The sequence below is a fragment of the Anguilla rostrata genome, chromosome 11, assembly GCF_018555375.3.
Source record: "Anguilla rostrata isolate EN2019 chromosome 11, ASM1855537v3, whole genome shotgun sequence".
Lineage (NCBI taxonomy): Eukaryota > Metazoa > Chordata > Actinopteri > Anguilliformes > Anguillidae > Anguilla > Anguilla rostrata.
This window is the reverse complement of record NC_057943.1, coordinates 13,857,606-13,929,694: the sequence shown is the minus strand read 5'-3', so window position 1 is coordinate 13,929,694 and position 72,089 is coordinate 13,857,606. Positions and strand designations below refer to the sequence as shown.

The window sequence follows — 72,089 nt, the reverse complement described above, 5'->3', positions numbered from 1 at the left end:
ATTTGTCATACTCCAAACAATGGCATCTGAACTCCAGGATTCCAGGAGAATTTCTGTGAATTGTCATCCGCTGGCATATTCAACGTTGCTGTCTTTTCCAGAGCTGTATGAGTGGATTTCATCATTAAGCAATGAGATTTTTGTTTGTTCTAGAGTAGAATCCCATTTGGAGTGAGTATTTTGTTGTGATTGTTGTAGACGGTGGTGACCTGGGGGACATATTGGTTGGTTTCCTGGATGGACCTCTCAGAGAACTAGGATGAAATGGAATCATGGCCTCCCTGAGCATCATGTAGCAGCCCCTCTTCTTGGCCTGCTTCTCAGAGCTTCTGTCATGGCAGGCGTGGCTGGAGCCTGAATACCCTGCTGTCCTTCATGCTATCATTTTTCAACCCGATCCTTATGAATGGAAAATAAAGACATTGCAGCGTCCTCGGAGACTGCTGAAAGCAGCGAGGAAAACAGGAAAATACGCAGAATGTGATGTTGACGGAGTCACTGAGAAGAGCTCTGCTTTCAGGAGGGCTGTGCGGGGGTGCACAAGGATGCCGACAGGATATTCTGAAACCAGGCAACTTGAGAACATGTGTGAGTAAAACTTAGGACACCCGTGTGTGTGTGTGTGTGTGCATGAACAAGAATATTCATATTTGAGACAGGATCTACATCTCTGTAGGATGTGGTTTTGTCTGCTTGACCACTAAGACAGGTTCACAGGACCACAAGACAATATCAAGACAAACGTGAAGCATAATGACAAGATAAGAATACATCTCCAGATTTTCTGTGAATGAATAAAAGCTGCATGAGTGCATTGGTGCTTTATCAGGTCACAAGCAGATTTTGTTTCTCATCTCTGGCCAGCACCCGGTTCCTGAACTTTCTGCGATTTCATGTAGTTCATGTCAGGAGAAATATAAATACAGGAGGCAGTCAGACTGAGGCTTTCCACTTGGAGCAGAGTCCTGCAGCCGAATGACAGTCTGGCTCCTCTCGAGATGGACACTGACCAAAAGGGAAACGAAAACAAGAGCAGCACAAGTTCAGTGTTTGAATCAAAATTCTGCACTACACCTTTTACATTCCCCCATTCAACACTAGAAAAGAAGGGGCAGTGGGCTCCTCCGCTTCTGCCAGTCCCCCCCCCCGACCCCCACTTCAGAATTCCCCTGTGTACGCTATGTACAGTATGCACCCATGCATATGTGTATCTGTTTACACAATGAAATAACCACTATGAAGAATATACAGTGAAAAGAAGAGTGGGACAAGGTAAGAGGTGGAAGTAGGGGTGGCGTGGGGTGGGGTGGGGGAGGGGCCTGGTGGTGGAACACACAAGGCCACTGACAGGATATACGGAAATCTGGCTGCTTGAGAAACTGCACGGATCTCATAACTTTAGTCTGTGAGTAGAACTTCAAAGGCATGCTTGTACGTGTGTGTGCGTGTGTGTGTGTGTACGTGCACGTGTCTGTGCGTATACTCAATACAAACAGCAATGCTCATTACACATACAAGCACGTGCATGCACGCATGTGTGTGTGCTCTGCACACGTGTGTGTGTACATGTACTCAATACAGACAGCAATATTGACTGATGCAGAAGGAGATGACTGTGGCAGGCAGCAGTGGAGCCGTCCAGGATGCAGCCTTCTCCTTAGCAGCAGCTGGCTGCAGCAGCAGAGAACCTGTCAATTACAGGGGCAGGAATGCCATAACCACCAAATGCAACCAAGACCTAATCCAACATCAGCCACCTAAACCAAGCGGCCTGTGGCCCACTTACCCAGTGTCTTTGTGTGTATGTGTGTGTGTGTGTGTGTGTGTATGTGAGTGTCAGTGTGACTATACTAAATTCCTGAGTGTAAATAAAAGACACCAGTGTGAAACTATAGTGTACTTCCTGGTTGAGACACTGCTGATTTTCTTTGTGTACTTTTACTTAGATGCGTTAATGAATAGCAAGCTGTGTAAATGGATACTGTAAATCTATGTTGGGCATCCAATCAGTAAATACATTAAATATACAGCGCCTTTAGAATGTTTTCATGCCCTGTTGATAATTTCTGGCATTGCTGAATTAAAAAAGTTTAAAGTAAAATATATTTGATGGGATTTTTTGTACTCCTCTTTAAGCAGCTCTTTATAATGTCCAAATGAAATAAAGTTTTTTCGATTTTCTTTTACTAAAAATGACATAATTAGGGTGCTCACCTGTAATTAATCGAATGTATATGGTCTTCAGGGGGGTGAATGCTTCCTGAAGACTATACATGGCGATGCAGATGGTGCTTGGTGAAACAATGCCACATTCCTTCATTTCCACTATTTTCTTGCATTCATGGAACGAATGGATTGATACGGGTTATTTACATAGCATGGCATGCCGCGACCTCTGAACCTTTGAGATACTCGGTATATGTGACCACACCTTCTCCCCTGGCTTCATTTCAGAAGGCAGTCGCGGGTGGCCTTGAAGAAATGAAAATAACAATGACAGCATGGCTCAGGGACGGACAGATACTGCACCACCAACCCTGAGAGCAGTCCTTGAGTGCTTCACCAGACAGTGTAGTGGACTGGTGCCTGCACATCTGCCCCTCACTGTGCCATAGCAATGCAGGTCAGAGGTCAGCACACGGGCGTCTGAGATGCAAAGGGCCGGTCTGGCGTCACACATAATTGAGGCGGCAGATGGAACCAGGGTTCGACACTGGTGGAGTCGAGCGGCAGAGGGGCAGTGAGAGAATTGGTGCTGACGTCATGTTTTCGTTCATGTCATGTTGTTTCCTACAGAAGGGGGAAATATCGTCCTCCGCCAGGTGTTCGAATCCCTCCATCTCAGACCCCCCCTCCCCCCCAAACAGGTTTTTCCTGAATCCTCATTCATGTGGGAGGGGGGCATTTTTGACAGGATGCACTCCCAGAAACCCAGCCTGAGAACCAAAACTATGGAAAAACATGTTGAGTTGTAAACAATGTCCACTGAGACCCCCCATCTTTTTAAACGGATTCTTTATTCCCTATTTCATTTACTCCCTAATTTCTCTTGTACATTGTTCACACGATACATAATGCACTGCAGAGCAACACCTGGTAAAAGCATTCTGTTTATTTCACAATGGCTTTTCTTTTCATTTCCACAATGCCAGTTATCTACATTTCACATGTCTAGACAGTCTTATCTGAATGGACTATAAACTGAGAAGAAAGCATACCTATAGAAATTGTCTGTGGGTAATGATACCTCATTCTCTCAGAAACGATATTCATGGGGTGGGGGCTTGTTGCTGTGTGTGTCCATACACTAAGTGTTTCTTCATACTGTCCTGTATTACTGAAATATTACATTCTGAAATGTTATGGTAAAAATGAGGTTGATGTTTACTCACTGAACATATGTTACTTTTATGTTATTACGCCATGTTTGTTGTTTGTTGTTTGTTACATACTGCACCGCAATCTGACGATCCCTCTGAATTCTGACAAATTGCCTCAGGTCTTATTATCTGTTTGGCTCTTTGCTTTTACAAACAGTAAGAGGCATCAATGAGCAGTGAAGGGGACTGATCCAGTCGAGCCACTAGACTGGATTTATAAGTCTGCCCGCGGGGAGCTGTGACTGTTCACTCTGGTTCCTTCGAAGGTCCTTTTGTTGTGGCTTATCGGCTGAGACAGAAGCGGTGGGCCAAACCTCCGTCTGTTTACACGAGGCAGCGAGCCCGGACAGCTGCTGCGGAGCTGATAAGAGCAATCGTCTGGGGCTGACCTTGGCAGATGGACACGTTCCTGTCGGGAGCTAATCATAGAACTTCCTTCTTCCACCATTACACAAGGAGTGAGAGAGAGAGCGAGAGAGAGAGAGAGAGAGAGAGAGACAGGGTTAGGTCAGCATAGGGAGGACACAGAGAGAGTATAGACTATAAAGAGTGAGAGAAAGAGAGGGGAGAGATATATGGTGAGAAGGGAGCATTGGGGCTATTCACTCATATGTTTTCCTCGTAATGAGCTCAACAGTAAAACTTGTGAATCAAAATGTCATCTGCTGTTTGTTTTTGTTTGAATGCTTTGGAATAGATTTCAGTGCTATCAAACGTGGTGATTTATTTTACGGCCACATTTTACAATTTGTGATTTGTTCGTCATGTCTGGTAATGTCAGCAAATCTGAAAGTGTACAGGATTCTGTTGTCAGACAGACATACAATAGGATGGAGAACAAATGAGTACTGCAGCTAATTAGCCAGCTTGATAGTAAATTTGTTACTGCACCATAATGTAATCCATGATACTAAAAATGACTATGAGCTGTTACTTATATTTAACTTGCTACATATATTTGCCTATATGTGATATATTGAAATTGTATCATTATTGGTATATGGCTGTTTCACAGTTTACTGTTCACATTTGCTTTTATAACAAATGCTTAGCAGGCAAATTATATGATTAAAACTACATTAAGCTGCATAAATCATGCAGAAGTAAGATGACAAAATTTTAACCAGGTATTTGATTTATTTAACTAAATAGATCCTGTAATTAAAGTAACATAAATTTTATAACATGTGGCGCATGCTCCCAGAGACATTGTGTACAGTGCTAGTGAAAAGCACGAGGATGCTGACATCACACTTTCCTATATCCTACCACAGTACATTTCCCATCCTCTATCACCCTTGATCTTTGGCAGCTATTGAAATTAAAACTGTCCATGTGCAAATTGCATTTCATTTGGTAGACAGAATAAGGAAACTCTGCGTTGTACCTTTGCATCAGAAAAGTCAACTGAAAAACTGTTATGCTGTAGCCATCCAGCATTGACTTCCTTGCTACATCTAAACCTACAGATGGTATAGTACAGCTGAAAGTGGGGCAGAATACCATTTGACGTAGAGAGTTAGAGTGAAGTGTACTGTGCGTCCTGTGAGTTCGAATAAACACCAGTAGGTGGCAGCAGTGCAGCACCCCGATGGCAGTAGCAAGGTTGAGAGCTGAAGGATTGGGAATGTAGCCGCGGTCATATTCTGAGCGCCTGTGTTACCGAGCCTTTGAGCTTAATGAGGCAGCCCTAAGGAAGCATCCAGCAAGGCCTCTGCACTGGCTCTGCTGATGGCTCAGTGCTACACACACAGCGAGCAAAGGAGCCCCTGCCTCTGTGGGCTTTTTAAAAAGGGCACTAGGAGCATGAGTACAGCTCCCTGTTTGACACACACAGATCGGCGCTCTTCCCCATCCAACGGTGTGATTAGACGGCGAGCCTGATTTCAGCAGATGATGCTGTGCTCCCACTCAAACTCCTTATGTTGCGTCTGATGTTTTATTGCTGGGAGAAAACTCATTCACAGTGCAGGAACATACACATCTCACAGATACATACAGCTGGGTTGTTGAACTTTCAAGCTCCTATCTGCAATAGTGTAGTAATGACTGGAGTCAAATTAAAATGAAATGCTCTCAGGACCCAATTTCCTGACTTAAGCAGTTTTTTTCCCTGCATCTAATGCTGTCCTAAAAGAATATGAGGAGGATAATGATTATATGGTCAACATTCAATAATCACAGGAGATAGTGATCTGTGCACTGGACAACATTCTGTTTCAGATGAAGTTTGTTAACTACATGTGTGTTAAAAATTATAAACTTAAAACAATCATGTTTTTCACTAAATAATTTATATACATGCAATAAAATACCGATTTTTATAAATAATTTAAATGATCAGCATCACCTATCATTGTTTATTACACCACAAAGTTCTGCACTGTAGATATTCACACCTGTTTACATGTAAATAATACTGTTGCTTCAGTGTGTTCCCCTAAGAGACTTGGTCTCTCTCTTTCCGTAATGAACAATATGATCTGACTAACATAAGCCCTGTGGAGAGCAACCATTTTAAAAAAGGTATTTAAATTGAATTGTTGTTAAAGGCCCACGATTTTATCTGTGACTGGGAGGGAGAAAAGCCTTTGTCATACCCCGCCTGATATATACATATGTGCATGGCTAGACATTACCTCAGGTGTTCCCACGGTGACGTAATCTGACTCCATTCCACAATTCTCACTAGTCGCACGTTGCCGCGGCATCAGCCAGTTCCTGCCCCAGACGCCATTAAAATCAGATCGAGAGGCCACCAGCGAACCCGGAGCCAGACGAGAGATGATGAGGGTCAGGAGCCGGCCTCGCTCTCTCTCTCCACTGATTCACAGCAGAGCACTTTGCTAAGCGCAGCGAGACTCGAACCCTCCCCCACCCCCCACCACCCCCCCACCCCACCCCCGCCCTGTGAGCCCCTCAGAAATTACACATTTGGATCTAGAAAAAAGCCCTTAATGGGCATTACTTCATAAACTGTCTTGCAATTAATAGAGACAGAAAAGTGGTCATTATAGCGCAATCATAACAAAAAATCATTGGTTAAAATAATTCTGAATAGATTGCTTTTTAGCAATTCTGGAAGTGCAATGAATTTGGTGTTGAGGAAAAGATGTGTCTTTCCTATCCCACGGGAGGAGTTCACATTTCCCGCATTTCATTTGTTCTTCTGTTGATAGATTTCTGCGTATAATACAATCATTTCTGGGTTGGTACAATAAGTGCAGTATTCTCCTGCAAGGAATCTTTCTGGTATTATACAATCTCAGTCTCCCAGCCATCTTAAACATCTGTCTCCCCTACGGTGAAGCCCCTACATGCTCACCAGAGAACTGCTGCTGGTGAACTCCTAATCTGGGTCAAAGACAAATTCATGTGCAGCACTTTGGTCAAAAAAATGTATCTCTACCAATCTCCACAATCCTCTCTCAGTCCACTCCACCTGTCCCACTAATAATCATTCTCTCTCCCATTGTCTTCTACCCTATTCCTCTCCTCTATTTTTCTCACTCTCTATAGTCCATTCTCTGTGTCCCTCTCTCCTTATGCTGATTTAAACCTCAAACTGCATCTCTCTCTCTCTCTTTCTCTCTCTCCTTTTTTTCTCCATCTTCCTCGCTGTCTTTCTGTCTCTTATTTCTGTAATCCGTGTTCTCTCTTCTCCCGTTGCCCTCTTTGTTGCTGTTCTGTAACTTTCTCTTCCCGTTCCCCTTCTCTCTCTCCCCAGGGCCATGTTTAAATGACAATTGTCTTCCACTCCAGTGCACTGATGAGATTTTGTGTGGATGGCGATGCAGCAGACGCCGCTGTGGTTAGGGAAAAGAGTGGAGAATTATTTTATTTTATTTTTTTAATATACTTTCCCTGTGAGCAAAGATGGGAGATGTAGACCATTGGCTGATTGTTTCCTTTCATTGTTCATATTCCTTCTATTAAATTTCATTTTATTGCTGAATACCAAACAGCTATGAAAAACAAATTACATGAAGGGGTAAGGTCAATTGAAAATAAGGAATGTTTAATATACCGGCTGAGCAGTGCCGTTCATCTGTTACTACCCTGAGTTTGATGGGTCAGTTAAATATCCTTGGGTTTTCCATTGTGAATAGAAAATGGAGTGAAAATGCCAATTTTCAGAAGCTTGTACTGGGTTCATGCATATGCATCTTATTGCACTTGGTTTTTTAAATATAAATACCATGTACATGCATTATTACATTTTTCTGGAACAGAGACATGCGAAAAACATTATGAACAAGAAACTGCATTTGCTTTATCCTGAACTACAACTAAAATAAATTAATGAATGAATTATTGCAATATTTTTGAATCACCTAAGCAGAATTAGCAGTGCGCTGTACGATTTTCTCATTCTACAGCAAATTCTTTAAAATTTACCTCTTTCCCCCTTTTTTGTCGTTGAAAAGCATTTTTGTCAGACTTCACACGATCTTCTTAAAATGGAGTCTGTTTTCGCCAAGCTGAATTCTATATCTCCAAAAATGTCAGTTTAGTTGATTTGCGTGGGGCTCGCCTGCCATTACAGCACCATCTCCACCTGGGCTGCCCAGGGACTGTCAAGCTGGGACGCATGAGTAATTACCATCAATCCTTTCATTTCGGACCTCAGTGCCCCAGCAATCTCCACCTGTCAAATCTGTTTTACTCACCCGGCTCCCCACCTTCAGCCCAAACAGAGGGGACTGAGCCCGCGTGTGTCTGAGAGGTTATTAATAAAACATACCGACGGGCTCCCCGCATCAATAATGCATGGTTTAGGGTTACAGTGCATGTCCCTGTGTCTTAGTCGCAGATTGACAGCACACTTCTTCACGCTTGCTACCCTCAATGCCCACCCCCCAACCTCCCAGCCCAAAGAGGGAAACTGTATGATTCATCCTGGGGCGAGGGTCCCACTATCTGACCTGCTCACTGATCTCTTATTCTTACCTTTGGTAGTTGCACATGGAACTTCACACACATTTAAAGGTATGTCTTAAAAACCCTCGCAGTAGAAACAGTTCTGACCCTTGTAATAACCTCCTGAGCCACAACCAGCTTTCCATACGCCCAACACCCTCCTGGTGCACGTGGGCCTGTTGCTTCATTTCCTGTGAACAACTTTTGCTTCTGGCTCCTGAGTTTGAGATGTGACACAGATGTGTAGGTGTTCGGAGCTGAGACTTGACTGGAGCCCCACCGCTTGTATTGTCACCTGTAATCCCCTTGGTTCTGACAGTCACACACATGCCTATTCAGAGCAGAAAAGAACCAGAGATTCACTGAACCCGTTATTGCCCCAGGTGAGTGAATGGGAGAAGTTGGGTGCCACAGCGGTCTAATCCATAGCGCTGTTTTGTATGGTGTGACTCCTTCAACACACCTTATGATTCCTCCATGAATCCCTTGTTTTTCCATTCAGTTTCACCCAACTATTTTGGTGAATGCCATTGACCGGCACATTATGAGAAGTCCATTGCAAAGTGCTCTGTAAAGAAGTAGATACAATTGATCCTTACAGATCTTGGGCAGGTCCTACTCCTCTGAAATCTTTGCAAGATTGTACTTAATTAAGGTAAGAAGCCAATAAATTTAGCAAAGGAAGTGATTTACTCTCTTACACACATAAGGGTTTCCTTAAAGTGTTGTGATTACACAGCGGTACAGATGACACTTTTGATGAAGCAGCACAGAACCTTATCCCCACTGTGTGCATTAAGTAATTAAACTATAGAATAAAAAAACTTCAATAAATTAATGGAGCCAAATCAGTTCAATGAAATGTATGGTCAGATCCTATAACTACTGTTTGGCAGATGAAGCCTGGAGACAATTTTCATTAAGATCTCTCTTAAACGCATTCAAAGTGCTGACTGGGACTCCACGGATTTCCTGGAATTAATCTTCGTCTCCTGATAAAGAGTTCTCCCCCTACTTAATTCATTTCTCAGCACACTGCATTACATACACTCTTTCTTACTCTCCCCAATTCCGTGTTTTATCTCCCCCCTCTCCCCCCCCCCCCCCCCCCTGTATTTCACTCTGCTGCCCACATTCCAAAGGAACATAATAACATGATGAGTGGTGCATCACCATTTTAATAAAGAGAAATTGAAATACAATGAGTGCCTTATTTTGAATTATTTACCTGCTTGCAACATGCAAAGAGAACATACACAGGCTTGTGTACTCTGAGGACCCACAGACATGGGTTTCTTTTATTTTCTGGGTTATATATGAAGTTTTAATACAAGAGGAATTTTATTATACAGTACTGCAATTATATTGTATTTAATTTCATCCTGTGTGATAAATGTATTACCTTATGACAACCCAATTTTTGCAGTTGGTAGGCCAAACAGAAGTGTTTTTTCCCCCTGAAGACATGTGGTTCTTCAAAGCAGCTGTACATCCTAAAGATCCAGTCCTAAATCAGCTTACTGGACTATAATATTCATCTCAGCTATGTTGGCCAGATGTTACAGGTGCCTCTATTATCAATACTAAGAGAATTTAACCTTGGGACAAGAGAGTTTTAAGTTACATATACATATTTATTGGTAGCAAACAGTACAGATAAGAGAGTCCCTCCAACCCCCCGCCCCCCCCATCCCCCCCACCCCCCCAAAAAAAACCCTTATCATTCACACATTATTACACAATTCTAGCTGTGATAAACAAGATGCTCAAGATTACAATTACAAAAATTGCTTTTGTGCCATCTAGAATCTTTTGTCATTCTATTCATGGTGAGTCATAAATCACTGGTTGAAGTGAACTTGATAAAGTGCAGCTTAAATTCTGCTTGAGTAACAATCAATCTTGACATGTCAGACAGCCCTCCATTATCACCAAAGTGGAGATGACAGCCCTCTAGTGATGTACTTTTAAACCAAAGAATTGTACTGTATGGAAGAAAAGATAATCCAACAGTCTATTGCACTGAATGGCATTCAATATGACCAGCTACCCTTATCTTGGAAGCAACGGGTTAGGCCTGCTCTGACCCAGAAAAAACAGTAAATTCAGTTTGAGAATATGTTAGAACTATAACTGTGTGTACACTGACATCTTGCACAGTCTTACATTGTTTTATTATTTATTTCCTATACAGACATGGCAGCGATATAGTGTAATGGTTACGGAACTGGGCTTGTAACCAAAAGGTTGTTAGGATATGGCTGTTATACCCTTGAGCAAGGTACTTAATCTGAATTGCTTCAGTATATATCCAGCTGTATAAATGGATACTATATAAAAATGCAAAAGTTGCGTAAGTCGCTCTGGATCTACTAAATGCCAGTAATGTAATCAGGAGTGATTATTCAAGGGTATTGAGATCCAAAAACCCAGTTCCATACTCTACACATCTGACTCACTGAATGTAATTAAAAATGTTAAAGTTTTCCAGTTAAAATGGAAGAGTGATGAGTCTGTGTTCCTGACTCATGAAATCAGGAAACTGCATTGTCAGAGCAGGGCTCAATTTAGTCATTGCAGCCAAGAACCTTATGCTCCAGAGCATCTGAAAAGAGGTACGCTAAGCTGAATTGGGATGAACCCATGGCTGTGCGGTCGAGCTGATGGGGCAAGGGGTCAGAGCTGAACAACGACAAGCTGAACCAGCAACACCACGGAGACACATAAGCAAACCCACAGAGAAGTCTCCTCCACGTGACACGCCACTCCTTCAGAAGAGCCGCTCCAAAAGCTCTGGACCAAACTGATCCAGCCGTGCAACCAGCAGGTAGACAAGCCAACTTGCTATTTACAAGAGAGTTAGTAGCAGAGTAAATGATTGCTCATCTGGTCCTCTCTCACTGATCTTGCTTTACTCCATCACCAATTAAAAATGCCTGTCCTGGCAACCACACACCAATCTTCTGGCTATGCTGGGCCGTATGTGTTGCAGGGTCTAGAGCGCCGGACTCCAGACCTGAGGCTTGTGGGTTTGAGTAGGTCTACTTACTGCCACATTCTTAAGAGAGGTAATTCACCTCAGTTGCACCAGTAAAGCTCGGAGGCTGCTTGAGAAGGGGATGTGAAGACCTGTCATTATACTGTAAGTCTGCTGAACAGGAAGAAAGTGATGTAATCCCATAGCTCATTTGCACCCACTCCGTTTGGTCTACCTATGCCAGCCAAAGCCTCACTTTCCTTTTTTTAGTGCTCAAGACTTAAAACACACCAGTTTCTCAGCTGTGGCTCCCGTTCCATCCCCATGAGTTTCAGTTCCCCTGCCTTGAGAAGACTGGCTCCACATCCCTGGCCCATCTCATCCCTCACCCCAGGGGGCCACATCAAAGCTGCTTCATTACATACACGTTTGATTTTAATTTCACTAAGATCAAATATATGAAAATGAAAGAGGGTCCAGGATCAGACTTAGGGTAATTTATTTTTATTTTCCATTTACATTGGTTATGGAGCATTAGGTAAGGTTCTCTTACAATAGTGCTTCAACGGGCATCTGTACAGCCTCAAGCCAGCTCAGCTCATTTACAGCACAGAATAAATGATTGATCAGCAAAATCAGTCCTTCAAGAAGTTGGGGAGCTTCTAAAATATGTGCCAGCTGGGTATTTTCTTCCAGTGTAAGTGGATCTAAACTGCGTTTTAATTCTAGCACAATTCTAATCTCATACTAAATAATATTAAATGTTATCGCAGCCAGAAACTGCAGACAGGAAGTGAAGGCCAGGGGTGCCCCCTTTTACAATATCAGGGGGAAATCGTCAGCTGAAAAGTGGCACTTTCCAGGTTTTACTATGAATACAGTCTAAGCAGCTTTAAGATGCATTGTGCTACAGTAGTTAAAGAGCTTAAGCATTAAGTTGCTGTTTAACAAATCATTAAATTGACTTTAGGCAATTGAAGGCGATTGTTTGGGTCTTTATTTAATTGAATTTATTATCTTTTGTTGAAACTGCAGATCCAGTAAACATTACTGCTTTTAAGCATATGCATGTCTGGTACAATCGAGAGGGTCAAGCAAATGATTTCTTTTGAATAAAATATATGCTTCACTGAAAAATGCTTTGTATTTGTAAGCACGTGCTGCAAACTCTTCTTTAATTGATACACTACTGTTCCTTTTTATCACATTTAGCTGACATATATAGGCCTAACTACAGGAAACTTAAACGCACAGCAAACAATCGGATAACATGACAATGAAGCATTTGAACAGAATCTTCGCGTAGAGATTATAAAGGACATTATGGTCGAAATGAGTCGCATCTGTCTTTAATCAACACCCTAGAACTGTAAATATACGGTATATTATGAAATCATGATTTTTACCATTAACCACGGGATACTGTTTCTCCTCGCCTACAAAAGGAGGAGCCTAACTGCACAGATGGCGCATACAAATGGAACATTTCGTTACATTTGTACGGAGCAGAATCAACAGTCTTCAATGCCGTATTTAATGCAGTGTACCGTATGTTAATCTGTATGGTCCACAGAAGAATGGAAATAAGAAGATACTGTTCACTTATCAAAAATGCATTTATCATATGAGATTTGTTTGCATTCCGTATTGTCTGCACGCTACAATCGTAGTTTAAAAAAAGAACTTCGGCAGATAGAATAAGTCAATCATTATAAGTGTCAGAATAAGGGGTTGATTTAAGAACAGACATAAAAGTCTCCCTCAATAACATGAGAATAATTAGAGCTCACTGTACATCTTAAAATTGACTTAACTTGTTTCTAATAAATTTTCTTCCCTCGTTGTATTCCTGTGGACCTCCGCCCCTCTCCATGAGAACCAGGCCAGAACAGCGAGTCAGCAAAGATTCAAAGCTCCACCAACATGCAATGGAAGGAATGGAACTCTTTCCACAGCCGCGAGTTATTTTACCAAACGTGAATATTTTCTCAAAAGAATATTGTATATAAATAAAAAAGCAACACGGTTGGCTAATTATTTTGTAAATGCAACCGAAAAATCGAACCATCTAAATATTAACCCTATTTTGCCCCGAAGACCTGGCCTCGTACTCGCTTCGTCTCTCTCTCTCTCTCTCTCTCTCTCTCTCTCCGTCTCGCGCGCGCGCACACCACCCCCTCCCCCTACACTCCCTCGCTTTCCCTTTCCTACTCTCTTTTCTACAACAAACATGGCCGCTAAATCGGATGGAGCAGCCGTGTCTGAGCAGGATGAAAACCCACCTCGTAGTCTGGCGAACCTCGAACAGCGCCCACTTCAAAATCGCCATGCCGGAAAGCGCTATTCTCTCCTGGACTGCTGCTGGGTGCTCTGCGCCCTCTTGGTCTTCTTCTCAGACGGGGCCACCGACCTGTGGCTGGCCGCGGACTACTACCTGAGGCAGGACTACTGGTTTTTCGGGCTGACGCTGGTCTTCGTAGTGGTTCCCTCTGTTGTGGTTCAGGTGTTGAGTTTCAGGTGGTTTGTCTACGATTACTCGGATATGAACGGCAGCAGTAGCGGAGCTGCCGCCGTCAGCGCGGCTGCGGCGGCTGCAGCGGCGTCGGGGGGAGATTGCAATTTCAGCACCAAGGGCAGCGAACAGCGGGGCGCTGGCAGCACTGCTGGGGCCAGAATGGTGCCTGCGACGGGCACTAGGAGCGGTACCCGGAGGTGCTGCAGAATCTGCATGTGGCTTTTCCAGTCCGTCATTCACATACTGCAGCTTGGACAGGTCTGGCGGTAAGATATCTACTATAGTTTGTGCTACATATGCTACACATAAATAAAACACGTGCAAGCAGCGAGATAGATGAGACAATACGAAGACATAGTGCTATAAAACCTATATTTTTAAAGTCAAGTCATGTCAGCATAGCCAAACTTATGTGGTACTTGTATTTTATTAAGAGGGTGAAAAATGTCAGTGGTGGCTCTGCTTTACTTCTTAAGATGCTACAAGAGGTTTATTTTCAAACTATACAATTTTTATGCAAAATGTTTTATGATGACGGTGACAGAAATATGCAAGAAAGGCCACAGCACGTAGCCAGATTAATGAATAAATGTGTGTGATCATTTACAGATACTGTACTCGAAACTGTTCCGAAAAAGTCGTCATTGCATTGGTTTTGTCCCCATAGCCTAACAAATGGCTGCATATTGTATGGTGATATTATGGATGAACACATGCTCTGTGGTGCTATGTGCTATGTGCATTCTATAGCACATTCATTTCATTTAGTTTATCTTCTACTGTTGAGAAAATGAGAACTGGGTCTTCATTAACATGCCTGGTTAAAGTCAAAATGGCAAATGGGGACTGTGACAAAACCTGTAAGTGTATAATTGAGGATCTTTCCCTTACCCCATTGTATATCATATGTTGTGATATAAAACTGACAAAAATTCTAAAGTGGAACTAGATCAACTGGAAGGATCAAGTTCAGCTTATGGGGTGTTCAGCAGTCTAGTGGAATACAAATTCCTGTTTGACCCAGTCAAGCAAATAACCAGGTTTGTGCTATACAGGGAATGGGAAGAGCTGAGGAAGAGTGTGTTACAAGCTAGAACAGGTCTGAAGGTGGACACTCTTAACCTGAAATGTTTCTATTCTGGGGTTTACATTGTTCACACTGTGTTTCTGGTTTAAGGAAACATACATTTGGAAATTTCAGACTTTGAAAGGCATCTTTTTTGGCATATTAGTATCACATCATCTGTCTCTGCTTTGGTATGACCATCGGTTCTCTGACATATCGAACAAATGTGGGGTTTTTATGTATTTATGTGTTTTAGTCCTTGTTGCCTTTTCAATTATTTACAGTGAGGCCTTGCGAGAATCTGCCTCTCAGCGTTTATGTGAGAGGGGATAAGGTGTTTCCTGCCAACATGTCATTTAATGCGTCTCAGTCGCTCATCTCCTCAGTGTATGCAGAAATTCTCAGGAGAATCAGCAGTGACGGCGTCCCCCTTTCCTTTTTTATAGTTGGGTGGTATTTAAAATGATCAAACCTGTGGCGTGAGTGTGTGTGTGTGTGTGTGTGTGAATGTGCATGTATATTTTTGTGTGATAGTTGTGATATTTTGTTTAATATAATATTCCAAGAAAACCCGATCAGGTGTATTTTAACAGTGATGAGATGCAGGACAAAGTTAGGTTGGGTTTGGGAATATTTGCAATTCTAATCAAAACAATGGAGAGCATGATTCTACTGAAGTATTCCCAGTTTCATTTGGTTAAACAGCCCCACTCTCCATTCCCAGTGCTTAAGTAGGCTAAAAATCCACATTTGGAATTTAAGACACCAGACAGATTACAGTCACAGCAGGATATGTGCATTCACAATGAGCAGAACAGCCTGCCAGGTCCCATTATGAGTATCAGGATTTTGCCCAGAAAAGCAAATAGGGGAGTGACTTTATAAGCTTAGTGAGCATGCTCTCTCTCTCTCTCTCTCTCTCTCTCACACACACACACACATGCACACACACGTGCACACACACACACGCGTGCACACACACACGCTCACACACACACACACACACACAAATAACAGATACAAATACACAGGTTTTATCTCTGCGAAAATACTGTGGATGCTAATTATTTTTCTCCACTAAGAACTTTGTCTGTTATATTCTGCAAACAGAAAAATAAATCAAAAAATGAATACTGAATGGGACCAGTATGAAGAATGATGTGCTTTCAAGCCCTGTTGCTTAACTCGAAAGCACACAGGACAGCAGACCTTCAAACAAACAGCCTGCACCACTTTCCATAGATTTTTATGATCCATCTTTCCTTTTGATCTCACATCTTGGATTTATGTTAATACTTAATCCCCCAGGGGGATGTGGAGGCATGCCACAACACTTGGTAAAACGCAGACAGATGAGTGATTTCTGAAGGCTCAGCAACTTCTGAGCCTCTGTCAGGAGGCACACAGATGACAGAGTAGCGGACCAAGTCACTCTCCCACAGCGAAAAACCTGAAATATATTATTTTACTCTACTTCTGCCGTACTGGAACTATTTCTACATGTCTGGCAGCGTGTCTTTGTAGCTGGTGCAACACAGTTAGTGTCACTGGGGCCAAGCAAAGGAGGCGGCAGGTGCATTTCTGCTCCGTGCCCGTGAGCTAATGCTGTGAGCGTGGCCAGTTCCATTTGCAGCCTTGGAGAGTTAGCACAGCAGTAAGTAAATTACTTTGACAGCATTTTTCAGTTTTGTCAATGTGGATCGCTAATATATATATAAAGCGATATTCTCAGGAGTGGTTTTTCACACTCCATAGGATGTGCTATTGAAGTTAGAGCGACCGCCTGAGCTTTTCTGCAGGATCAGTGCTGAGACTAGCCTAGCGCCGTCTGTGCAAGACCAAGCCCTTCTGTTGTCCAGCAGGCAACTAAGCTTCACGACACAGGCTACATTCACAACACAGAACTGCCACTTACGGTGTGACAGGCACACACTTGACTCCAAGAAATCCAGCTTTTGCACTGTAATCAAAATGATCAAAGCTCACAGTGGCCTCTGATCAGGACAGCCTGTGAGATGTGAAAACCTTATCAAGCTTGTTCGTGCAACACATCGTCGATATGGCATCATTGTGGTTACCCCTGTGCTGTCTAGGGCAGTCATGGACACCATTAATGCAGCTTTAAAAAGCAGTCTTCTTTATTTTTCTGATTCCCCACCTCTGACCCAGTTTCCCTTTTCCATTTTTTTACTATCCAAAATGAACCCTGCGCTACCGTTTTCACCTGGCAGTAGAATGTTAGCCTTGCGAGTCTCTCTTGAGGGCTGTGGCACAGTGGTGAAACGGTGTAAATACAGTGATTCAGTAGGGCTTCTCTGGGCGTGACGGAGACTAGGAATTATAATCTGGAGCGTCATGTGAAATTCTAGAGATTCTGGCGTAGGTAACTGCGCAATGCCTCCTAACCCTGTTTTTAATTTTTCCTGTCATTTAAAAAACAGCTGTTCCTCTCAAACACCTCTCAAATCACCTCTCAAATCAAATTCACTTCCATAATACTTTATTGGAATGACATATTTTAAAATACATATTACCTAGGTGTTGATAACAATAACAATAATAGTCATTATAATAAAAGCTCGCTCTCTGTCCCTCTGTCTTTTTCTCTCTCTCGCTCTCTCTCGCTCTCTCTCTCTCTCTGGAAGTGGCTCATGGAACTGCCTAAGGTTTTCATTTCTTTCACGCAAGGGTCCAAATCATTAATATGCCTATTTATTGGTTGATAGATCCCACAGTCTCAATGCCTGCCAGTTGACAAATCAGAGTTTCAGGAATTGTTAATGGGTGGACAGTTGGTAAGGGGATTTTGTAAAGCATATTTGCATTCCAATTCTCTTGTTGTGAAGCTTTCTTTCGAAAGAGATTTTGTAGAATTAAACTATGGAGGTACAGCTGTGTAGCGGTTCCCGTGGACCTCTGCTTAACTCAAACATACGCAGATAAAGGCAGCAGTGGGGAAAGCGCTGAACCCTGAATGTGACGGTTTGATTTGACATTTTTAACATTTAGAAAAAGTGCTTCGTCACGTTTAGGAAAGGTGTTTCATCGCTCATCCCATTCTTCTGTGACTCAGCTGTGTTAATGTGGAATAGATTCATTGCAGATTTGTGATTACTGTGATGCGAAATTGCGCATGGGGTTTCACTATCAGACACCGGGCGAATGATGTGCTTTTTATGTGCTCTTCTGATGCTACTGAACCATAGCATGAATTACGCTGAATTCCTCCCTCAATGCTGTCTCCCTACCTGTAGCTGAGGGTAAAGTCTTTTTAATTCCAGTAGGAGGCATGCAAATGTTCTGCTGCTGTGGTGGGACAGCCTGGGGAAAACCTATATGACAACAGAAGAGGAAAAAGAGAGAGAGACTGTGTGTATATGTGTGTGTGTGTGTGTGTAATGCAAGCAATTAGTTAACAGGCCACAAACATTGTTATTTGTATCATTTTATTTATTTATTTATTTATTTTCTTTTTGGCTTGGCCTAGCTGTAAAAAACTGAGATAGAGGATGATTATGTTTTCTGCCTGTGTTACGGCAGACCTGAAAAGTATTTCTATTCTTATTTTACTCCCTTTTTTCTTTTTGATAAGTAGGGCAACTCTTTCTTTTGATGGTACATGGCAGTTGTCATCTTTGTTGTGAAGACAATGGGAATAAACACCGTGCCTTCAGCTCAAGACGGCAGTTCAGTATTGAAAGTAGGAGGATGTGTCAGAAAGTATTATCAAAGAATATGTTTACTGTGAATAAGTGATTCCCCGCGTGGAGGATGCGTTTTCTTTTTCCTAACAGGATACCAAAAAAAGTCATCTGATCTCACGTGCAACCTAGTTCCATTAACCTTCAAATTTAATTCAGTTTCTTTTAATCCCACATGTATTTATTTATTTATTAGCAATGCATTCCGTTGGAGTACCGCAATGTTTTCTTTTTTTTAAAGTTAAACTTTTGCTGTGATATACTTAATAACATGTTAACCCTTTTAAAATACACACTCAGTAGATCCATCTTTTAAGATGAGATGTTTATTACATATACTGTGTACTGACAGAGGTGGGAAACAGATTCATGCGAGATTGGGATACCCTTCCAGTTTGCTATGTTTGACACGTGTCAACAGAGGGATTGTGTTTCCACCATCAACATTCATATAAAAGCCTTCATAGTGGAATAAGAAACAGAAACTCCCGCCCTGCTAAAAGAAAGGTTCCATCATGCCCAGCTAATGGCTTGGTTGAAGTATTGCAGAGTTGCTGTGACTCCACCGTGTGGAGTATCCCTGCTGCCCTGACGGCTGCCCGCTCTCAGGCTATCATGCTGAAATCCATCCACTCCCCATGTTATCCACACACAGGACAGTGAGCCGGTCCCATCTGGTGCTGGCAGTGGAAGCCCAGCTCCTGCAGGCCCTGGAGCGGGGCGGCGCTGTCACAAACGCTCACGCGCTCCGTCAGCGCGGACGGCCTTCCGTCTCCATCCCCGCATCGCTCTGACAGCGGCCCTCGCCGGCCACTCGCAGCCAAGATAGAGACCCCCCCACCCAAACCCCCCCCCCCACCACCACCACCTTTTCACTCCTCTTTTACTCACATATCTGCTTCTCCCTCCTCTCTCTCCATCTCTACTCCTCTTACCTCTTATCTCCTTTCCTTTATTATTTCCGTCTGCTCCACCCCTCTCCTGTTTTGTGTGTCTGCCTCTCCTTTAGTGCTCTTCACAGGAGATGCAAAGGGCATTTTGGGATGGAGCTTTTAGTATGATCTTGGACTAAATTCCATCCCCAGTGAACACGTTCACTGTCATTTTGCCATCTTATTTATAAAACACATTTCTAAAGGCTTGTCAAGTATTGGGCCATTCTATTGCACAGCATCAATACAATACTGTGTAACACACATGTATACACACACACACAATTCAGCCAGCAGGACACTGTGAATCCAAAGTACCATAAGCACATGAACCAGTGCATAATCTCTTTCTCTGCTCTTCTGCCATCCATCCCTCTCTTCCCCTTCTCCTAAACACAGGGAAATGGGAGAGCCGCTTTCAGTCTGAAACAAAAGGCAGATTATCCATCCAAAGTCATTTGATTTAGTGGAGTGGCTGTCGAAGCAGGAATCCCAGGCAGCATATTACATACTTTCAGATTCGTCCACAAACCAACCTGGCTCCCAACTGACATATTTGCCTGTACAGAAAGAGGTACTGGCTATGGTCCCTGTCCTCAACTCTCTGTGGGGCAATTTTTCAGTGTTGCTGTATTTCTACACAGATAAGAGGGTGGGGCTAACATCCTGATGCATTATACCCTAAAGGATTTTGGCTACCCATTGAATAAAGGAGCTTCCCTTACTAAACTGCATGATGCTGATTAGATAGATTTAATTGAAAATGCACTGCTGATATGCTGAAGCTGCCTCTTTTTGCTCTTCTTTTCCCTATCAAGCATACAGTAAGGGAAAACAAACAACGAAAAACCATTCTATTTATTTGTGAACACTGCCACTGAGGCTTAATTAGCTGGAAACAGATAATTTACAGGGGTGCAACAGTGAAGCCCCGAAATGCTTCAGTGTTAAAGACAGCCTATTATTACCTCCACTGGAACTGAGTGTTGCCCGGCAGTTTTCTTATTATTGTAATTTATTATAATGGCCCATTCTCTTTTTGCTCTGCTGAATATGATTTTTTTTAAAGCTGAGGGCAGAAACCCGAAAGCGCTTTTTCAGGGAGGGGGTCTGATCGCGGGAAATGGCGAACGCGTAAGTTAAAGCCTGGCTGAGGCGCACTGACAGCCAGACCGTGGGATCATAGCGAGACTCGGGCCTGAAAAAAACGACTTCCTCAATGGAGTATTGATTCAGATATTCCATTCTGCAGGGGCTGTGAAAGGACCCCAGAAGGCGTATGGTTACGGAGTCACTCGGTCTCATGTTACAGTTACTGGCGTGTCGGCTCTCTCGGTGTGTCTTATGTGTCCCTGGATAAAGAGAAGAAGCCATGATGTGGAAATCAGTGGTTTAATTGTGCCTTGTAAGTAGGCTGATAACATGAGACAGAGAGAGAGAGAGAGAGAGAGAGAGAGAGAGAGGAAGAGAAAGAGAATGGATTAGCTTAATTTATTCCTCATAATATTTTCACAAAAAGGAGAGGCTTAAGTTATTACCATCTCTTTTTCATTTAGACTTCTGTATGGTGTTGGAAATGTTGTAATAGCATTTTTGTGCGCTTATTGTTTGTTTAAGGATAAGGAGCATAACACTTTCTTGAGTACATCACCTACGATATATTTGATATTTGCACGGGTTCATGTGTGTGTGGGAGAGTGTGCGTGTGTGCGTGCATGTGAGTACGTGTGTGTGTGTGTGTGTGTGCATGTGTGCATGCATGTGTGTGTGTGTGTGTGTTTGCATACAGAATATGTGTTGTCACTCTGGATGTTGTGGAGCATCATCCTTATTCCCAGCAGTTTTCTAAGCACTGTAGTATCTGCTGTGGAGGCACTTTTCTCAAGAAAAACAAACGCAACAAAGTGCACACTGAAGCTTTTGCCTTTCATACTGTGTCACTGTGATGCCAGTCAGACTGTGTGCTGCATGCTTAGGTTAGACTTAAGAGACTCTCTGTCACTCATTCTTGAAACCTCAAAACTGCAAGTAAAAAAGACTAAAAAAGATCTTTTTGACTTGGCCTGATTGACAGATTTATTCCCCATTGCCTTTTGATGACATGAACTTTTTTCTTTTTGAGGATACGACTCAGAGGAAAAGTGAGTTGGCATTAAGTCAGGGCGTGGCATTAAGTTAGCATCGGAATTACTCTAATGCTATTAGGGGCTTGGCTAGACAAGGCTCTGACAAGCTGGTTAAGGGCTTACCTGCACATTGTCTGTGCAGCTTCCCATGCAGCCGATCTTCCCTCTTAGGTCTGTCCCTGACGACTGTAAAGCCGATTTGTGCACACTGTGTGTGTGTCTCTACTGTACGTGTGGTAGATAGCTGAGGCAGCCAATGGTGAAGCTGTAGGGGCAGCAGGGGTGTGCAGAAAAGCGGTATTTGAAGAGAACAATGAATCTTTGGTGCTTCTGTGTCATCACTGATTCCTCTTTAATGCCCCCTGGTGCGCAGGAGGACATATTGTCTCTACACGTTGCTTCTTGCTGTACTCGCTCCAAGCCCCATGCCCCACTGTCAATTGCCAAATGCCCTACCTTGGAGCTCATTTTAGATGCACACGGGAGGATGAGAAATAAATAAAACTCTCTCTAAATGCCATTTACGCTCCTCGGCATCAAGTCATAATTACTGGTGCGTGTGAGGAACTGCGCACCGAGAAACACTCTCCTCTTGGTGGGGCCATATTTTCCTCCCAGAGTTTTAGTGTGAAAATAATTGCCTACAGTATATTTCTTCTGTAAGTGTGGGCTGCATGCTGGGGGAAAATTAATTATTTTAAAATGCCAAATAGAATAATTGGGCTCTTACATATATTGTGAATGTCAGGGAATATTTCCATCATGGCAACGTTGAATAGCCTTTCATGTAGGGGAAACAATGCATCACGCCTTTTTAAATAATGATGGTTCTGAGGGGATGAGAATGATCATTGCTTATTGCCAGTAAAGGTTAATGAGAGATGGAACAAGGACTGAAAAAAAATTCACAACCGAACACAACGCAGGACATGCTCAACACAAAGATTTATGAGAATGGTTTGGGATCGTATTGTTATAGGGTGGATCATATTCCGCGTCTCATCATTAATTCACATCAGAGTAGCACGCATGTTCCATGTCTCAGTGGGTCTGGAGACACAGTGAGTTGGATGCCCGGGGCTGCATTGTTAGAAATGGCTACCCTTCACTGTGCCACCATGAGGGAGAATGGAAACAGTTCAAGGGCAGTCACCAGAAAGGAAGGGAGTTTGAGTCACCCATGGGTTGTCAAGACAAGGAAGGCATCCACACTCCATGTAGTCACATATACGGGAGCATGGTTACTGGGCAGTCTGTCAGTTTGAGAACAGTTGTCTTGTTCAGTTAGTGATGTCGCTGACCTGGTTGCCTTCAGGATGTCAAAGATTTGACTTGCTGGCATCATAGTTGAATTTGGGTGACTGAGGATGAAATGGCAAGACAGCCCTAACTCACACAGCCAGTTAGTCACACATCAGTGCTGTCTCTCAGTCCCTCCCACATTTCCCTTTAGACATTGCTTTTGTACCACAGAAGATCTAGTTTTTGTTGTGTGGAGCTCACCCTTGGTGACTGGTGATCCCTCGTCATGCTGCTATAGCTTTAGCAACCCTCTCCACTTTTTCCCATGTCTAGGTTATACAGGTAATTCCACTTCATTATCAAGGGTGTCCTCCTTTCAATCACAACAGAAAAAAAAGGTTAGAGCGGAACAATCAAAGGACGTGGAGCCCACAGGAGAGTCACAGAGAGGCCTCTGGAACGAGGGGAGCTGCATTGATTTGAGTGCGCCCATGATTGCCACTTTTTTTTAGGAGTGGAAACAGCTCTGGAGAGAGCAGCAACCAGGCCAATTAGTGTCCTCTCTCAACTGACCACAAGCACTCAACATCCTCATAGGTTTCCTGAGCCTCTCGCATATAGTGCCTCTGCAACTGTGTTGCTATTAGACACTGCTGCGAGATACAGTGCTCATTGATGGTACTCACTGGTGAGACACACCACTCCATTCAAGAAGTGTAATACATGTACACAACTGATAAGCAACTAGTGTGCGTTCTTGGCAACAATGATTGAGTTTTTCTTCTGCCAATTGTTTTTTTAAATTTTATTTCAGTTTTCAAATTGAGTCAGAGCCAGTGGCATTGGGTGTCTGAATGATGTTCTGTGTGTCACTCAGCATGTTTGTTCTTGAACCTTGCAGAACTCGAACATTAGATCACCTTGCCTACTCTACCGTAGGTGTGAAAGGTCATGTATGAGGTTTCTACTGAACCGTTCGAAAAAAAAACAACCTTGAAAACATCCTCAAAGCATCATCCTATGTCAACTAGGTATGATGTTGGTACCACTTCTTCTAGCAGTTACTGGGTAACTGCTAACATATAGTTAAAATATTCATTATAGGGAAGGGGATTTGGAGCTAAATGTACTGTGGATTGTTCATCCAGTCAATTTACTATTCAGTAGGCATAAAAACTCATTATAAAGGAGAAAAGGAGCAGACTATTAAACTCCATCAGTTCAGTCCATCAGAGTGCACTGTAAGGTGTAAGCCTGAGGCTTCTCATAATTGCACTTACATTTCATACACTGCCCTGTCAGGAAGTCTCACCTGCATTCCATTCCCTGGACCAAAATGCAAAGATTCCTGCAGCACAATAGCACCGTGAACTCCATCTTCTTGGCGTAGCCCAGATTGACATTGGACTATTTCCAGCTAAAAAAAAAAAAATCTTTTAAAGAAGTTGTTAGCGTAAAATAATGATAATATGTCCCCTGCCATTTTTTTGCGAGGACAGCACATGCCAATTCTTTCATCGGTGGGGAAGTACATGACATCGTTTGTATCTCTAAAGCTTTATTACAGCAGAAGAGGAGCCACATTTACTCATTTTGTGTCACTTGAAGATGTACGATACAATGGTTTATTGAACCTCGGTTTTAAATAGCCCGGTGCACTCTTGCAGAAACTCATCTTGTCAAAACTGAAACAGCACGGGGTCCCCTGCACTGCGGGAGAAGGCAATAAAAAAGTCAGACCAACAAACAGCAGGACGGGCGCCCGCGTTTTTGTTAAGCGGAATGCAGCGTGCATGCAAATCCAGGCCACCCCAGCGCTCGACGCACCGAAGCGGATGAGAGCGTGATGAAATATCAGCTGCCATCAATGTAAGTGTGCACTGAGATGGCTGGTGAGGTGATTAGGTAAGCATGCAGAGGGAGAGGAGCACAGCTGCCATTGCACCTTCCAAAAGTGTAGCTGTGACAGAGCTACGTAACAGCATTAACACAATATCTTACAGATGTTTCAATAGTAGAATGTAGCAGGGCTGACCATGCAGTCGAACCAGCTCCAAACCTTCAGCAAAAGTGGACACACTGCCCTTATTTCTTTCACAGGATTCAGTAAAAATGGGGACCACCAACAACTCTAAGCACCACCTAGCCCTCAACACCACACCACTTTCACTAAGTGTCAGGGTTCTCCTGCCAATCCAAAATTACTGAGGTTATTTTTTTGTCATGTCAGGGTACTGGGACACAAATAAAAATTCAACATGACCATTTTAAATGTAATAAACCGTGAAAGATATTCTTTATAATCTGTTGTGCAACTACTTGGATATGGGCTCTTTTGCATTACCAAAATGCTGATTGATATGGTCACTCCTCTCCCCAAGGACTTGGGGTTGTGTTGGACTGTGCTTCCCTGTTAGAAAGCCAGTTAGCTTTGCATGCCGAATAAGAGGCATCTCCTCTTGTCTTGCTCCATGCCTGGGGAGAGAGGGCTAATTAGACAGGGTGGGAGTTGCTCAGGGGTAATGTACAGTGGTAATGCACTGACCTCTCCTCTGAGAGGAGGGAGGCATTCCATAATTATTAGGGCGTGGTGTCCCTAAGCGCTGACGAAGAATCAAGAGGAAGGATCCCCTTGTGTGTGTGTGTGTGTGTGTGTGTGCTGTGGTGTGCATGATGAGAGACAGAGAGTGAACACTTTTTACTGCAGTATACAAGCTATTCTCATGATATCAGCAGTCAGATATTGTTTGGGTTGCTCTGCTCCTTCAGATAGCGGAAATTGGGAAGGAGTCAGAGGGGGAACTATGCAGTCTCAAGCATGCCAATATATCAGCTTTGTTGAGTATCTGATTTTTGGCTGTGACTGAAGAAAGCAGCCTTGGAAATATCCCTCGCAGACTGACAGATTCAGATTGAGCATGAGACGCTCCTGCTATAATGATGTTTCCCCATTAGAAGGCGAACCAGTGTGTACAATGCTTGTACAGTTCTTAAACGTTAGCGCTGTAATTGCAGTAATAAGGACTGTGTCACATAATTAGCTTCAGTCACTAAATGTCATTTCCCATCAGTTGCGTGTGAACCACGGTTTTTAGAATGTTGAAAACGGAGGGTGCTTGTCCTCTGGGATGAGAACAGAGTTAACCCAGAACAGCTCAAGTCAAAGCATACAGTGCAGCTGTGTTAAAATAAACCACTGTGGCAGAATTGTTTGCGCACATTAAACTGGCTTGTTAAAAAAAGTGCTGCAGAATGTGTTGCTCTTTTGTTTTGCTTTATGGATTGTTCTGCTGAAGTTTAATACTGAGCTCTGGCCACATTGTGCTTCTTGAATGGTATTTGGGTGAATTCATACCCTTCTGCAGTGGGTGCACAGTCTATACCAGGGCTACGCAACCCTGTTCTTGGAGATTATTATTATTATTATTATTATTATTATTATTATTATTAGGCAGATACACTTTTTTTACACAGATTTTACACTTTTAAGCAATGTTCAATAAGTGCATACCGAAGGTCATTGGAACAACTACAGAACACTGGTCAGATAAGTTTCAGCTATCTATAGCCATGAGTCCTGTAGGTTTTCACTCCAACCCTAATTGGGCATACCTGATTCTATTAATTAGCAGGGCAGCCCTGGACTAGACCGACACCATTGGGACCATGCCTGAGTGCCACCCATTGTACCTGCTCTAGTTTTATATCCATTTTGTATATTTATGGTCATACAGTAGCCCTTGTCTCCCATGCCCTTGATTTCCATAGACTTTTTTTATCCCCCATGGAAATCCAAAGGGTCTCCCCCACAATGACAGTGGTGAAAGAGTGTTAAAACAATGTGTGTGTGTGTGTGTGTGTGTGTATGTGTGTATGTGTCTGTGCGTGTGTTTTGTGAGTAGCTTCATTGCTGTTATTACTGCTTGCGTGATCCACCGGCATATTCTTTTACTACAATTAACTTTGTCCCTCACTTTGAGTTAGAAATATAGAATTTTTAGATTGGCTTTAGGTTTTGTTTTATTATTGTTTAAGAGTCTGCAAAACGTGAAACTTGTTGAAATTGTATGTGATGGTGAAAGGATGGAATTGGGTGTGCGACTATGTTCATGTGTGCGTACAGGATGCACGTGTGTATTGTATGGGCATCGTGTTGTCCCTTTGCTGCCATGCATTAAGGGTGGTATGGCAGTGTGCAGATGGACACCAGGCAAAACCGAGGCATACATAATTAATCTGAGGATGTATTAAAGGAGGGGCAGCGGGCAGTGGGGATATTACAGATGGCACACGAAAGTGATAATTCGCTGCCTCCTGGGAGACTGTCGAGGGCTCTGACGCTGCCTTTAATTTGGACTAAACGAGGAAATCTGCTCAAGGTTGGCTTCCTTACGCTGTGTCTCTGTGTATGTGTGAGTGTGTGAGTGCGTGTTGGGGTGTTGGGGCGTGTGTGTGTGTGTGTGTCATAACTACAGCAGAATCGAATGCAGAATGTGGACAGGAACCCAAAAGTCCTCTCGCGATCATGCAAATGCTTGCATCACCATGGTGAGGAGCATCCCTGCAGTCACCGGTTGTCCCTGTGAGCCTCTTTGGGTCAGTCTGATCAAATGGAGAGAGATAACAGTTTGAGATGGGTTGCGCTGGCATTTTCCAAACTGCTATCTGAAAATCTGTCAAATCATTCACAACCACAACAATTTTGTCTTCATTGTTAAAAATGTACATTAATTCATATTTATTCTCGTATATTTGTGCTCATAAGTTGTGTGTTAGCTGATGGAAATAGTAAGGTAATACACTGTTAGTACTTCCAGGTGCTCTTGAAGGCTGAATGCGGAGAGAGGAAAGGCGCAGGGGTAGGTATAGTGACCATGAGTGCACAGTGATATTTCACAGGCAAAGAAGCAGAACTGAACCTGACAGCTGAGTGACGTTTGACAGCAGCACAGAGTCTGGGAGAGGACTCACAACTCAGATTGGTGCATCAGAGCTAAACGTTGTAATTTGAACACAGACACAGAGACAGTGAGGGAGAGGGTGGGGGGGGATGAAGGGGATGAGGTTTTTTCCACAAAAGAATGGAATCACATAGCCTCAGTCTTATTCTGCCAATTTCTCAGAAAGAGAGATGTCAGGGCTTAATGAAACAAGGAGAAACACTTCAAGACAGAATTGTAAAGCTTAGATCTAACACCCACCTGAAAAGAACCAAATAAAGTCACTCGTTATGGTTTTTATCAGTCATATATGAAACTAGAAGAAGTTTGAAGGGCAAACTTTAGTTGACTTGCCTCAGGTTACTTTTGAAAGCTCTGCATTTTAATGGAAAAAGTACAAACTGTAAAATGGTTGTGTCAACCTGAAAAAAGCTATAACAAGCTAAGTTACAGATGAGGCTATGATCAACATGGCTGATTTAGTCTAGAATTGCATTTTGCTTCGGGTATTGGGGTAATGGCTGCAGAGAGAGATGAACAAGGTGGGCACATGTACACAACCTTCGCGTATTGCGCTATGAATGGGGACTAGTGCTAGTGTTAGCCATTTGATGAAACGTTGGATGACAATTTGCAATGTGGTCTTTTCCTTTCTTTGATTAAAGAGAATATAACAGCATATTACTATGTTCATGAAAACAGCCAGTCCCGGTTGAATATTTCAGTGCTACTAATAGAACTGGGCCTAGGACGTCCCAGAAATGTAGTAATAATTCTGGCAGAATACCATCTGGGCCCTGTGATTTACCTTTTTTTTTACCTTTCTGATTCCAGTTCCTCTAGAGAAATAGGGTGTCCTAAATCAGCTGATTCTTCTTCGTTTACTGAGGGGAGATCAAGCACCTGTTGAATAAGAAGTTGGCACATTTCCCTGATACAAAGTGTAAGGATGTCTGGTATGTCTTGAGAGGAAAATCTTAACACTGCATTAATTTCATGTTGGTCAGATGTCAAGTCTTTTGCGGATGAATGGATAGAATTTACATGCACAATTTGCTCTGTTTTATTTTAGGGGTTGTGATCCTGCACCTTGGTTTGCTTCCCTTGAAATGATAATTCTGCCACACTCATGATACACTCTGAATTATTAACACTGCCTTTTTTCTAATAAACTGTCATGTTCTCATTGTACAACTTGGAAAACATTGTTAAAAGGAATTGACTGCCATATTTTTAAAATCTGAGATTGATATTGCTATTCCTGTCTTCATTTTTTGATTCCTCTTTTAATGTAGGTGAAATGCATAGAAGGATGTGAAATCCCAAACAAATCCATTAGTGGCCAATGGCCATTCATATATGTACATATACTTATTCCTTACTGTTAATTAAACATTTGACTATGTAATCCTTTAATTCTGTCACAAATAAATGTAATTCACCATTCCAAACTGAATAAATATAATTAGGTAACTCGATGACAATTTTTTTAAAATTGAGACCTCGCCAGAGCTAATGTTAAAAGTATACTTGCTAATGTGCTAATGATAAAAGTAATGGTAAGTAGCTTAAAACCTGTAAGAGGCGATATATTTTGAAATTTGGCACTTTATTATTTGGACCAATATTTCAATTTAAAAAAAATATTTAAAAAACGGACCATGATTTTTTCACTAATTTGGATTCAAAAATATTTATTACAACTGCAAAACAACATGTTTTAGAATTGTGGCACTAATTAAAAAAAGAAATTGGTATGTGTATCTGTAATTGGTATGGCTGTTAAGTCCCAAAAAGCTAATGTGGAATAATAAAGATCAGAAAGAATTGCAGTCAGCTCCATCTTTGGCTAGCCAGCGAATAACATTAAAAAAAACAATCAGAAAATACAAGAGAATTCAGCCTTTTTCACAATGAAAATAGCACAACTGAATACTGAAAGTAGACAAAAAAAAAGAAAAGTTACAATAAAATTTAGTTTCAGAACAATTCTTAAAATTTTGAAGTGTGTACAAATGTCAGGGTCTTTGCTTTGCTTCCATTTCATCCCGTCCACTAATTAAGGTTAACCTTATGGCAGAGGAGAACTCAACCCCATGCTGGTATCCTGGTCTGTTCTTTTGCACAGTTAATGTTGACGGAGGGATCATAGCCTCCAGCTGCAAAGTCGCTGCTGAGACTGAGGTACAGTACTCAGCAGCCAAGACTGCATGTGGTTAAGCTGGGATGACTGTTGCTTTCCTGTTTATTTTTGCCTTGTCAAGGCAGCCTGGGAGAATTCAATTACAGTCGCAGGTCTGGTTTATTTTGGAGAACAATGGGATACAGTGAATGGATTCCCAAGGCTGTGTGAGAAGCCTACTATGCCCGGCTGTAAGGAATACCTCCCTTTCTTCCCTTGTAATGCAGTAAGAGAGGGTTCTGTGGTGGATGCCATGCTGTGCTGTGCGGGGCTATGCAAGCAGAGAAAATTGTGGATCAGAATCTGCAAAAATGCCTGTGTAGAGTTTCATGGATCTAGTTCCTATTTGGACTGTCAGTCCAAATGAGAGAATGTGCAAAGGTGTACGAAACTGTCATTATAACCGCAGCTCTGGTTCATCAAGATGAAATATAGGGGAGATGTTGTATTACAAAAAGCCTGCTCTTCAGATGAAAAGAGTATTAGACCACTATGATGTATTGAAAGTTCTTCAGTTAGCCTGCGTTCCATCATTACACAATACATGACATGAGAAAGGATGGATGTAGCCTACTCTTTGTCAGTCTGACATTCAACTCCTTGTAGATGACTAAAGACTTTTCCTGATAAGATGCATGCATTCTCACGTATTCTCATTTGTTAGTGGTATCCAACAGCATCAGGATGATGCAGTGGCAGGTTTTGACAACAAGATAGAAGATCTATCTATCTCTCAATTAATTTCATTTCCATTTTAGCCCTTCTTAAACTGGGAGCTTACTGGGTAAACTAAATGTAGAGAAGCAGAGTAAAGGACGAAGAGGGAGGGAACAGTCCAGCCACATGCAGCTCAGGGGTGGTCTCTGTCTTCTCTTGCCTTCATACGGGTTAGTGCAGGGCAACTGCCTGGAACTCAGTCTGGGGTCGTGCATGCAGCTTTGGGACTAAAAACCGAATGAGAAAAACAACGCATTTCAGAGAAAGAATATAAGGAATTAAGGACATAAGGACATAGAATAAATAGATTTCAGACCTTATAAAATTGAAACCAGACAACACACAGCCCAAAATCTGGCTCATCTTTCCAGTCTTAGAGGGAGGGAAAAAGGCCTTGGGTTTTCATTTGTCTGGTGAGTGGAGGGAGGGTGTCTGGGGGCCAGTGGGAGACATGAAAATGAACTGTGCATGAAGAGGTGGTGCAGAAATTCTAAAGACAGTAAAAACCAACAGACAGATTCTTTAGTATTCCTCTCATTGCTGTTGTATTCTTGTTATTCTTCAGCTAAACTGCGGGGTATTTGTTGTTTTGTTATATCAATAGCAGATTTGCCTAATGCGTAATACAGAATGTATTCTTTTTTGCATATGTCGCTGTCACATCACTGAAACTACAATATGTTGAATGTTAGGAATTTTATCTATTCGGTAACGATTATGCCATCACGTTAGTGCATAGTGCTATGTTGGGCCCTGAACACAGATGCTCCTCAAAGTCATTGTGAGCTTGGGTTGGGAAAGCTGATCTTGGAACAACCGCTGGCATAGTTGCGAGTGGCCAACCACAACTTCCTGTCTTTACTGTAACTAAAAAAAAGAGAGGCAAGGTTTAATCAAGGTTTAAACTGTACAGGAGAGGCAGAGCCTGTATCCTTGAATTAAGCACCATGACTAGACTGCCAACGTTCAAATGGGCTGTGAACCAGACTGATTAGTCATCTAATAAATATTTGAATTTTTGATGACACGGAGTGTTAGACGTGGCTGTAAACCTGCAGATCCGTGCCTTAGTCTGTGCAGTGGAAAACATAAGCAAAGTGCCCATGAACAAGTGGTTGTGTGACCCCAGCAGACCAGGCAGAGCAAGGCAGATGCCTTCTTGGACACTGGCCGATTAACCCATGCATCTGCTGCATGAACCAGGACCAGGGCCCCACTATACTCTATCTCTCTTTGAATGCAGTAGCATCTCATGAATATTTATATGCATTCCTCACATTGTCTGCATGTATATGTATGATGTGCAACAAGGGACACAGGGAGCCTCTGCCTGCACAAACACAAGCACTTCAGCACCTTAAAATACTGTATAGCTACATTACTCATGTACAGGCTTAGAAATGTTGGTGAAATTATTCAACAAGAGCCAGGCATTTAACATGCATCGAGACTGAAGCTGGGTGCGGGTAATGTCTGTCTCAGCTCCTTTTGGCATCTCTTTAGTTAAGCGCGCTGTGAGTTTCCTGATTGCTATTTTGAAATGTCTTTTGGGCCATTTGGCTTCTTTGTGCCTTTTTGCTTTGATGAGGAGATTTTTGTAGAGGCTATAAGACAGGGAACAGAGAGAGTTGGTGGCAATTGAAAAAAGAGAATCTGACACATGTAAAGGCGCAGTGTCTTCTTTGACTCACAACAGAATGTAATTTAGCAACATTTGTCAGTGGAATAATGTGTTTAATCAGGGCTTTTTGCACATGAGGTCTTGGTCCTCTTTCCTGAGCGTTTCCGTTTGATTATGGATTCTTAATAACTACACCTCATTTATCTGGGAGACTTGCCAGAAAACACAAAGCCTCATTTAACATGTGGCTTTATGGATGTGAATGCTCACACAAAACCTCATTAGCCAAGATGAGCATGATTTATGTTTTTTTTTTTTAAATACAGATTTTCTTCTTCCTGGCTGTTTTTCGTGTTCTTCGGAATGCTCTAATTTTGCCTGAGCAGCCCAGGCGGCCCAGAGGGGCAGTATTCACGGCACGGTTAATCATGCAGACCTCTGCACAGTGCTGCTCCTGCTGCTCTGGCTCTTATCTGATGTTCCGTTCAAGGGGACTGCGCGAGCGGGTGTGTGCAGGGCTGAGATTGAGCGGCTTTTCTGAGGTTTAGCCCCTCTGCTTTTATCGGCCTGCTCTTAGAAGCGAGCCCCCAGGCGCAGATTAAGACAAAACATTTGTCCGCCTGCTAATTACAAAGTATGACCCCTGCGCTTATGTTGGCAGAGTTGCTCCGTGGTGGAAATCAGATCCCTCGCAAGTATATAAAACACATTTGCAAATAAGATTTTCATTATTGAGAGAATGTTAGCATGGTGTTGAATGCAAGCCGCACAGATAATTTGTGTACCGTTTACTGTGGGGTTTTATTTACTTCACGGGCGGTGCTACAGGAATTTCAGATATTATCCACAAGGCAAATGCAGCATGGCTAATTGTGCTGTGGTGATAGAATAAAAATAGTCATAATTAAATAAAGAACACTTTCACCTAAACCTAACCCTATAATCCCATTTTGTGTAATCGTAACCCCCATGCTAGAACAAACCTCACACGTAACCCAGCTATTTGCTGTCTTTACACAGGCATGAACATTCACAACACTTAGTGTCCAAGGGTCTTGTTTGCAGTGGACAGAATGCATATAAATCAAATAAATGTAAAGCAGTCTAAGTCAATTCCTTTTGCTGACAGTACAGTGACCACATTGCATTTCATCATAAATCTCAACAGCAGTTCCACCAGTCTACTAGGGGTGCACTTGTTGCTTGAACTTGTGTGCTAATTGAACGTTTGCTGAACAGTGAATGACCTGTACAAATATTGTATTACCCTGAGGGCATCTGAGAGAGATAGAGAATGGTGGCATGGTGGTGGGGAGCACAGGTTGAGGGGGGCGGAGTGTGTTTGGACATGCTAATTTATTAATACCGCTATGAAGGAGTGCCTGGAACAATACATGCAAGGAGGTGGCGCTGCATGACCACCTCAGATTAGATAACGAGGCTGTACTCTGCTGTTACAGGGTTCAATCCCAATTACGTCAACCTTCCATATGGGCCAGGGAGCCGCAGTAAATCAAACGGACGCCTCATTCTGTTGCTCTATTCCTGGAGGGCATAGTTGCATGCATAGTTGGTACATCTGTGTTGATAAAAAGGGTGTGTGCCTTTCCATCAGTGCTGTGACTACAGCAGCCACAACAAAAGAATTACACTGACCCTTTTGCAGCCAGATCTTGAAAAAGACTGTCTCACATTCAGTCCCTACATCAAATCAGTGCCTATACATCTTATCTCACGGTGGTGCCTTAAATTTAGGTGGATACATAAAGACTTTCAGAAGTAGCCGCGGTGACGTCTACCCCTCCTTGACCAGTCCTCTGTGATAGCAGCATTCAGCAGAGCGGCTCTTGTCTGTGACGCAGGTAGAAATAACAATGTAAGAAAGTTCAAATTGACAAATGAAAAACACGGTGAGAAAGCGACTTTTAAAGATAAGATCAGGAGCGCTGGAGGGAAGTAGAAAGTAGTGGGGGGAGGGTGATGTAGAGTAGGGCGCGACAGGAGCAGGACTGGGTTGGGTTATATAAGATTAGGAGGGGCTAAGGATGATAAAGGTGCAAGCATGGGCTACCACAAAAGCTGGGGTGGGGTACTAAGCTGTTGCTAGGAAACTGAATGGAAGGAACAAGACCGTTTAAGAGGGAGTGCTTGTCTAGAGAGGAGTGAGGAGAAACGGACCCAGGCACCACTGGAGAAAGAGAAAATGATTTAAATGGGGGGGGGGGGGGTAGAGGACGTCCGCTTTTGTGGGAGGAAAGTCATGCTCCCCGATTCAAGGAAAGGTGGGATGGTAATCTCTGTGACATATGCCATCTTGATAAATGATTTGAAAGTGCAGGCATAAACTTTTTTTGCCTGTATGGGCTCTCACTAGCTAATGGGCTCTATTGATGTGGCTCATTCCCCAGCTGATTTAAGGCCTGGAGCCTGAGCTGCCTGCCTCCTCTCCCTGCAGGATTTACGTCACTCTTTTTATTGCTTACTGCCTCTCTCCTGCCTCCCTCTTTCAAGTGAAAGTAATCGCAAATTCTGGACAAAAAAGAGCTATTGACCCTACTGCAACGCAGGGTGGAAAAGAAGCCAAATGACATATTGGTACATAAATTCCCCTATTGCCAAACAAGTCAGTGTGCTTGTTTAAGAAATGTTGCCTTTTTTGTGTTTATTTATTTATTTATTTTTATTTTATTTATTTTTTTTTTACAAAAAAAGTGGAGTATCAGCCCTAGTATCTGGGAGTAGCAATGGTGTTATAGCTCTACCTTAGGGAGATGCCCTTTCAACTCACTTGTAAACTCTGTTAAGAACAGGAGTTACATGAAGTTAATGGCACCCAGCTGAGTGCCCAAGTCACACTAGATAAGGCACTGTTAAACAAATAAGCAGTGCAATGAAAATAAAGCACACAAGCATGCCTTGAGGTTTAAAACATTCAAACAACCCCTCTGGAAAGATAGTTTAACGCACATTCACTTTTATTAATGGTGAGCTTTTGTAGCTTGTATTGCTGAAGTCATGGAAACTAGGCAGGAATGTAATGTCTCATGCTGAACTGGATCTCCCATGAGGGCAAGAGGCGGCAGATCCCCGCACTCAGGGTAGTATTCTACTTCGCTGTTTTTGCTTGGTCAGTAAAGAAGCATTATTTTTGTGCAAGATGCTGTTTGTGTGTGCGTGTGCGTATGTGTGTGTGTGCACGCACGTGCATGTGAGTGTGTGTGTATGTGTGTGTGTGTGAGAGAGAGAGAGAGAGAGAGAGCACTATATACTTCTTGGAGTATGCGTATGTTCTGTGCAGTTTGTGTTTGCATAAAGTATAAGTTGTGTACCACATGTGTATGTATTTAAGGGGCCAAGCACAAAGGGTGCATAGGACCCCTATTGTTTTTTTCTTCTTCATCGTCACCCCTTTCCCATGCTCAAAAACTAGAGAAATTTGGCAGGCATGTCCAGTATGACTGCCAACTTATTATGCATGAACCCATGCAACTGACACTCTAGGTGCCATTGCAGTGCCACCTGCAGAACTGTGACATTGAAAAAATATTATTATGCCCATCCCATTTCACATACATGCACCAAATTTATTCCACATATGTCCCCCTCAGTCCAAGATTCTTAAAAGATAATTAAATATGAATATGCAAAAATTGTGGAAAAGATAGATAACCACACCTCGATTAAATCCAGCCACTGTTCACATTTTGGAACTATACAAATTGAAAAGGGACCCATTTAGATCAAGCGTGTCACATTCCATGCATCTACCACCCAAGGTGGTGCTACAGCACCACTTCAAAATTGCAATGAGACACAGTACCATCCTTCAGGACTGTATCATCAGAACACCCCCCTTCAGGATAGCACTGTTGGGCAGTGGTATATTACAGTACTGATTGTAAATGTGTTCATGCTTTATTGAATAAATAAATTATTCATAGCATTACGATCACAACTTCACTTCTCTATCTTAAACCAACCTGGGGAAGGGAATTATTCTCAATGATCACCATTGCACTAAATGTAAGCTAGAGCTACAGTGCATGCACAGAGATTGTAATTAAGTGCATACAGGATTCAACACTATTGACTGTCTCTGTGTGCACTGTGTGGTGTGTGCAGCATGACCAACTGTAGTTGGACCCTTACATTTTTCATATAAAGTAGCATTCCTTACTTGCATTTCACATTACATGACAGCAGTTGTGGGCAGGACAGGCAGAAAGGCAAGGACGGGCAGAGCAGCATGCAATGGGGGAAATAATCTGCAACTCAAAGGGGTTCTTTTGCTCCAGAGGGGCAAATGGGCTGGTGCTGCAGCACCATTAGGACCGTATGTGTGCATTTGCCGGTCCTGGAGGTACAAAAGTCTGGACCTTGCACACTTTGCTTGTCTCCTATTTCAGCATGCTGTGCAACCCAGCAATACAACTGGTATGAAGGCAACTGTTTGTTTACTTATTTTTTTTTGCAGATTTCTCTGAGAAATACTAATGGCACTTAATGCTCTGTGGCTCACCCTTGGTGCTTGGCCCCCAACCTTGCTGCTTGCAGCTATATTTATTACCTTGGGTTGTGATAGGTGCACAGTGACTGAAAGAAAGATATGTGAATCACAATTAGGCTTAGGCCCCATATGCATAGCAGTGGCAGGGCATGAGCTTTAAAGCGGTGGATTACTCTCTGTATTATTAGGGATTACAGGATATCAGTGAACCAAAGCTTGCATCTGCTAATAGCATCAGATCTATAAGGTAACAGAGCTAAACAACATGCCCTTGACTCATACTAGCTTGGCAATAATGGCTATCAGTGTTGGATTTTTGTGACGAGAAGACTGTTCGATTATTTAACAAGTGAATCAAGAAAACTGGTTTTTGCAGCTGAAAGAAGTTAATGAAAGTTGGAAGATGAATAAAACTCCTGTGAAGAAAAATTATCCTGTGAGATGATCAATATCCCTTTAGAAGGACATGGAAGGCCTGTGGAGCATAACTATTTCATTCCTATCAGTAATTTTCCTTTCTTCTGGAAAGTATGGAACATGGAGGTAGATCTCTCAGCAGTGAGTCATTATATGTTTCATATACTGAGTGGAGGGAACAAAAAGGGGCTGGATAGGGTAGTTATACTGATCTACTCCATTAGATTCCCTGGCTACCAAATGTTGAGGATGAAGCCCAAGAGAGAGTGGGGTTCATTGAATGTGGATTTGAGTTGAAGTTTCCATCCTTATGACACATTCAAGTATGCCATCAAGACAAGCAGCACAATTAACATAAATATGTTGTTAGATTCAAGAGAACATGGACAAAGCATTGTCATTATTTGTTCAGAATTCACATGGATAGTGAATTGATTTAATATTAATGAACTACTTTTTCCACATGAGGTATGATATTTTGTCATGTGTGTGTGTCTGTGTGTGTCTGTGTGTCTGTGTGTGTGTGTGTGTGTGTGAGAGAGAGAGAGAGAGAGAGAGAGAGAGAGAGAGAGTCTATCAGTTTGTTAGACAAATCCATCTTCCCCTATGCTCCTGAGCCACCTTTCTGAGCGGATGTTCATTCCTCAGTAAATAACCAGGTCCAGTGGGAAGCTGTTGTTTTGTGTCTGGCCCTCAGTATAGTCCTGTTCAAACCCTCCCTGCTGGTGTCTTGTTACCTGCGTGATTCCCTATTCACTGTAGCCCACATAAAACAAGCTAATTGCGTAGTGGCTCTCAAGCTGCCAAATCAGATAGGGACGATTTGCAGTCCCAGACTCCTCAGCCAAACAGCACAGTCATTATTCTAGGAGTAAGCTTCCCTTTGTCATCCTGCAGATATAAAATAAATGTTTTTTTTATATTGTCACTTTATATGCTCTTCAGAAAATGTGGTTTCTTTTCTTGTCACTGCAATCCCTCCCCCTGCACACACCTGTGTGCTAATCCTGCATGTAAATCACACTGTCAGTCCCAGTGAAGGACAGTTAATGTCCATCCCTCTGACTTCTTTTCAAATCCACCAACCCGATCCCTTGTCATCATTGCCAGAATGTCTTTAACTGTGGAATAAGGTGGGGCGGATTCATTTCAGCAAGAGTTGCTTTCCAAACTGACTGACAGATGTGAAGTGAAGGTATTCATCACCATTACTGAAATGAATGCCCTCTCGCCTCCGCGCCCAGTGCTATTGGTTCCTACTGAATCTCCTGCTACCCGCCCCTTCTCCATGCCACCATCTCAAGAGGTGCAATAACCGCAATAGTCTCAGCTGTGGATTGTTATGGAGAGCAGCACTGTAGTTACATATCATAAAACGTGCCAGCAAGAGCATAAATAAGCAAACCTCATTCACAAAAAGGCAATGCCTGTTACATGATTGTGCCTTCGAGTGGGAAGCTTGGCATGCTCAACACAATTTTTTTGGACTCTAACTAGGCTACAACTAGGCCACAAACAAACTTTCACACAGAGGGTGATTTTCCAAACCTGGAGCTGAATGGCTCAAACATTGCAATCTGTCACAGAGATCTACACACAGCAGGCTGGGCCCAGTAGTTCATTACTGTTCATGGGTGTGAGAAAAATGAGTGGGTGGCTTGATTACCTCACTATTATGAATGTTCTTTCCCTCACTGACCATGGGATAGTGTATTTATAGTCAGAGGCACCCACATGTTGGACAGCTGAGAGCTCTTTCCCTCTAAGCCTGCTTTTCAGTCGAGATTTAAGGATCTTGAAGATTATTCCTTTGTGGATTTTTTTTCAGCATTTGCTTTTTCCTGTATCACTCAGAATGTAAAAGCTTGCAGAAGAATTCTACCACTGGCATTTTTCCCCGATAGCATTTAAAGTGAAATGGAATATATGCCTAATTTTTTAATATTAAATTAGTGATCTATTGATATCGTAGTGATGTTATTTGTGAATATTCCAATATTTCATATGGTACAAGATGGTAAAACAACAGGTGCTGGGCTAAAATGCTGAAAATAACACATAACAGGTTGACATTTGAAAATATCATTCCATCAGAATTTAAACAACATTCTATCCATTCGTATGTGGAAACAAGACCAGCTTATTTTATCGTTTTTTGACATCCATTTACAGCTGTTTCCAATAGGATTGTATGTAACATTCATGGACAAATATTTTTAAACAATAATAATATTCTACGATTGTGGAACATTCTCATCATAATGTCATCCCCATCCCAAATAAAAATGTAACTTGAACATTCTCCAACGTTCAAGGGGCATTATCACAATGTTCTTGAAATGTAGTGGTAGGTGTTCATACTCAAGACAAAATGTGTAAAGTTAAAAATGGAAAAAATAAATAAATAAAATGACGTTGTAGCAAAAGTCCTGGATTGCTCCATGTGAGATGTGAAGGAGGGTAGAACGATGGAATGGGGGTGGGGGTGGTAGTGGATAATGTGCACTCAGGCGAGGCCTAACATAACCCAGGGAAAGGTTGGAGGTTGTGTGTGTGTGGTGTGTGTGCGTGTGTGTGTGTGTGTGTGTGTGTGTGCATGTGCAGGTGTCTGCATGTGCATGTGTGTGATTGGTGGGAAAATGCCATGGTAAATCACAGAAAGGATGTTTAGGGCAAATTAAACAAACAAGCACAGTTAATCGAGTTTGGGGGAAGCACGACTGCAGTGAGTGCACTTGAGTGAACATGTGTGGGGGAGGGGGGGGTTGGGGGTCCAGTGCAGCCGAGTGGATATGGGGGTAGATGGAGACACAGCGCAGTTGAATGGGTATGTGGGCCAGGGCAAGGAGAGTCTGCTGATTCAGAATGAGTGGCACTGAAAAAAGAGATACCTTCCCAACTCACTGCTTTCAGTGCCATACCCCCTGGCCCATTGGGCCGTTTTGTTCTGCAAGAGACAAAACAAGGCGGGTTTCTGTTTTGCAAACATGATTTGACTTGCTCCATTAGTGGGTTTTATTTTTTTAATTAAGCAACACAGTGTTCTAAACACCTCTCCAGCTGAGCTCTCCAGTAGCTGTCCTCAGGGCAGAGTGAGAGAAAGGAGAGGGGGAGGCAAAGAGGGAAAAAAAGGGAGCGGGGAGTCAGGGAAGGAGGTGCCTGGAAGAAAAGGGAGCACATGTAGAGATGTGTGCGTCACTCTTTCTCTTCCCCCAGGGCTGCGGAACACATGGTCATTCAGCAGGGCCCTGTGCTGCTGGGTTACACACAGCCCCTGTGCTGTGTGCCCCTGATCCACGTCCCCCACGCACAGCTAAATCGTTTTTCTCAGCTGTGTGCCTCAATATCCTCTGTGAAAAAATCTAGTCAAGCAGAAATTTCACAGGTGTCTTTTACACGAATATTAAAATACAACAGAAAAATGTGACTGCTGTGAATAAAAAATACCGAAAGTTCTAGGACTGAGCTGATACCTGGAAAATAGATAATGAACAAAAACTGGATTACTGTACAAAGCTGTCCAATTTGCAAACTGCATAAGCATTTTTTTGTCTTTAAATATTCCTTCTGAAATTCCTTGTTAGTCCTATTCACATTTCGCGTGCCTCTCTCTCTCTGTGTATGTCAATGAAAATCCTTTGCCAGGCCATTAAAATACAATATACCGAGGCCTCCATTTCATGGGGAGAGGGGTGGGGGATGTTGGGGTTGATGCAGAGTGTGAGGGTCTATGCTTAATCAGTGTATCAACGAGTACAATTGACCCAGAAGATTGTTTTCATCACGTCCCTCAGCTGGGACGCTGGGAAGTCTTTTGATCTATTTCTCTTTGATGTGTTGATTGGGCTTAAGGAAGACGCCGTTGTACTCCACACTAAAGGATTACTTGCTTGTTTCCGATGCTCAGGGTGTGTGTGTGTGTGTGTGTGTGCATGTATGTGTGTGTGTGTATGTGTACGCGTGTGTGTGTGTGCATGTATGTGTGTGTGTGTGTACGTGTACGTGTACACGCGTGTGTGTGTGTGTGTGTGCATGTATGTGTGTGTGTGTGGTGGGGGTGGGGGGGGGGGGTTGTTGAAGCTCTGTGTCCTCCTTTGTTCTCACTTTGGGTGTGGTCAGTTGCCCTTCTTGCCAGCCAGACCTGGGCGTTTCTTCCGCTAAGCCAGGGGTAATGCAGGGAAGGTAGTGTTGTCCAGAGTTTGCCCGTCCTGAGCCTGTCAGCGAGACCCCTGGCCTTGTGCCAGTTATGAGGGCAGTTTTTTTTCAAAAGGCACCCTTTCAGTCAGCAGCTGCTTAACACTAGATCCAAATTCATGATTAAAACCTCCTTCTCCAGCTCCATGTCCCACGAGGGTAATGGAAGACACTCCTTTGGTCCCTGTGGAATAGAACTGCTCATGCAGCAGCCACTGATGGCTGATCTTGTGTACCAGGCACCTTTTCCCCCAGTAAAATAAACAGTTTGACTCATCTTTGTCTGTTTCACTGGCAGAAAGCAAGCAAAGCAAACACCGTGTCACACTGAAACCACTGGGTCGGCCTGAGCTGGCATTTTGCCACACCCCCTCAGACAGATTGTCATCGCCCTGCCCCGACATTACCAACAGGTAGAAAGTGAATTACTTTATATTATTTCTGTTTATAACACAGACAAATCAGAATAAAAATTTGGCTCTTCGCCATAAGCCCGAAAGTTGCTTTGAAGTCTGAAAATCTTTATCCCAGCCTCCCCCATGCGTCTCAGCCAGATACTCATTACCGTCGCTTTTGGCACAGCAGACAGTTTTTTCCAGGTGAATGTATTTACTTTTTGATATATGATTAGTTTATACAGATAGATATTTACTGAACTAGCTGAGATTATGAACCTTCATTGAGGCTACAATAGCAAGGCCTTACCTGTAAATCAGTCCAGCAGACTTTGACCACAGCCCCACACAGCTCTCTACAGCAGACATTTTCCATGGTTGTATGCAGTTAGTGTGTTTGACTCTATGGGGTCGCATAGGTAAACAAAAGGGCATATTTTATGTTGATAAAAGCAAAGAAAAGATATTGATAGGCTACACTAGTTACTCATTCACAGAATAACATCCTAATTCAGTACTATCAATGTTGTGTACCTCTGTTTAAGATCTGTAATCTCTGTTTAAGATTGTGTGCTTTAAATGCAACAAAATCTGAGTTGTCTATGTTGTATCATACTACCATTTATATTATAGCATACTACAGTATCTTAGTGAAGGGACAAAACAATTCATTGATATCATGGATGTGATTTATATATTGAGTTCAATAAAACCTTTCATTGGGATGGAGTTCTAATATATTATAAATATGGACTCCAACATCAGAGTCAAGTAAAGAGCGAACGCTAAATCAGCAGCTACCAATCATCCTCATTGTTTTGTTCAGTCGCCATGGCAATACATCTACACAGGCTAATTCCATACGTCCAGAGCCAACAATTTCCTGAAAATCAATGTTAATTGTGGTACAGTTTCTGTAAAATGCAACTCAGCTAATGATTCAAAACCAATTTCCTCCCGTTTAGCTAATGAATGTTATTGTATCATCAGCACACTCCATGTGGTACAAAGCCTTTGAACAAAGGATAAACAACGAAAATAAATACAACCATCATGTTAATTAAGACCTCTCTTTTTCCCTCTCCTCACATCCCTCACAGAGCTTATTAAATAAGTAGTGCAAACCCAAAGTAGTGCTGCCTGAATCTTTGCCATTTGAAAATAAGATGAAATTAATGAACATAATGAAAATCCAAAGACTTTTAAAGTGATCTTTATAGTAGGTGAATTTAATTAGCTAATGTGACAAACCACTACCAAAACGAACAGAGTGTTTAAATTGGCACATGGGATTGTAAAATGTGAATGCAGTGCTTAGAACACTGAAATGCATTTAAGAAGGATTGGCTCAGGATAGGCTCAGGATGTTTCGACAATACTCTGTTTGACTCCACACCGTTTAACTCAGACTTGATTTTAATGGTGCAGCTATTCTGACATTATAGTTGTAGTAGTATAGTAGTAGTCTTCAGCCCAAATAGTTTGCATGTTTCAGAGGAAACTGAATATGTTGTTCATAAAAAGAATGGAAGCAAATCAAGAGTTTTTATCTGGCTTCTCGCTATTTTTCTGGCTTTTTTTGGGGGGAGGGGGGAGTCATTTCAAAAATAATATGGAGAAATGAATGCAATTTAAAATACAATACTACTTCCTAGTCACAGTAACCGTGTAAACAGGACCTTGATGGTACAGTATTAGATGAAAAAATTAGAAAAAAATGGAAATGCTAAAATGAACTCACTGAATGGCTTTTGGATCACCAAATGTGCAGCCTGTATGTGCGCTGGCATAGAGTTGAGCAGCATCTGTAATCCTGCTGGAGTAATATGACACAGCACTTCCACAATGTCAGTCAACCCCTTCTCAGTTGATAGAGGTACAATAGTCTTTACGTGTTGTTCCAGAATGTTCCATAAATGTTCTGGTCTGGTGACTGAGAAGGCCATAACATAATATAAACTAGAAGATTGCACTCAGTAGAGTGCAGATCTCCACCAGGCATTCCAAACGGAAGCAGTTGTTGATCACTCAGTCACTCAATCTATTTCAATGGACAACAATGATGGAAATTAATTCAAATAAAATACTTGTCGTCAACCGATTTGCAAAATATTTGAGAATTCAGATCCTTCGCCTGCTGTCAGCATGCACAGCAAATATTAGGCTGATCGGCCCAGTAGTATGTGAGATTAGCTGCGGACAGAGACACAGACACACACACACACACACACACACACACACATACACAAACACACGCCACCAAACGCATGATCCCCTCCAGACTTCGACTGGCGGAGATAAACATCATTGCCGTGCTTCTCAAGCCTGCTGTGGATGGGAGCATTTTTGCAGGAAAGAAATGCTTTAGCGTGGGGAGACCATAGGCACTGGGTGCCAGTAAATAATCACTGACATCTTTGCCTTCTAAAGGTATAAGTGCCCCGTGCCAGGAAAACATGGCCTCTGCCATGACAGAACCACTGGGACCTTCACTGTTGAAACACTGTTGTGGTTTCTTTGTTCACTGCTTGCACTTCATCTGTTTGTTCAGATGAATTAGCACAGGGGAGAGACTTTCTCCCTGTTGTCCTACAGTGCCGTATGTCTGAAGAAGGAAAAAGAAACACTGCTGCGGTATTTCCTGAAGGCTTCCACCCAGACAAAGCCGGAGGAACAAAGCCGGCTCCAAATTTCAGCCGAGACCACGTGGATGTAGACGGGCCCCGCCGTTTGACTAATCCCTTTCGCGGGAGCCATCGGCTGGGTGGAGAATCGCATGCATGCCCTCAGGAAAAGAGCACGCAAAGTACAGAGAGAATGTTGGGTCTGTGTGAGCTTACACCCTGTGAGCTGGGGAGGATTGGAGCCAGAAGATCCTCACAGAACAACAGGAGAGAGCGAGTGGGAGATGGGTCCTGTTCAGTCACCGTGGGGTGACTACTCCGTTTCCTGCTCCCCAGCAGACGTTCCTCAGGGTGAACAGTGTTTTTAAGCAGGGTTGAAACAGGCCGCTCTGAAATGTGGAGGTTTTTAGTCTGTCTGAGTGACACGGTCGGGCTGAGCCTCGGCAACATCAGGGAGGGTTTGTGAGTGCATGAAACAGGGTGCGGCTCCTCTTCAATTCAATGGTGAGAAGAGCTTGGCGGAAATGTGACAATGTGCCGATTTTGACGCAGTCACAGCAGGAAATAGAGGAATGCAAAGACGTGTTGTGGGAAAAGTAGCACAAAGCCTGTTATCTGCAATATTCTCATTCTGAAATTATATAAATCACAGGTTTTGTAAAAAGAAAAAAAAAAGACAGATAGCTCGAACATCAACTAGATGGCTTGATGAACAGTGCTACCGTCATTTCATATGATGAGAAACCCAAAGAAGCAAAGGGAGTATCTGCCGATTTATATCATCACTGCTGTTGCATTTGGCTGGAGAGGTAAAAGAGCTTTTTTCAAGGTCTGCCGTTCCTCTTCATTCATTTTATCTTGAGTGTTGACCCTCACTCAGTGTCCATGCACAAATAGGCAATTAGCTGGATAGAGACAGCTGCCTCTCTACAGCATGTGCAATGATGTTGTGTGTATGTGGCCTAGGGCAGAGCTTCACAATGCAGTATATATGAGAAGACCTGTATATTGCATGCACAGAGAGAGAGAGAGAGAGAGAGAGAGGAGAGAGAGAGAGAGAGAGAGAGAGAGAGAGAGAGAGACATTAATCTGTCCAGAAAAAAGTGATACATTCTTTGTGGTTTTTAAAGAATCAACAGAGCATGTTTTTCATTTAGGATCTCGCACTCTTTCTATGAGTGCATAATGTCATTGTCCACATTTAATTGTGTATTTTGTGTATTATAACTTATGTATAGATTGTATGAAAATACATAGAACCAAAACTGAACTCTTATAACATTGCATATTCCAGGTTATTTTGGAACAATGTCTTTTTTTTTTTGTAAACATCCTAAGTTTGTTTCATGCTCTGTACAGTCTATTAAAGCCATCAGTCAAAGTGGCATACATAGCACAAAGAAATGCATTCTTGATATCATTCTGTTCAATGTCTAATATGATGCTATTAGACAAGCAAATATAAGTTTGTGCCTATATAATTACAGTACTTTGCCTGAACCTGGAAATTGTGCGTTTAATGATCATACCACTTACTTTAAAATAGTAACCTATTACCTCACCAATAATGACCACTATGTTTCACAAAGATGAGCCTGGCTGACATAATGTGATTTGTAGCATGTCTATGATAGCTACAGAACTTGGCAGTAAGCCCTCTTCTCAGTAGAAAGGCTTTTTACGTGCAAATGCTCTGTCAGATTTTGTATGGTCACCTTTACTGTCTGAACTGTTGCAGAGCTCTTACATTTTTTCCACAGAGGTAGATATTTTCATTTCATACATATTATTATATCATAATTCTATTGGATTCCATAATTTTGGGTACTTTCTGTGGTTTATGATTCAATTGACCCAAAAATAACCCCAGGACAAGTAAATGCAGAACAACCCAATAATATCAAACCATGTACCTCATCGTGCATGGGGAAAGATGCACTTGCATCTTCTACCAGGCAGGTTTACCACTGTTGTAATAATTTTTTTTTTAATTATTACCCGAATAGTAAGTAAGTGATATAGTTTTTAAAATATTTTTTTACTGACTTTTGTACCCATTACTTGATTTAAGTATGTTAATAAACTATCTGTCTCTTTTAACGTGTCATGCACTGAACAGTTCCATCACAAGCATAGAAACACATTGAGCCTTCATTGGTCTCTGTTGATGCCCAGTATATTTTATGTTTTGTTAGGAAATATGGAAATACTTAAGCTATGAGCCATTCCTGTCCTACCTCACTGTATTCTCCTCAGGGTAAGCTCTGTCTTCGTCCCTTGGACCACTCTAGTGCTTGACTGATAGCTGTTAAGTCAGGTTGCCAATCCACCCTGCATGGTTCAGAATAGCCTCATCTCCTCCTCTCTGAGTCTTGATGGCCCACCCTCCTCCATTGTTCCTTTCTCATTATTTTTGAAATGGTTTATCTATTGCTGAAATTGAATGGTTGTTCCCAGCTGGGTGCATTACCAACTCAAAAAAATTCACAAATGAGAAATTGATTTAGGAGACAGTGTGAGTGACTCTTTCCCTGGTCTTCTCTTCCTCCCTCCATCTCTTTCCACTCCCTTCCCCTTCTTCCCTCTATCTCTTGACAATGGAGCATTCCTTTTGAATGACAGGTAAAACTACAAGCCCACAGGCACTCCTTATTTCTCAGGGGGGTGTAATGTGATAGAGAAAAAAAGTAGAGACCTGCCAGTTAGTGATAACATCATGCTCACACCCACAGAAAAGCCCTCTACCACAGAGCTGTGCCATCAGGCCTTTCAACTGGACTCATTTTCCCCCTGATTAAATGCTGCAGCTCGCAATGAGATCTTATCACCAAAAAATGTTGACAGGACGTATTGATTCTTCATTCTCTCTCTCTCCCTCTCTGCTTTCTCTCTCTTTCTCTCACTCTCTCATTTGCTTGGTTTATGATACTTTCCGCAAGTGAAGATTTTATTATTGGTCACTGAATTCTGTATTGGTCTCTGATAATGTACTCACAGCACTGTTTCGGCGAAAAAAGCTAGCAGGTCATAATTAATATAAAATTAATCTATAATGAAGTTAGTTGTGTGAAGCTGAATCTGTTGCTTTTTAATGTGTAGCAGTATTGGAGAGGACTGAGTCACATCACATCAGCTGCTTTCACGACTACAAGCTGATGGGTTTCATCTGATTTTACTCCAAAAAATGTCTTTGCTTTCATTATCTGTGTGCCATAATGTAAAATTCAGAGTAAATATATAATTTTAAAGGTTTTAAACATAAGATACAAAGTTGTGCCAGAGTTTTGTATTACCTTTGTTCTGCTCTTATCTGTGTTGCTCCAGCCCCGCCCACCCTGTTTCCCTGGCCGCACTGTGAACATGCAACAGGATTCAGGGCAGACAGCTGTACTGATTGGTTGTTAAGATTCAGGCACTGTGAAATTTGGAGTGACTGAGTTCAGAGCCTGTGGCAGTCAGTTTTTTTTTTCTCAGACCTTTATTGATATTGGTCAGAATTTTAAGGAAATATAAGCAAATATGAATAAAAGTATTCTACAACAAACTTACATACTACACCTTTAAGCTATTGTCATTTTAGAAAACAAAAGACCTCTAGATAAACCAAAAACTTCTCTTATCAAGTCTTTGAATCAAGCTTAGTAGCAAAATCCATCAGCATCTCAAACTTTTTGCCACTGCGGTCAGTGAAGGACAGCTCATTAAATCTGTCTTTGTGTGCAGGTGTCATTTTCGGCATTGTTAGTGGGCCTTTAAAATGATTTTATGCATCAGTCTATTTCCAAGCACTTTTCATCACTGCGTTGATATGGTCTTGCAGGCATACTATTCTCCCAATGCCATTGCGCTGCATCGACCTAATGCCATTCAGTAAATAATTTCTTATTGATCAACCACCTCTTGCTGTGTAATGGTGGGTCAGATCATTTGAACCCGAAAGCATGGAATGGTTAATATTGGCAATGGGAGATGCTCCCACACTAACTTGCTGCTTAATTTAATCACCCTTATATACATATGAGCACTATGTTTATGTTGCACTTTTGGGTGCCAAATGACAAAATTTCTAATTGCAAACAAAAGATGTATATACATTAAATAGGTGTATCATTGAAAAATGAAATCAAATATAAATTACCACATTTCAACCTACTCCAGTGGCCAATGGTCCCCATAGATTGCAACATGGCTTTCATGTTGTGACTCAATTAAATAAATAAATAAATAAATAAAGCTGCTGAGTTGTCATTTTGCGATTCTTCCTTTAAATGAATTAAAGAAAGAGCACTATTGTGCTTCTGAAAATTCTCCATGGAAACTGCCATGGGAACTATTATAGCTATCTTTCACAGTGGACTTCATCTAGCTTCACACAGAGTCGGCTTGCTGTGATAATTGTCCTTAACTGCTATGCACAGTCACAGTTGACATCTAGCTACTGTTGCACTTCTCTCTAGATTTTCATTTTATTTTTTGTCTACTTTAACTTCTGTGATTTCTCTCTCATGCTCCTCTAAATTAAATCAACTCTGATATTGATGCAAGTTTGTCAATTCCACAATTCTCCACTCAAAGCATATTTGGTATTCCATAAGCATGTATGCTATATACAGAATATTGCATTTTCATCTTGTAATCTCTTACCAGATATTTTTGCGACACCTGAAAGGCAATTTATAATGCTGTCACCATTTTTGTTTTCATTTTGATTATGCTATTATACTATGTTATTATTATTATTATAAATTACTAATTATGTGAGAATGGAAAAAAATGACAGTTCTTTTTTATTTTAAAATGAGAAGTATTTTTGATAATAGTTTAAGACAAGAGCTTTCTGGAGAAGGGCATGCGGTTAAGTGAGGCTGCCAATGTTTTCCATGGGCTTAATTAACCTCTTCATCGCATATTTAAAATGATATGTAATTACATGGTAAGGTGAAGAATGAAGGGTAATTGTGATGATAAGTACTGATCATCTCTCGAAGCCCAAAAATAGGCCCATTTAAGCATGCTGCCAATAGTGACAGCACTGTGCTGCAGCTCACTCTGCTGAGCAGCTGCGGCCTTGGCCCCATCCAACTTCCTGCCGGTTATTGCAGGTCCCAAAGTACAGCCACACACCACCAGCGCCAGCTCACCAGCACCAACACATCTTCATTTACATATGCAGTATTTGTGCTGTTTGTGTGTGAGAAATGGGATATGTGTGTGTGTGCGTGTGTGCCAGTGCATGCATGCATGTGTGTGTGGGGGGGGGGGGGGTTGTGTGTTTGTGTGTGTGTTTGGGGGTTTGTGTGTGCATGTGTGTGTGTGTGTGGGGGGGGGGGGGTGTGGGAGTTTGTGTGTGCATGTGTGTTTGTGAGGGTTTGTGTGTGCGTGCATTCGGCCCCTAAAGCAGAGGAGACAACCAAGGGACCACCCCACAACCACTGATCATTGCATTCCCTTTGCTGTCAAAAAATACAAATATAAAACTCAGTTGTATAAACTGACTAACTTTTTTGAAGCTCAGCCCAGGACCCAAACGTGCATGACATCATGTGCCCAGTTCTGATTCAGTGTAACTTCATTGAAAATCAGATGGACCATATCAATTCTGCCAATCTTGGCTCTAGCTAATGCCAGCCTGGTTTCAGCTCTTCAGTGGAAAGCAACTTTGGTTGTGAAAACCTCTTTTCTGGGCACATTTCCATTTGATACCGTAATTACTATGGAAACTGCAGTGTGGAATTGTAACCAATAGGTTGATCTCAAGCCGATTTAGCAATTACCTGATGTCCCCTGGCCGTATTGCAGTGCAAATAGGACAGTTGCAATAATACATAATTATGTAATACAATTTTTAAGGGTCACGCAGGAGTAAAATGCCTTGCTTCAGAGTCACTATGTTGGAACTATCCTGTATCACATATAATAGTTCTCCTAAAGTACAAACCACAGTTCACTAGCTTGTTACATTGTACTGATTTGGATCATTTCTCATAACCAAAAATCAAGCAGACCTTGTGCACAGATTTTGGCGGGAGTACAAAATTTGTAAAAAAAATAAATAAATATCAGCAAGGCAGGCAACATGGAGCAACATTAGCCTTTTATTGCTAACGTGTTGTTTATGGTTTTCCTTTGGCGTTACGCTCTGCGGCACTATGCAGAAAATACATTTTTGTGAACATTTATCAAGACTGCATGCACTTAAAAACCTGGCACATATACTTGGGACTCTACGTAGGCATGCTGCTGTCTTCAGGGCCAGAAGGAGGCTAGTGATGTCATATCGCATATTGACACTGGAAGAATATCACAGCAGGTAGCCAGTCAGGTAGGCATTAATGATTACAATGCCATATGGAGTATATATGTTTACCTAGCTGGCAGCAGAACCTCTAATGTAGCATCATTAATTTGCTATCCCGGTTGATATTCCAGTGACACACACAGGACTCATTTGTTGCTAGCAGGCTGTAAACTTTCCTCTTGCTGTAATTTGGCTAAAAGCAACCAAAGCTACCTGCTGTGAACCTACAATACATTGCACACATGTCCTCATTTCCTCGATTTGCTTTGGACGTTATATAAATTGTTTTCACACCAGTAATGACCCGCACGGCCCCAATGAAGATTTTTTGCAAACCTTTCGCACTTGCACCACAGTCCACATGGCATATTCACACCAGTCAAAAAGATCAGAACTTAGCTAAAAGGTTTGGAAAGACCAGACCAAACAATAAAGACTCTGGAGGGATGCAAGGCAGGGGAAGAGTGAGGTATGTCCTCAGGAGATGTGAGTACGTGGGTGTGGGTGACTGGTACAGGTGGCAGGGCTCAAGGAGAACGAGATGAGACCCATTCCCCTCTTTCCTGTCCTCCCATAATGTGGTATAATGGACCCTGGCGAAGCTCCATTAAATACCCATCGCACTCATTAGGATGATCACTTCGTCGGAATCTGAATGACTTGAGCAGGACTGAGGCTGTGGATGAGCAGGTGTAATGCGTTTGCCAGTGATGGGTGAGTGAGCGTCTCGCTTTCAGCCACACTAAGATTTGAGCCAATCATCGCACCGCGCCGCGGAGAGCAAAGTGTTTTGAGTCATACCTGCCAGACACTGACGGCCCATGGCAGCACTCCAGCATATTACAGCTTTCCTCAAGCCTCTCTCTCCCACCTTAAGACAGTCAGCTGGGAACCCTCCGTGCAGCCCTGTTTTTATTCAGTATGTCAGTGGCAATTATTCAGACCTTTTAAAAAAAGGAAGTATCATAAGCCCATATGATGATCAATCAATACATAAATAAAAAAGCTGTAATAGCAGGAAACATTGTCATGCTCAGCGGGCAGTGGTTTTTACAGTTCATACAAATATTGTCCTCTCAGGGCTTTTATGTGCATACTGAGTCTTGGGACCGCTGCTGTAATAGCCCTCTCATGTAGGAAAGAAGCTGTGCTGTGACTATTGTTAAAACTGAAAATGAAAGAAGAATACTAACACTAGTGTACAATTGATGATGAGCTTCCTTAGGGGCTTCTATATGCTCTCTGAACCTTATTCAGATTAATAAAGTATGCTCAGGGGCATGGGCAGTCGGAGAACAATGCCTGTGCTTGTTCAATATGCGTGTAGAGTAATGCATTAGGCTGTGAACAATATTAGTGCTATATACCAGTAAGGTAGTCCTGTGTATTTCTTAGATTATGTATATGCTGCAGACTCAATCCAGTTTGAGTTAATGGAGAAAATTAACTGTGCAGCTAGCAAGCTCAATTCAATATGCTTTATTTATTCCAAGGGGTAATTGCAGTTGGGCCTGAGCATTACCCAATGGCAGAATATACATAAACCAAGCACACAGTTGCACAACCACACGCAGTTTCATGTCCAGTTTGTTCACCCGCAAACCTACAGACACGCATACAGACATGCAGCGCACCACGTAGCCCTCAGGCAGAAGGGATTCCGTCTGGGAGCGTCAGAAACAGCTCCCTCCGAGAGCTCGCGCGTGGGACGGCGCTAGGGAATGAGCGCGAGCGCACACCTCAGTGTTTTGGGGCGACAGGCGCCACGGAGGAGGCCCTGGGCTCTCTGTCAGAGCCGTTCAGCACGAGCCTGGCAGCTGCGCCCTTCCTGCCTGGCCTGCCAGAGCAGGCAGAGTGGGCCGTCAGGCAGGGGACTGCACGCGTACAGTACACCCACAGCTCCCTTTTCCTCTGAAGCGCTGCTTATTCTCTCTCTCTCTCTCTCTCTCTCTCTCAGACTGCCAGTCACTGCTGTAGACTTGCACTCATTAGCCAGTGAGAGAGCTTGAATCATCCGAGGTGGGGGAAGCAGGAAGTGATCTGTGACCTCTGCGCTGTTTCTTTTTTCTTTGTGAGGGGATGTGTCACACACCAAAATGTAGCAGCAAACCAAGACAGCAGTAGGCAGATGTAGGCATGCATTATTGTGATGAAATATCACAGTAAAATGCATAAATTCATTACCACAACTCTATAGTATATACTCACAAATTCATGTAACGGAAGAAAAAAATACTGTTTGTGTTCCTACTACAGTTCTGATAATTATATTTTTAATTGCATACATTCTTACCTGATAATCAATTTGAGCACTTTTTTCAAGAGCATGTGCTTTACTTTACTATATGTACCACAGTACTCACTGGTGCTATTCTATCTGTTAATACATTTCAAAACAATGAAATAGCACAGTAGAGAACTATTACTTGAGTGTCGCTGTGCCATATCAGTTGGCTTATTGACAACAGTGCCTAACAGTAATCACTGGTAGACTTAATTTACAACCTAGTGTATCTATTCAGGAACCCACTTACATGGATTTATCACATAATCCATAGCTTATTTACATCAAATTTCCTCCAATTTAAACCACGTATTAATGTACTGTTTTAACTCATGATTCAAATTAATATTTAAATTGACATACTGTGTGGTAATGATGATTATAACATTATGTACTGTTCAGGGAAATGCACCAGGGATGATTTTGATTGTGAAAATGGTTATGGTTCATGTCCAGTGAAAGGTCAGTGGAATTCTTTTCAAGTTATTTTGATTTCACAGGATGAAGTTTTTTGTACAAAAGCTCTCAGCTCTGCAAACACACATTATGGTGCCAATGTTCAGGGACATCGAAGGTGGCCTTGACATCGGCAGCCATTGATTTCCTGGCAGCTCCATCCTACAAGATAGAGCCACTGGCTCAAATCGAAGGTGGCCAATTAATGAAAACTGCAGAGCACAAAATTATTTTCAATCCTGTCATTACAAAACTATCGAGAAGAAGAGAATGAAATCAATTGTATCCTCGCTTTATTTTTTTCTACTGACTTTTACTCGCACTGCTGTCTTCAGGTTTTTTATACCTTTTTATGTTTTTTACTTTTATTGTTTCTGATATGCTAAGTGTGTGTGGACTAAAAGCAAATGCATCAAATGTAATGCCTTCCAAAATACCGGAGTAATTTCATTAAAATTATACTTATGAGGTATATGAGAAGCCTACTTCCACTAGTTAGAGACACTTGTGTAAGAGCTGTGCCATTTTGCATGTGGGAGAAATAGAAGTCATTGGCTGCTATTGTGCTTCCAACTGGAAAAGCAGCTTACCTATAATGATGATCCTTACTGATAATGATCCTGAATCAGTTTTTTCATGATTGACAAGCCTGCCACTTTTAATAAAGATTAACCAGCTTTTATGCCTGCATATTAATGGTCTCTCACAAGTTAGAATTATGTGTCTGCATGGCAGAATGCCCACCAAATAAATTTAATTATAAACAGAGATCAGATTACATTAAATAATGTTGATCATAATAGGTCAGAGGTCAGTTTACATCTTAACCAACAGCTTTCTTTTTCCATTATAATTTATTCATGAAGACATATTTTATCTTTTAAAGAAACACTCAAGTAAATATAAATTATGAAGTGTACGTGTGCTTTATTTAAATCATGCAGATCAAAAACAGATTCGGGGTCATTTTCAAGCAAAATCCCTCTAACTCCGAGTCCAATAAACCGCCACTGGCAATGCAGTATTGGGTAACCGCAAGAACACTTTGCTGAGTAGTTTTCAAGGACATCAGAATCAGTCATTTGTTGCATATGAACCTGCCTTTGCTCAATATCTCACATGTCATCATTTTAAGGATCTCAGAATTTTCATATTGATGGAATCAGCGCTGTACATAAATTGACAAAATGAGTCTTGATTAGATTTTACCTTTCATGAGCAGTCATGCTGATTTCCTGCTTCCCTGATAGCTCGAAATTCTATCTGAATAACAAAATAGAGACTTTGGGAAAAGCTTTAAGATGTAAATTAATCCCTGTGGTTCAATGGGCTTTGCTTAAGGGACTCTTATTAAAGATGAATAGCGCAGGCTGAGTGTCTACTTATTATGATATGATAGTTGTTTGTTCATTTATTCAATTATTAATTGCGCATTCATTAAGACTCTGTATATGGAAATGCTCCTTTTTTTGTAAAGGAGGAAACATTCTGGGGTCTTTTTTAGGCTAAAAGGATTTCCAGCCAAACAGAATGAATGCTGTAATAAGCATTCAGGAGCTATATTCAAGCCCTGATCAAATATGCGGTGCTTATCCTATTTTCAGTCAACGTGCAGGTGTCAGTATGATGGCAGTACTCTGTCATTTCCTGAACAGGATGCCAGAGCCCATATCCCAGTATGCAAAATCAAGTGCCAGGTGTCAATGTTAGCAGGACTTTTTCTGTGGCAGTCAGTGGAGAGCATCCTGTCAAGGCAGGGTTACACAGCATGGTTATTAGCCGTGTGTGAATGGCAAGCGCGCCACTGTCCGTGAAGCCTCCCTTATTAAAATGGCTGTGTACGAGCCAGGAGTGGATCTGATGCAGTGCATTCAAAGAAAACTGAAATTTTTCACAGTTTATACAATTTACATTTCAATATTATATTGCTGTGGATGTGTCGCTACTTCCCTCCCGCAATAGTGAATATTTTGATGGGCAGCCAAAGTACAGACGGATAAGCTTTTCAATACTGTCCTAATTCTGACCACGCCAATGTGACACCCCTGGGAGGGAGATACAGCAGTTCCAGGAAACACCGTTGGTTGCCACGTGGAGAGAGACAGAGCGCACCCAACACAAACACAAAATCAATTAAATGAGCATCTTCACCCTTCCCCCTCATGTGTTCCAGTAACAATAAAATAAAACAACAAACTAAAATAATAAAGACAAAAGAAAGCAAAACTGAACGGCAGCCCTTCGGCTCACCAATCATAGCTGGCCTGCTTTTCAGTGGACCCGCTCCTCCAAATTTGTAGCTGCGGGTTGGTCCTGCCATGCTCGGACAAATGAAATGAAATTTAATTAAATGTAACAAAACTCAAAGCTCGCTCCCTCGGTGTGTACTCCTGGTCTCGGCCCCGAACTGTGAAGAGAAACACGCCTTTAAGCACCTGGACTGATTAGTTAACGCAACCCAGGTGTGTGTGCTCTCTCCACCAGCCCGCGCAGCCGAGACCAATCACTGCCGGAACCAATGCCACACACTGCTTACAGTTTTAATTCTTTCTTTGATTGACAGAACAAATAGGTTGGTATAATGGAAGGTTACAGCCTAAATAAATCTACCAGTTGATTAGATTTACTCATTTTCAGTTAAATGTGTTAAGCTCCAGACATGTGGAACAATATTCAAGGAGATGTGGCATATTTAATTTGGTTGTTTTGCAAGGCTAAGGTACTGAATAATTGCACTCACAGCCTCAGTAAACCTCCAGGTGATTTGCCCAGACTTTTCTTGTGTAGTTTTATAATGGTTTTATGATTTGGAAGAGTGCATAATCCAAATAACTCTACATCTCTCCATTCCCAGTAGTCCCCCTGGCTCCCACTAACTCACTCAGCACACAGACACACACGCTGGCATCGCGTGTCTTCACTTATCCATGTCAGTGAGAATTATTAAGCTGTATTTTGAAGGCATATTTAAAATGAAAGTTGTTTTGCCAAATTTTTATCCCAAAAACAAGATGGTGTTTGGGGTGGGTATTGGGGGTCGGAGAAACTATTGTGGCCAGACATCTCTTTGATCAGTCATGATGAGAACAGCATGTTGCCTATTTATAAATTGCTTTGTATTGCATTCCATCCCCCACCCACACCACCAGTCTCACATCTTTATAGACTCCAGGAAAGGAGAAACAGAATGCACTGTGGGGGATTGGATTTTTGTTGTCTTTTTTGTCCAAAAGTCCTGCATTTTCCCATGTCTGAGAAACATTGCTGTGAGCTCCGCTATGCTGTCCTTCTCCGTTCCACCTCTCCACCCATCCCACGTTCCCGCTGTTCCATCCGGCGGGACCCCACGTCTGTACAGTGCTTTCATTTGTCTTTGTTGTAGTCTTCCAAAGTCTTGGCTCATTATTAGAGAAGCTTTTGCTCTTATTTAATTTCACCATGTTATTTCTTCCGTGGGCGTAGCAACACACTATGGCCAGCAACACATGGCAGGGAAATGGAACAAGTCAGTGGGGAGAAATGTCTTCCATTATCAGCTCCCAAGCAGGTGATATCTGACAGGGAATAACACGATTTCCACATTTGGAAAATGTGCAGGAGCAGAGGCTTAGGGATGTATGGACTCTTGCTGTGAAAAGTTGCATCTGTGCTGAGATGTCTCTCTTTTTTTGTGATGGGATTAGTCAGAACCAGAAGAAATTGCCAAAAATGTGCTGAGGGTGCAGAAATGTGCGTGGATTACAGATGCTGGAAAATCGTGTTGCCTGAAGCTCTGCCCGCGTTGTTCAAACCGAGTCTGACCAGCGCGCTCAAAACCAGCTTCTCTATGTTGGCGCCAGAGACTTTCACTGGTTTACATAAACCAGTTGGCTATTGCAATAAATGGAAAAGTGTGTTCTGCCACTAAAGCAGTTGGCAAAACAGGCACCAGCAACATAATGAATAGCAAAACATGGTTAGGAAACACTGGGTAAAGAATAATGTGGTCATTGCAAGTAATGTGGACACTGCCCATGTAAAGTATTAAAAGTAATACTAGGTTACACTACAGTTTACAAAGCGTTGAAACAAAGCAGGCAACAAGGTCTTTTCCGAAGCTTTCTGCAGTCAAACAAAGTGAGAACGTGACACCTAGGTAGCCCATGATATTTTGGCATGTATGTGATTACTCAACCGTTCAAAAATGTAGAGGATGTTGTATTACAATGTATAAAAATCTATGGCAGGAGATTTTTTAGCTGTTTGGGAACCTGCCATGAAATGGCATGGTGATGAAGACAGCTGGATACAGATTTATGTACACTCTCCACTGTCTTCAATTCATTCCTGCAATATTGTAGATAGCTTAGAGCTTTTATGGAGGTTATTAAAGAGGTTAACTGGATCTGGTTCTCTCCTTGTGAATGGTGTCTAATAGCAAACACAGTAAATTGTCTGGATCATGTGACCAGTGACATGACCAGGTAGTTTCCCATGCAGTGGCATTGTTAGTTTCTTGATGGATGGAACTGTTATACATTTCAGAATATGTCATGATGACATAAGTTCCATCAAGGAATCTATTAATTTTCAGCACATTAACAGTTCAATCATGTTAGTACATTATTCTGTCTTTTCAGCTTTCTCCCTGCTTTCCTCCCCAATATCCCCCTGCTTAACTACCTCCTTCTGTCAGGGTTTGGATATCTTATACTCAGAATTTTTGGTTACTGTGGAGAAATGTACCAGTTTAATCAAAAGATAATAGTCGCAGAGAGCTATAATGAATGTTAATGAATGGGAAAGTCATCATAGGTGCGCCATTTGAGATTAAGCCTTGAGCCAAAAATACATCAGCAGTGATCTGCCCTGGTATGTGTTGCTTTCAGATTTTACACATACAGCTGCTGAACCGATATGGTTTTTCTATGCTTCCTTTTCCTTTTATATATAGTAGTGTAGAAATATTTTGTGCATATTAGCACAAAATCTAGAGTGATAGAGTACTGTTTGGAAATGGTACTGAATAGATGAAATGTTGACACGTTTCCTTGCGTTACTCGGCATTCCTCATTCTGTGCACCCCCACCCCCCCCACCCCTTCCCTTCCCATCCAACCAAACTTTAAATTTAAATGTGTTAAGTATTTCCTCTCCCAAAACTGAGAGAGAGGGGGAGTGAGACAGAGAGAGAGAGAGCCAGAGAGAGTGCATGTGAGAGAATGATTGCCTTTTATTATGAACAAGGGAGGCAGATTGCTTCACAACCAGCACCTTTGGGGATGGTTAGTGCTACTTATTGTGAAGAATAAATGACAGAGATGCAATATTGTGTAAATATTCCTCTCTGCCATGAGCTGTCATTCCCCCCGCAGATCCACTGGCACAGACTCAGGCATAAAGGCATATTGCAGTCATGCACAGTGAACATCTTCAGCCAGGCAAGGCTCACATAGTCAAGTTGGGTGGGGCTCATTAAGGGGAAGAGTTTACACAGTCAGGCTGGGCATAGTTCATTAGGGAGCAGGTTTACACAGTCAGGTTGGATGTGGTTCATCAGGGAGCAGGATTTACACAGTTGGGTTGGGGATAGCTCAGTAGGGAGAAGGGCTTACACAGTCAGGCTTGACTTGAGGTTGATTCATCAGGCATGTAGGATTTTCACAGTTGATGATTGTTGTGGACTCAACCACCCACTAACTTATCTCATCCCGCACAACATATATGCACAAACAGAAACAAAACACTTGCACATTGGAACCTATTTGAGAATTAAGTGAGACACGAAGATCCCAGTATAGCATGCCAGGATTTATTTATGGCAGAGGGTTTAATGTTTAATGAACACAAAAAATTAAATAAACATTTTGGGCCTGTTAAGGGGAATCAAGGGCTGTTTTTCTTCTGCTTCCTGGATGGTGGATATTTTTCAGACTTCACCAGTGGAGCTCTCGCTGGATTGTTCCCCTTTACCTCTGAGTTAAACAGAACTGCTTGGCAAAAGCCTCCTTTAAACCTTTGAAGCCAAGTTGGCCAGAGTGCTGTGTTGTGCCCCCATGTTCTTCAAAACAGCAAAACCAAAAACCACTGGTGCCTTTCAGATAATAGAGTTTGCCCAAAGCAGTTTGAGTGTAAAAGGATATAAGGCTCATCCAGTAGCAGAGAGAGAGAGATAGGGGAAAGAGAGGGAGTTGGTCCTGTGCTGTAGATAGTTGTGTTAGTTACTTTTCCCCGAGAAAGTTTCCTGCAGAAGGGGGTTTTCACATGCTGTTCAAGGTTTTAGTTGAAAGGCTGTCCATCATTCAAGCCTGGGTTGATGGGCAGGGGACTTTAAACACGGTGCTGTTCCAGGGGTGGACTTGCTACTGCTACTACTATGCTACTGAAGCTGGCTGAGGAAGCTGTCTCAGACATAAGCATCCTTCGTTTGATGCTAACCAAGAAAGGAGGAAGCTTATGTTGAAAAGAACGCCATACCTATGGTGGAATATGGTGGTGGGTGATTGGTGTTTTGGGGTTTGGGATTTTACATCTACTAGTCATAAAACACTAACCATTCTGTAGTATACTTGTGAAGGGAGGGTACACAAAGTACTGTCTGTGGCCTGTAGTGTGTAGAAGAGTGACTGGTTTGTAAGCATGCGCGTCATAGGAGTGGACGTACTAGAACTACAATGCAAGCATAACTGGATCCCTAAGTGCAGATCTATAACCCTGCAATGAACCTCCTGTGCTGTGCTGTGCTGCTGCAGGTATGTCCACGCTCTTTACCTGGGTGTGCAGAGTCGCTGGCGGGGAGAGCACGAGCGCCGCCACTTCTACTGGCGCATGATGTTCGAGAGCGCTGACATCAACATGCTCCGCCTGCTGGAGACCTTCCTGAAGAGCGCCCCCCAGCTAGTCCTCCAGCTCAGCATCATGATCCATGGCAACAAGATCCTGCCACTGCAAGGTGAGGGACTCTCTCTCTCTCTCTCTCTCTCTCTCTCTCTCTCTCTCTAATAACAATGGTATCAAATATTAATACAGATACAAGAGAAGATAATTTGGATAGAAAATGGCAGTAATGTTATATAACATTATTTATAGTAGTATTCATATAATATGATCTTATTTTGTCATTGAAGATTTTTTTTTAAACTGCCAATGAGACAGTGGGCCAGATTTACTAAAGGATTGTTACAAGGTCACAATATTGATGTTGGATTTACTAAACGACCGCAATGGGTCAAAATCGCTATTAGGATGTAATTTGCCAGGATTACACCACTTTGCAACTGTTCTTTTAATGCGTAGTTAAATGTGTTTATGCATATGTATACCTGAGATCATGCAAATTAGGCCAATTAACTATTCCATCTAATTTACTAAAGCATACACTAATTTTGACTACCCTATTTAAATGAGAAATTTTAGAACTCCTGAAAGCAAGCCGTAATATTTCTGTGCCTACACAGCGCCATTTTATAGGCTATATAGCTCAGACACAGGATGCTGGAGAAGGCTGTTGGGGTTTAGCGATGCACGTCCTCAGCTAATTCAATTTCCCTTGTGGGCTGCGTGGGGTAGAGATGAATGAATGCATCCTCTGATGCATAACGCTCTTGAAAGGAGACAGGATTTAAAATATGTTTCACACATGTTTCTACTAATCACTTCTCACTTATTTTCAGATATAATGTGAAATTATACTTTTTATTGAAAGGATGCAAGACTTCTTGAAGTCATGAGCTAACAGTTGTTCTGAATGTAAACATTTTAAACAGTTGTTATGCGTATGCATTCGGTAGGGTATATAAATAACTGTGAACACAGTTTACCTACAGGCGCTCTGCGGCCTTCCCCTATCACATCACGTGTTCATCCATGTTTATTCCTTCCTCCCCCACAACTTGTTCATTTTGCAGGGATTTTTCCACCTTTTGCTGTTGTTCCATCGGTGTTAATATTCTTCCCTGGTTGGACCACCACTGCCCATTTTTCTTTTGTACTAACATCATGCCATCTTTTCATTTACATCCTCTACTGTTCGTTTTATTGTACCTTATGAATATTTGTTTTTATGTGATGTCACTTCAATTTTTTACTCTAATTTTTGGTCAATTGGTGTTGCATTCCAGTGCTGTAATACAGCGTTGGGAAGTTTTACATCATTGACCATTACCTATATTTCCTGATCTGTAAATTTAAGTTTTCTTTTTCTTCCCGTTCCCTCTCTACTTGTGCAATATATGCTGGGTGTGTAAGCATGCCATAATTTATCTGGCCCTCGTTTTGCAAAAATAATGTCATTTCAAACACTATGAAATCATGTCTAAAGTAAACAATACTTGAGGGATTTTGATGTTTTTAAAAATTTGAATAACTCAGCTGGTGCTGTATATGGGTCACACACAGGGCTGGAAAATCCAGGTTCAGAAAGTAATGGTCCTCTCCTGTATTGTGTTCCTTAGCTTCCATATCACATGGCTACACCAGCCAGTCATAATACATAGCATGTTTTTTGTGGCCACAAAAGTCCATTTTGTGCACAAAATTCTCACCGAGTGTCACAACCATGCGGTTCATGGCAACAGAATACATTTTGTGCTTGCAATGCAAAACACATTTAACATTTTGTCCACTAAATGCAAAGCACATTTTACATTTCATACGCAAAACATATTTTACTTTTAATGTAGAAAATGCGGTAAGTTGTGTTTTTCACATTTGGCACCCTATACTTTTACTGTAGATCACATTTGTCTGTGATGAATAAAATAAGAGCTTTGCTGCACAAGCCGTCATCATCATCTCGAGGTACTTCTTGTGACTGCAGAAGAAGAATATTGATGCCGTTACAGCAAGACATGGCAGTCCTGCTGGGGGAAAGACAAGCTTCTCCTCCGATCCTTTTGTTTTGTGTTTGACAGATTATAGCTTCTGTCACTGGCATGCAGAGGAGATATTCTGTTCCTCGCTCATAACTAAGGGAGACTGGCATGCCACCCTTGCCACCCTTTTCAGTCTAAACTGAGAAACATATTCTACCCTGCTGTAGGTTCTAAAAAAAGCATCTTAATTAAGTATTATTGCCAGACCTCATATTTGCATTTTAAATGTCTGTCATAATCTTTGAGAACAAAACAGGTGCAATTTTTGTGTTTTAAGTTCTCTATTCTGTGTGGATATTTATCACCTGCGTTTCTAAATGAAGAGTACAGTGATCTGTTGTAGTTGCTTATGCTGCCTGTATGCTTAAGCAGGGGTCTCTGGGGTCTGTTCCATCAGACCATAAGGAAAAAAGCATCGTGCTACACAGCTTTGTATAACAACTGTGGGAAGAGTCTATTTTTAAGTAACAAGAGCAACACCGATTAAAATTATTTTCATGAAGTGTATGTTCTGCAGTAGCTTTTCTTATTGCACAGTTTTAGTAAGGCCCCACAGCAGTCAAACCACCAACGGTGTCCTGCAGAAAATAGAAAAAAAGAAACAAATCAAATCAGCCTGTTTAATTTCCAGCCTTTTTGATTCCTGCCCTCCACTGTCTCTGAGCGTGAAATGATCTCCTTGAAATGAAAGGCCTGCGTCAGCCTTTGGCCCTGAGAAGCTGTGCTGTCCATCTGTGATCAGTTCAGAAATATCAGACCTGAGGGCTGTGCCATGAGAAGCAGGCCTTAAAACAATATCTTTAAACAACTGTGTAATAGATTCTGTAGGTCGGAACAATTCCGTGTTTCATCTGTTTCTGTTTTTGCTTTTTGTTTTCAAGGCCAGCAGACACTGTCAGAAAATGGCATTGCATTCTGAAATGTATTCTTGTACCAGTGGAATTTTGTGAGCTGAAACAGGGGAGGCTAATATATTTTTGTAATTACCACATTCCTGAAATATTTTTTTAATTTTTTTTTTTAACCAATTTAACATAATCCACATGGCAGAATTAAAATGGCGATGACAGAGAATATGAATGCAATTAAGTAAATACCCAGTCAAAACAGATTCAGGACAATTAGCAGTATAAATGTTTTTTTAGCATTCCCAATTTCAGATTTATGAGTCTCTACTGAGTCATTTTATTGTTGAAACAAAAGGAATAACAATAATTGATTACATGGCAATTTTAGTTGAAGGTCAGAAATGCCGCATAGTCTGTGTGAATACAGTGCAGTATCAATAGTGTGTTCCCTCTGAGAAACCCTTATCTTGTAAGACGTACAAGTCATTCTGAGGGTTTAACCTCTGGTTACTCATTTTTACAGCAATATTATTACTGGAGTCACTGAGGCGAGAGAACTCGCTCAGGAGAGCATCAGCAGGCTTCAGTTTAATGGATTCAAACCCAGAATCCATAGGTTCAAAGTCCACTCCTCAAACTGCTCCACCACATGCTGTCCCTGAATGAGTATTTCTGCGTGTCTCTTAAGTACCAGATGGCAGGGTTTGGAAAATGAATCATAGGGTGTTGCATTGATGCACCCTGTGATGAAACATCTGAGTGAAGCAGCCGAAGCCTGGTACGAGCCGACCCGGGAAGAGCCGCAGGTCAGTGGCCGTTGTCACTAGCGACAGGCACTGACAACGCCAGAGCAGGGCCAGAACCGCACCCCTCTGGGTCCACTCTGCCCACCCCCACCCACGCGCACCACTGACGAGGGCTGGCCCTGAAGCCCTTATCCAGCTCACTGCCTGCAGCATCACCCATTTCAAATTGGAGAATACACTAAGTAACTACGTGATAAAGAGGGGAGCCAACAGTCCGTTTTGCCTGAAGTGCTATTGATGTTTCATTCATTGGTAAAATAGCCTAACCTCCCCTCTGTATATTAAGCCTTAAGTATTATAGTTAAAGAACCTAATTCATAGCCATAAGGGTTTGAGGGTATCTTGAACAGGTAAATATTCAGCCATTAGGAGGATGATATCTGTATACATGAGTGAGTCAGTGGAGAATGGAAAATAAATACAGAAATACATACATAATATTAATAGAACTAAGAACAAAGACAAGAATGAATAGACTGCATTCATCAGAGACAAAATAAATCGAAATATTAAAAGTCATCCATTGACAACCGAGTTTCCTGTTCTCTAGGCAGGCTTTGCAATGTAATGGTTCCCTTTCATTTATTCCCATCCGTTTTTTTGGCAGGGATGGGGGGGTTTTGTCTCTAATCTTCAGTTCTTCATGAAAGAGTGAGATATGCTCTTTGTTATGTGAGATTCAATTTAGATTGTCAGGTGTGTCCCTGTCCAAGTGGATAGCAGAAGCAGACAAGGACTTTAAAGTGTTGACTAATGCTCTCAGACGAGCCGCTAATTAAGATGTTTCTTAATCTGCTATCTCCTCCAAATGGAAGGGCAAAGACAGAGAGAGGAAATGAATCAAATATTTATGAGCGCTTCGGAATCTATGAACCGCTCAGCACTTTTTACCAAAATGAGTTACTTTTACATAAAGTTCCCTTTTATTTTTGCTGGTTTGAAAACTGTGTAGAATGCACAATAGTAATGAATCAGCATGCAATTTTGAATGAATGAATGAATGAATACGGTTAGATTTGCTCTGTATAACAACACAGGGCTGTTGACCGGTAGGCTTTCTCAAGTTTTACAGGATGAAGCTGTAAACTGGGTAAGAGCATGTATTCATTATCAAGGGCTGAGGCAGAGGAAGGGGTGTTTACAGTACAGGTACAGCATAAATGGCTAAATTAGGTGTGATTTTTGTCACTCTACCCTATCTGAAAAGGTGACCTGAAAGGCAATTCTTATTTAAGGACCATCTACCTGATATTTTTTAGTCAATATAGTCTGTCATTGCATTAGGATTTCATTTAATACATGAAATGAATGATCTTTTTTGGGTATGGATATCAGCAGTATGGAGTCATATTTATGATCATTACTCTTGTGGGTATAACTGTCTGATAAAAAAAACAAGGGATTCCAACACCTTTGTGAAATACAACTTTAAGTCTAAAATGGTTTTGGGCTGAATTTGACTTCTCTCAAAGTTTTACTTTCAGATTTTTTTTTCCCACAGTCTGTTCATTGTTCTAAATCCTTAAAGGGTCCTGGAGGGGCTGTGGGATACACACATGAACAAAGGCAATCTGGAAATATATTAAAGAGCTGATCCTTCTGATATCAGCAGTTCTTTGAGCCACTGAGGTTGTATGTGCGCGTGTGCGTGTATGTGTGTATGTGTGCGTCGCGTTTATATGCGTGCGTGTGCGTCTGTGTGCAAGGTTGTGCACACAACACTCTGTATCATATTGCAGTAAATAAATTTTCCTCATTGGCTGAATATGGTTCTGCCATACATTTCTGCACGTGGCATAATTGCACTCCCACTTGTGCTTGCAGTTTTAGAGCTGAGGGATCGGTTTCACTGAGTTAGCTGTAACGGTGTGACAGTGATATTAGATGCCTCCCTATGCTTCAGTGTGGTGTGACAGAAGAAGAAAGGTACTCCATGGCAGTAGCGGTAGCATGCTATGCGACGGAGCTTTCAGCTCCCTGCTTTTATTTTATTTTACTTTATTTTTACATTTCTGTGTCACTTCTTAAGGTGCCCCTTAAGTTAACAATTGTTTTCGCAGAGATGTTTTAGTTTTACGCCAATGTTCAGTAAAAATGACTTTTCTCTAGCTGTGTTGTGTTTTTAAGTAAGTTGCTCTGGACACAGGAATCCACTTATTAAATATCTTTCTTTTTTTGTTTATTATTCATTATGTCTTGAATGTTATTCATTTGTCATTTTTAATAAGATGTAAATATATTTATGGAATAGATGGGACAGTGTGTTCCCATTAGCAGTAAGACGCATTTTCTGTGTATTTTGCAGTTGTGTTCAATGAACTGATACTCTGATGTGCCTAATATTTATTTTTCCATGACAGCCTTATTAGTTATTCTTCTGTTTGTGGAATAATAATATGCATAGATGTGTTATTATTATTATTGTTGTAGTTGTTGTTATTATTATTATTATTATTATTATTATTATTTTGACAGTATCACCCTCTCAAGGTTCTACAGGTAGGTAGCAATTGAGGAGGTTCTGTAATTAATTTAAAAAGCAGCTTAATGTATGTCTGAACCTGATTCACCTGTCCTTTGTTCATTTCAAACATAATGCTTCAAATTCAAATAACGTTTTCTCATAAAGGCTACACAGAGAGCTGGAGATGAAGACTGACTCTATTTCATATCATACTGCTGAAGTGAAGGAAATATTAATAAGCTCATAGCAGGCTGGCCACAAGCGGCAAGAGTCATAATTTAGAGCATCAATTATTCATTTTAAAATGTTAATAATTCAAACTAATGTCCAATTAGTCATTAATCACAGCATAGGTACTAAAAAATTGAATGCCAAAACCCAGTAAATATGGTGATATATATTTTAAATATAATTTTGTATTGTATATGCAAGATTTTATAATTACTTTAGGCTCAACATTTTTATAATTACACTTGTATTTTACAATTTCCAATAAAATCGATAAAGTTAGACTTTGGATAGCCATAAGCATATGGAAGAAGCCCAGAAGTATCTGCGTAACATACTGTTAACCTTATAGCCCCTGTCAAGTACCACCAAGATAGCTGTGGACAATGAATCAATAAATATCGTCCACAGAAACTAAGAGAACCTTGTTTGGGACAGCAAGTCTTTGAGTGAAATAGAGTACCTGGTCAGTTCGGCTGATACACTTCACTAAAGTCCTCTAATATGCAACTATTTTTCTCTCTTCTCTACTTTTCTCTATCTTTCCTTATACTGCTCTCTCCTTTTTTCCCTCACTTTCCTCCATTTTGCAAATTCCGTTGTCTCCAGGTCTGTCTGCTTCTGCCTCACTGGTTTCTCTGGCCTGGATGATCGCATCCTACCAGAAGGTGCTCCGGGATTCCCGCGATGACAAGATGTCCATGTCCTACAAGGCGGTGATCGTCCAAATGCTGTGGCACCTCTTCACCATCGGGGCCCGAACCATAGCCTTCGCGCTCTTCGCCTCTGTGTTTCAGCTCTACTTCGGCATCTTCATCGTCACCCACTGGTGCATCATGACCTTCTGGATTATCCAGGGGGAGACGGACTTCTGCATGTCCAAGTGGGAGGAGATCATCTACAACATGGTGGTGGGCATCATCTACATCTTCTGCTGGTTCAATGTGAAGGAGGGCCAGACCCGCTACCGCATGTTCATCTACTACTTCATCACGCTGGCGGAGAACGCGGCGCTGACCGCGCTCTGGTACCTGTACCGCAGCCAGAACACCTCCGACTTCTGCGCCTTGATCGTGGTCTGCGTGGTGGTGTGCAGCTTCGCCCTGGGAATGTTCTTCATGTTTGTGTACTACTGCCTGCTCCACCCCAACGGACCCATCTTCGGGGGGCAGTGGAGGTGCGTGGAGGACGGGGTGGTCGAACCGTGCATGACTCCGGGCCCGCCCCCGGACGTGGTCACCAGCCCCCCCAGGACCCTGCAGAGGACTACGGGTGCGGACCGGGAGCCGGTGCCCGGGGACCGGGACAGCTGTCTGCCCGTGTTCCAGGTCCGGCCCAGCGTGCCCCCCACCCCGGTGCCCCGCACCCCTCGGACAGAAGGGCCGGTCATCCGCATTGACTTGCCCAGGAAGAGGTACCCAGCCTGGGATGCCCACTTTATCGACCGCCGGCTGCGCAAGACTATCCTGGTGCTGGAGAGCACCTCCCCCGTCACGCCCCGCCTGCAGTACCGCAGCCTGGGCTCCCCTAAGGAACTGATGGAGTATGAGACCACAGTGTAATGGTCATACCTTCCACACAGGGGCACACCTCCTGCTGCCGCATGGAGCTTCAGGGTCCTCCTGAAGGGAAAACGAAAGGGCAGAGGAGTTCTGTGCACTGAGAGAGGAAGAGAAGAGAAGCGGGGTGGTGGTGGCTGAGGTTTCTTGCCTTGACCTCACCTGGCCTGGACCCCCACTCCATTCCACCCCCTGCAACTGTTGCATGCATATGGATTTATTGTGCGGTTGTCACTGGGCTGTGTATGCGGATACTGCAGGGCCTGTTTGAAACAGAAGGTTTCAGAGGGGCGGGGTCAGCCTCAGAGGAGCTCAGCCCATAGGAACTGCTGAAGGGAGGAGCTATGAGTGCTGTGAGCCAAGTACTGACAAGACTGCCTGCGGAAATAAGGATAACTGTAACGATGGCTAAAGATTGGTGACAGCAGTGTGGGGGAGGGGCTTAGTAGGTGACTTGGTAACAATGTGGTGACATCCGTGAAGAGTACAGTGTTGACTTGCTTCTGTATGGTGAGGTGTAGCAAACTTTATTATCTGTTATTTATTTATGTATTTATAATTTATTTAACTTTTTTATTATGTTTTTACACAGTGGCCATGTCTTTGATATGATTCTTAATATGGTATAATTATGTATACATATGATAATTTATTATATGTATATACTAGAATGGTGTAACAGACCAGTTGAGTGTTTTCTGTTTGTTAGAATATTGGACAACCTGCTTCTTACATCACTTGATGATAAAAAGCAAGAGTATGCAGTTACAGGTATATTCAAAAAATATTCAAGCTGTGATCAAAAATGTAGTTGGACAAATACCGTAGTAAAAATGGCTGAGTGAACAGCCTTAAAAACTATATAGCTTGTGAGCAGTTCTTTTTAATCTTGATCTCGGTCATTACAGTGATTTCTCTCATTCATTAGCAATGAATCTGTACATCTTCTTAAGCATCTCATAAGTACTTGAGCATCCCTCTCCTCTACCTGCACCGGAGTCTCAGATGAGCAGAGTCTCCTGTCCTCCTGCTCGGCACTCTCACATAGTGTGAGCTTTTACCATGTAGACTGGCTATGTGGGTGTCTAGGCATGCTTTTGCTGTAAACATGCCAGTTAGGTCGCTGTTGTCTTAAGTGTGTGTGACTTAAGCAGCTGTTTCTTTTTTTTTTACCTGTAATAGTTCAAACATGTAAAAGCCATGAGACATAACCAGAAGAGTTTGAGTTTTTTTTTTTAGAGGGATGTGATAGGAGTGGAGAAACTGGGCATGGGAGGAGGGGAATGTACAGCAGGAATTTTCTTGTGTAAGATTAATGTTTTTGATGTTGTGTCGCAAGATTGGAGTTTACTTACGGTGAATGAATGAATGGTTTTATAACACGTGCTCTGCAGATGATTTCATGGTACTCGTTATCAATGAGTGTGATGTCGGTGCTAACAATGGGTCAAGGTTCATATCAGTGTGTGTGTTTGTATCGATCCATCCTGGATTGTACTGTTCCCTGGAAGTGAACTCTCGAGTTCAGTTAAGGCACATGAAGCAAAGCCTTATTTTCTGCATTCCTGGCCATAGGCAGTCTGCTGCTGTTTGCTGCAAAAAGGTCTATACTATAACAGTATTGTGCTGGTATACCATGTGATCCAGGGGTATACGTTACTGTTTTGTACCCTCCGTTAAAATGACCTGATACTGCCGAATTCTCAATAGCCCTTTACATGGAACTCAAGGCAATACGCCATAGTGCTCAAGCTTTGTGTGTCCCAGTGTTCGAAACCCATCGGTTGGAATGCTGGCATGGAGTTTGTATCAGTGTGGCTTCTGAGACCAATGCCAAGAATTACACCACTTCAGTGCAAATCCAATATCACCTCCGAAGCATTGCATTTGTATGTTTGTCTATATGACACTGTGCACAAACAAGGCCAGGATTGGGTGCATTTACTGAGATGGTGACAATAATCCTGGGGACTGTGCATGTTCAAGACCAAGACTGGGAACTGATTTAAAAGTAAAAGAGTTTATCTGTGGTTTGGATCGTGTCCTCATAATTCTGAATTCAGTTTTTTTTTTTTTTTTTTTAAATTCCATTTCATTTATTATGCCAGATTTTCTAGGGAAAAGAGCTTAATATCTCCTCCTTTTTTGTCTCTTTATACTAATATATGCAGTATCAGTCGATTTATCTTTATAATGAGGGCCTTATTTTTGTGTGTGATTTTCAGTCTGAGCATTTATCTCTCCGCAATTATATTGGACACTTGAAAGAAATCCCAGGCAACAGTAGTACACAGATGCCACAGTCTGAATGCAGAAGAGTTTTTTGGGGGCGGGGGTGGGGGGTATGGGGGGGCATGGATGGAATTAGAGTGTGTATATCAGCCATGGTAGCAGCTGTAACATAAATAACTGTACAGCTTATTTTGCTTCATCACCACAGAATCTGTGTAAAATTGGTCAACCACAATGTCCATAATTTATATACATTTTTGTCCCCTGTCAGACAGAATATTGGCACAGTCATAATCCACCCTTATGAAAAGTTCTGTATGCTTATCTATCTATGAAATATAAACATTTAAATAGAATTTTGTTTTCAAACAGTGCTGCCCATCCATTACATTATAATTCTTCCTAGACAAAATAAGCCATTTTTTACTTTTAAATGAAATGTTGCCACTCTGTTACCTTATTCTTTAAGGTGCACAAATCAAAATTGTATTTATGTATATTTCAACATGATTAGTATTTGGCCAGTGCAATGCATTGTTGTTCGTATTTGAACATACTGTTTTTCATGAGGCTTCTCGTTTCCTGACTGCTTATATCTCGCTGCTCTCAGATGAGTGGTGAACTCACTTTGGAGTTCAGTGTTAAAGATGAAACATTGTACGGGGGACAGCTCAAATCCTCGAATGCTTGTGGGCTAATGACACTGTACAGTATTGGAAATCTACTTCTCTGTTCTCGTGTGGAGATTTCTCTACAGTGAAATATTTTTCAGAGGTAGATCCTGATCTATGATGCATGCTACCTGCCAGTAAGACAGAATGAACAAGAAAAAATTATAGACACTGGTATTTCTAAAATAGAGTTGACTGTATGAAAACATCCGCATTCTCCACAATTTGATCATAATATTTATAATTAAAACAATAACTCATCATTCCAGCAATATTCAGCATTATAATAAAAAATTTACCTTGATACTGAAATGTGAGTGAGGGAAAAGACCTCTTACCCTTTTCCCTTTTGATCTCAGATTAACAGGATATGGTGCTTTGTTGAGTGACTGAACACCTCAAAGAGTTAACACGTTTATTTGATTCATCCACACCTCCACACCTCAAAGGAATCCACCCTGATACAACTTCAACTTGTGCCCCTGTGAGTATGCATGTCTTTGTGTGTGCGCGTCTGTTTGTCCGGGCATAAACATAATATGAACGTGAAGTATAAAATCCTGGTGCTGAACTTTGATCTGATTCTCTAAAATTTCCTGGAAGACTTCACAATGTCACTGGATGAGTCACCACTTTTTTCCTCTGACATTTAATGTAAAATGACTTCACGCATTTTTGATGTGTTTCAGCTGTAGCCACGATGAAAAGTGAATGTAAATTGTGAAATATTACTGAAGTTTTAAATTAAAGGTTTAATCACCCAAGCCCTACTCTTTCCTAGCAGAGCAGCTGATCAGTGCGTTCCCATAATGCTTCACCACCGTGCCGCAACACTGTCCTTACAGAGACAAATCTTACAGGGTGGGCGAGGGTCTGTTCTGGCTCTCCATTCAGTTAGATTGGCGGTGATTCCAGTCCTGCTCAAAGCCTCCCCAG

The 72,089-nt window shown here is 42.0% G+C and overlaps 1 protein-coding gene across 1 annotated transcript; it reads left to right on the top strand.

The window, feature by feature from the left end:
* Window positions 1-13,106: 13,106 nt before the first annotated feature.
* On the top strand, window positions 13,107-70,571 carry xkr7b (XK, Kell blood group complex subunit-related family, member 7b). Its single transcript, XM_064298068.1, has 3 exons — window positions 13,107-14,058; window positions 60,225-60,424; window positions 67,301-70,571. Exons 1-3 carry the CDS (start codon window positions 13,508-13,510, stop codon window positions 68,251-68,253), a joined length of 1,704 nt encoding a protein of 567 aa, XP_064154138.1. The 5' UTR covers window positions 13,107-13,507; the 3' UTR covers window positions 68,254-70,571.
* Window positions 70,572-72,089: the final 1,518 nt, after the last annotated feature.

Excerpts from the sequence above, each read along its gene's own strand:
- xkr7b (XM_064298068.1), top strand. The coding sequence starts at position 13,508 with ATGGCCGCTAAATCGGATGGAGCAGCCGTGTCTGAGCAGGATGAAAAC. Across the intron at positions 14,059-60,224 it reads CAGCTTGGACAGGTCTGGCG|GTATGTCCACGCTCTTTACC; the intron begins GTAAGATATCTA and ends GTGCTGCTGCAG. Across the intron at positions 60,425-67,300 it reads CAAGATCCTGCCACTGCAAG|GTCTGTCTGCTTCTGCCTCA; the intron begins GTGAGGGACTCT and ends CGTTGTCTCCAG.